The sequence below is a fragment of the Silene latifolia genome, chromosome 10, assembly GCF_048544455.1.
Source record: "Silene latifolia isolate original U9 population chromosome 10, ASM4854445v1, whole genome shotgun sequence".
Classification (NCBI taxonomy): domain Eukaryota; kingdom Viridiplantae; phylum Streptophyta; class Magnoliopsida; order Caryophyllales; family Caryophyllaceae; genus Silene; species Silene latifolia.
The window spans coordinates 28,627,208-28,684,139 of record NC_133535.1 but is presented as its reverse complement, the minus strand read 5'-3'; the positions used below and the strand labels follow the sequence as shown (position 1 = coordinate 28,684,139).

The following is a 56,932-nucleotide window of genomic DNA, read 5'->3' as shown; positions in this document are numbered from 1 at the left end:
CACTTTTAACTATAGTCCACCACTATCGGGCTCATCTTCTCATTTTACCTCAGGTAGGCAACCAAGAGTAGCAAACATCAGTATGTAGGTTAGAACATAAACTGGTAAGATTGTTTTTTTGAACCCCACCAGCATATTCAAGTCAGGCTTAAAAGCTTTATTATACACCAGTTTCATCACAATGCAATTGCTCACTAAGTAAACCTAGCCATAACACCAGCTAGCAGAACAAACATAGAAGCCCGGTAGGAATGAATATGCATCAGAATAGAACTAAGTAATTGCACTCTCCCTGCATAAGATAAATGTCTTGGTCCCCAGGTTCTTGTTCTGGCGGTCATTCTGTCCACCAACATTTCACAATCACCTTTATTCAATTTCCTAGCAGCGATAGGTACATCAAGATATCGAAAAGGAAGGTCCTCTTTCTGAAAGCCAGATAAAAACATGAATCCTCTCCTCCAATCAGCAAGAATATTGCTAGTAAAAAAACTGGAGTATCAGGTAAACAGACCTTACATCTCCATGGCAGAACATCACCACATATCATGAGCAAAAACAAAGATGATTCAGACGTAGGCCTTTAAATACTAGTGGAATTTGAACCAGGCTGCATACTTCAATTCATAAGCCTAAACAAGTATTCAATACAAATCGCACAAAGTGACTTAATCTGAAGATTCCGAGTCAGAACGGTATCCTTGTTGGCCAAGAACGACTCCTTGCTGGCGATGCAGGCGACGACCGTCGACGAGGATTGGGAGAAGTGGAGGGAGAAAGGTAAGAAAATTGGAGGACAAAAACTAACGACGGCGGTAGAGTTCGGTGGTGCACCGGCGAGGTCAATATCGAAACTCTGGCTGGCGGCGGTGGTTGTATGATATTTGGTTATGTGAGATGTTTGGTAGAAGATTAAAGTGTGAAAATGGAACACACTGCGAACGAAGAAGATAAGCGTGATTGACGAGGTAGTTGTTTGGTCCACACTTTTGTAAGTCAGTTCGTAGGTTCGCACCGAACAATAGGTTCGCACGAGATCCTATATATATATATATATATATATATATATATATATATATATATATATATATATATATATATATATATAGAAATAGGATCCTATAAGTCCTACCTTTTATGTTGAGTTCCTAAGTCCTAATACTAGCCATTGGATTAAGTTTAATGGAGGGCTAAGATTAAATCAAAAAAAATACCACCCAACTAACTAATCATGTTTTTTAACACCCTTCATACCCCACTTCCCCATACATGTAATTACCAATGAAAATGTCTCCTATTAACTCCCATTTTTAAAGAATAATAATAAAAAAAAAAATCCTCCCATATTCATTCATCTGCCAAATGAGTTTCTCCCTACTTCTCTTTATCTCTCTCTAAAAAATGTGCTTTATCCAAATTTCTCAATTTGTACACGATTTTTTCTCTTGATTCAATCTAACAAATCTCTAAATAAAAAGAAACACAACTCAACTAATTAATTAGACGTTGTTTTTCATCGACGAGCACCATATCCTCCATCGTCTATCTAGTTTAATGTAAGTTCTTAATTCATTTTCTCTCTATTTTTGAGTGTTTTCCTCCGTTATTTTGATTTAGGGTTTTTTAAATTGGGAAAAAACTAGTCATATTGTGATTTAGGGATTTTTAAATTCGAAAAAAAAAATTACCGACCATTACTAAAAATTCGAAATCTTAATGGTACACAAAAATAGTACCATTGCGACGGGCTCGAAAAAATAATAAATTTAGAATTTTGTTTCGCCTTAATCGGAGTCCGTATGAAAATTTACGAAGCATTTTAAGAAACCGCTTTTATTTTACGCGGAAATGAAAAATTCAGATTATAAAACAATTATTTTACTTTTTTTTTACTCTAATTAAATATGAGAGTACTATCATATTATTAGTGGCTAGATTTATTTTCAACGTACTAATATACTTATATTTTCTTGTTAAATTTTTGTTGGATTTTGTTGAATTCGTTGCTTAGGTATTTAAAATGATTTGATAATTTGAAATATATTGATTTGTATGATTGTTTTTTTTGATGAATTATATCTACATTTTTTAATAATTAATTTTAGTTTTTTTTATGATGATGTTGATGGTGACGATGATGATGATGATGATGATGATGATGGGATGATGATGATAAGTCTTTGGCGATATAGATTGACGATGAAGATGTTGATGGGTCTTTGGTGTTATAGAATGACGATGAAGATGTGAGATTTGGATTGATGATTGTCAATGAAGGTTGTAATTTCAATTATATAGTGTCGTAACTTTATTTTTGTAAGAGTGTAACTTCAAGTATATAGTGTGTAACTTCAGTTGTATATCATGTAACTTTAGTTTTGTAAGGGTGTAACTTTAGTACTTTACGAGTGTAACTTTAGTACTTTAGGTGTGTAACTTTAATCTTTTACGAGTGTAACTTTAATTTTGTAAGGTCATTTTGTATATACAAATTTGAATATTAGTAATTTGAATATTTGTAATTTTAGCACAAGTTTATGTAATGTAACTTCAGTTTTGTAAGGGTGTAACTTTAGTACTTTACGAGTGTAACTTTAATACTTTAGATGTGTAACTTTAATCTTTTACGAGTGTAACTTTAATTTTGTAAGGTCATTTTGTATATACAAATTTGAATATTAGTAATTTGAATGTTTTGTAATTTTAGCACAAGTTTATGTAACTTTAGTACTTCATGAGTGTAACTTTAGTGCTTTATGAGTAGAACTTTAATTTTTCACGAGTGTAACTTTAATCTTTTAAGGTAATTTTGTATATAAAATTTTGAATATATTAATTTGAATTTTTATAATTTTAGCATGATTTATGTAACTTTATTGATTTACTGAGTGTAACTTTAGTGCTTTGGGAATGTAACTTTTATCCTTGACGGGTGAAACTTTAGTCATTTAAGGTCATTTTGTGTATATAAAATTTGAATTTGTGTAACTTTAACACATGTTTATCTAATTTGAATTATTGAAGGTGTAACTTTAACAGGTGACGTGTATATTAATAAAGTAAGTGTATAACTTTAGTTCGTCCCACCACTCTCACCTCTTATTCGGACTCCAATTAATTATATAAGTAAATTAATTAAGTAGGTTCAAGTACAAATAGTGTAACTTCAAGCGGGTATGTTTTTATCTTCAAGCAAATAAGGTGTAACTTCCGAGTAATTAACAGTACTCAAAATTTCGAAAACTCAACGGTATATGAAAATATTACCATTGCGTCGGGCTCGAAAAAATAATAAATTTAGGATTTTGTTTCGCCTTAATCGGAGTCCGGATGAAGATTTATGGAGTCTTTTACGAACCCGTTTTTATTTTACGCGGGTATGAAATTTCGTTTTTTAAATCTTATATTTTGATAAATGAAATATAAATGATAATATATTAATATAATAAATTAGTTGATAAGAAAGAGAAAGTAATTGATTAGAAAAATTGGTAATTGAAATTATGAGAGACAAAGCATTAATTGCATGTTGAGTGAGTGTTTTTTTTGTTTTAATCTCAACCATTCATCTTGTAAGATCAAATGGTAGAGGGGAGGACTTATGGACTCAACCAAATTTGTGGACTTATTAGAACTCATCTCTATATATATATATATATATATATATATATATATATATATATATATATACAAATATATATATATACATACATATATATATATACATACATATATATATATATACATACATATATATATACATACATATATATATATATATACATACATACATATATATATATATATACATACATATATATATATATATATATATATATATACATATATATATATATATATATATATATATATATATACATATATATATATATATATATATATATATATATATATATATATATATATATATATATATATATACACACACGCATGACCTTAATCACATGCTACTACCAACAAACCAAACATTAAATCATCATGATCAGATAGACATACCCCACATCACATTACATATACTCCAATCACTTCCATTCAACCCAAAAAGTATACTCCATCCAACATATACTTAAAGGCATACAACAGATAACGATCCCTTGACACCCCGTCGTGACCGGCTCAAAGTTGTAAGGGCCTCAATGCGACTTCGGGACTTCTCTCAAGTCTTTGCGGTAACTTCAAACAACTCTCCTCGGGTTCATTTTATTTAGACTCCATATGTTTATTAGGTTCATTGGTTTTAGGTTCCAGAATCGTCGCACTGATACCACTTCAACACTCCCATATACCAAGGTATCTTACCAAGGATCACCTTAGCATGAGAGACTGTTACCATCTCGGTTTCCCGAGGCTAGTATATCAAAAGTAACCATTCCAAAACATTTATTAAAGTATATAAAGTTAACGATTACATTGTCTCAAAACCAACTCAAAAGAAACATATATAATCTCAATACAACTGAAACCAAAGACAACTAAACTCGTAACAGCGGAAGTTAAACTCGAAGTGATGACTCCCCCATCTCGTCCACATAGCTAAAGAGCATCATCACCTGTCACAATCTGCTCACCATCCCCAAATGGATCACAACAGATTTTACAAAACAACGGGGTTAGTTCACTGTATAATTAAAGTAAGCCAAAATACAACAATGTCAAAGGCAACTGTTCCACCATAATTTCCAACTCATAATAACATTTCATAACCGACTACACACTTAAGTGTGTAGTCCTGCCAGATTACTGCCGCGACAAATAATCCTCACTGCCAGTGCGTGAGGGACCACAACCTTGTCCACCTAAGCCCCGCTCATCATACGAGCGATAACCCATGTTCCTTAAAGTGCACATCCCCTCTTGTGGCGAGTTCCACAAGGGGTGAATCAAGGGCGTGAAGCGACTCCTGCAACTGACTCCACGCAGCCGAGGACGCACCTCGCAATATCAACAATCCATCACAACTCCAATACTCTAGAATACAATCAACCAACAACAACTAACCAAAAATATTAATCATATCAATTAAATCACAATATCACAATCATCAATCTTAATTCAATTACTCAACCAACTGAGTAAGGAAACCCTACCTTAGCACAAATCTGATACGAGTCAATCAAGAAAGCTAGAACAGCTCTTATACGAATTCTCCACCTAACAACAATCATACAATCCAATTACCATATGAAATCATCCCTTTTCCCCAAATCCCATTACTAGGGTAAAGCCCTAAAAGACGAAACTGACAAGAATATACGACTAGTGACTTTCCGACACAATCGACGCAAGAGAGAAGGAACAAGGACTCACGAACAATCCACGATCTTAGAAGAGATTAAAGGTGATTAGAGTTACATAGAAATATTTTTAGGTTTGATAAAAGTGAAAGTGAAAACTGTAAATCTCAATTTATAACTCTAATCCCCTTTAATCAACCGCGGAAAATAATTACCGTCAGATCGGATACTCGGGCAAGTATAGGGAATACTCGGCCGAGTATCCCTTACTCGGTCGAGTATTACCATACTCGACCGAGTATTCCTGGACAGTAGCCTGACCAGAAACACATGAGGCATTACTCAGCCGAGTAAGCCTTATTCGGCCGAGTAATAGGACTTAGAAAAACGTAATATTACAGTCTTCCTTCCTTAAAAATGAACTTCTTCCCCGAAGTTCAAACTCAACCTATAGAACATGAACACCTAACACTAACTCACCAACCAAGCTTACTTCCACAACATGGCTCACGATATCGTCTCAACTACAACATAGCCTCTCGATACTAACTCCATAATACTATCGAATACCAACAACATAAGTGTTGCCAACTCTTGCCTACTTCCATAACGCTCACTAGAAAACTCAATACCAACACAATCCACCAAACAAGATCATCCACCAAAATGGAATGTTGCAATGTTAGTTTAGAGGGGTTGAATTTTGCTTCTTGGTTGATAGTTGATGGTGTCGAAGGTGAGGTGGAGCTTGTTGAGGCTCTAGTGGTCAATGAATTATGATCAATAAGAAGAAGTTCAACAACTAGATTGAAAAGTTCGTTTTATGTTGATGATGATATCAACGAGAGCTTAGATATTTTTTGTAATCTTTAAATCTCTCCCTACACGTGAAATATTTCCCTGACTTTTTTGTTATCATACTGATAGCGAACTATGCAAACTTTTTTGTTCTTTATTCTGGTATTTGTTTGTGTGGAAACAATACTAGTACCTTAAGGTACCTTGGAGGTCGTAATTACCCTCTTACACTTTGTGATCCCTCTTTTAATGCAAGGATTTGAGTCATAGTTCTAGATGCGTAATCTAATAAACAACACTAAATTACTTGTGATAATTTAGCGCTCAACAATGAATGTCATAATTCTCAAACTTAAACACAGAATTCCCAACGATACTTAAATATCAAGAAGAATCCAATAACACAGCATCAACTAGAGTCTTCACAAGAGTACTTGTGGATGGTAAATTACAAACTAAGAGATAGATGGCTGATTACCGCCATGATTGGATGGGCTCGCCGTACTACTTCTACCGCTAATGCTAATCTACGCTACGCCTAAGAGACTAATCTAAAGAAAGACTAAGTTGTACTTGTTGTCGTTTACTTGAATAAAATGCCGCCTTATATATATGCATCACCCGACTCTTTGGAAATTCTTTCTTAGTGGGAAGGCGGTTGATAAACTGCCGAGTTTTTTTGAAGCTTCATATGGGCTCTTATCATGCCCTTTAGCTCAACGTTCTTCTTTTTGAATTTCTTGGACTCCATTTGTCTTTAACTTGAATTATCACAATTTAGGCCCAATACTTGTATACCTTAGTTTTCAGGCCCAAACACCTTAAAATAATAAATTTAGTATCTTAACTAAATTAGGCGCCAACACTATTGTTTTTGTGTCGTCTCAAAACGCTTTTGCGCACAACACTGTTATTGATCTAATCGTCTTTATATGTATTGTATTTTTTTGGTATTTTTGTTAAGACATTGATTAATTTTATTTAAATTGTAAGAATGTTACAACTGGCCTCGTGCACTTGTGGAGAAAGTAATAAGTCAATAGCTTCGGTCGTTCCTTAGACTATCCCCAAGCAAGGTCAATTGCTTGGTCATGACATTGCTTGGTCACGGTTAATCAAGTAATTAGTATTGTTAATGTGTGACCAAGGGTGGTTAATTTGTGACCAAAAATAAGAAATGGTCAATTTGTGACCAAGGTTGGTCAATTTGTGACCAAGGTTGATCAAAAGAGAGGTTTTATTGACCTTCTACTTGTCAATTTCTTATTGGTTGAACAATTATAAAACAATAAAAAAACAATGATTGGGAATGTTGTAAAGTGGATAATGATTGGGTTGATAACCTAGGCCGCGACCTTCTACTTGGGAGGGTGAAAATGGGTCAAGGTTAATAAGGAAGTATTAAGAGTAAAATCGGGTCGCGACCTAGTTAGCGCGACCACTGCTTGGGGATGGTCTTAAAGCATTCTCGGATCTGAAAAGCTAAACTTGAAGTACAATTTATGAAGTCTATTTTTATTTTTATTTTGATTTGGTAAGAATACAAATGAAACCCATATATATACTTCATGTGAGGCTGTGATCTTTTACAGTACTAAAAACGGTTTAGAAAATTAACTTATTTTAGTTAAATATAAAGTATCATTTTACATGTTATTATCCTTTTCCCATGCACTTTTCACCTTTTTAATGCACATTCACTTCTTTTTATTCTTGTAATTGTTTAACTAGTAGGAACCACCAATAAGAGATTAATGTTAAAGAGTGTAACATTGTCTTTTCTAGATTTCAAAGGATTATTAATTATACTTGATTCATATATTTATCTTTCATTAACTTTTTTTAATTCATGTAATTAATTTAGAACGACGTATATGAAAAGAATTGTAGGCCTAAAAAATAATACAAACCAATAATTTCATCAAGAAACGAAAGGCATTAACGCATTGTAATTGTATTATTTCACTTAATAGTTCAAACAAATGCCTAAAACAAACTTAAGACCTATTGGTATGGTAGACACAATAATCTTGATCTTTACCACCTTTACCTCCAAAGAAAAAACCGTTATCTGTGAACCATTTGGTGCTTCCTGGATCGGCAACAAAGAAATATCGTGTCTCAATTACTTCGGGATTTTGAGGCAAATACCCCAATTAGTAGATTATACAACCAGTTGTATACGGTTATATGGTGTAGAATCCGAGCTCTTTACTAAAGTTTTCGAGTTTTGTTAAAAAGAATCTGAGCTATCCTTTAAAGTTTTTGAATTCACACACTTGAACAAAAAAAAAATGAACTCTTACAAAACTCAATAAAATTGCATATAAGCTCGGATTAATGTATAGGGTTGTACAATCCTTATTATACAACTAGTTGCATAGTAATATTTGTGCAAATACCCACCATTCCCTAATTCGTCTGCATTGATTTTTATACCTTCAACAAAACAAGTTCGGGTTTTAATTCCGGCCATCATTACGCCATTTCCCATTGGAGGACTACTATCCCACCCTCTTGGAGTGTAAGCTTCCCCACCAATGCGAATTGTTGTGTCACCCTGTTTTAAGCTTTCGAATGTTGTATTTCTCGATTGCCAATATCAAATTCTCTTAGAGTTTGCATTTAGATACCAATCTCCAGATGTTTGGTCCTATGAGAATGAAAAACATTTAAAAATGACGTTACAAAAAATAAATTTTATGAGAAGGCAGAACTTCATACGGACTATTAAGATTTGTATTATTGAAAATTATTGTGTTCATTTGACATGAATAAATAGCCTTATTTGTAGTTTAAAATGTGGTGTACCTAAACTGAGATACATAATCATATCTCTTAAGTCGTTAAAATTACCATGAGCTTCAAAATACATACAATAATTAAAATGTAAGTGAAATAAAAATGTCGACTATTTTAGTATTCATAATCTTTTGCTTCATCATCACCAATGTATATAGGATTTTTCATATGTAGCTTTATTTAAATACTCCCTCGGTCTCGATCAATAGTATCTATGACTATTGTTTTGGTCTTTTCTTATAACCATAAAAACTCAACAATTGTCGTGACCAGAAGGTACTGTACTACTGTCTTTTTCATTCAACCACCAAAACAACTGTTCACGCTACTCATACAGTCATATCTGTTGCCAGTCTGATGATAATATTGTTGATGACTTGATGAGTCCAACTCAACAACTATTTATCCTAGTATATTACTGGTTTTGTATCAATGTAATAATTGTTTTTCTCGATTCTTTCAGTTTCTCAAATTATTTCAACATTAACTCAATTTTCTAGCTAAATTTAGAAAGAGGATGATTAATAGAACTGTTAGTTTTAGTCCCTTTGTTGTTTATTTACTAGAATGATGTAAATTGTATTTATGTAATGTTTGCCATGCATTACTTAAACATGACTATTTTATAACACAACTACCACGTATACTATTATTATTATGAATAAAATTAGTTAACCATCTCTTCTATCTCTCCTGAAATTTCATAACTTAGATTAAAACGTATGTTAATACTTGTATAAATTTTGTGTAAAGCAGTCTTATACTAAAGTTTTTGAAATTGATTTTTCAAGTATGTCACGTTTCCTTTAAATGGATTATTGTTTGTATTTTATATATCCATTTCCCCTAGTTATTGTCTAAAGCGATGCCACATAAAAATAACTACATACCCGGGCTATATATATTTCAAGAAAGTGTTGGGTTTGTGCCTTGATTCTGTTAACCGCCGCTTCGTATAACTATGCGGGGGTCTCGCTAACTTAAACGGTATCCGTATCTGTTATTGGGCTAGGTCTGTCTTGGGCCTTTATTAGGTCATTCTGTATTAGGTTTAGAGAGTATTATATAAACTCTCTAATCCTCTACCTAGCAGTTATGCTTATCATACCGTCTGAATCTGTAATCTGAAAAACTCCTCACATATCAATAAAACTCTCTCCCTTCTGCCCTGTGGACGTAGCTAACACACCGTTAGTGAACCACGTAAATCTGTGCGTTTGTCTTTTATTGTTCTTTATTTGTTCTTTCTTGCTTCTGTTATAACAGAAAGGTTTGAGGATCATAGCCGACTTCGGATGGAGTCAAAACATCACCAAACTTAAGCCCAGAATTTTGAACGACGAATTCCTTTGTTGTCGGATGGAGTCAAAACATCACCAAACAGCCACCATCCAAGCAAAATCGACTATCCACCTACTCAGCAAGTGTTAATAAACACAAAACTACGAAACAACTTTGTTCTACGTACTTTAGTACTTATACAAAAATGAGAAGTTATTTTCGAGATGATAGTGCATTAAGGGCACTTACAAATTGATACATGAAGAAATGGACTTTGTTGTCGTTATACAAGCATGGGTTAACCTGCATGATAAACAAAACACAAACATTAATCATAGTCCTTTTGTCCCTGAATTGTCTTCCCCTTTTGTTTCATTATTAATTTTAAATTTTTAATCATTAACCCCTTTAAATATTTAGATAGACATAAGCAACTTTGTCATACTTAACGTATCATACAAGTCTTCATATCATCATTTAAAATGTTTATTAATATTTATACGTGAGGAAATGATGATTAAAGTTGACAATTTATTGTCAAACAGGATAATCAACTTTGTCGTACTGGAAATTAAGGACAAAATGTGATTGCTTACTGTCCATCCTGCTTGTATAAGAGTATAAGCAAGATCATTTCCTGCTTCAACTGAGATAATGGAACTACTATATTCTCCAATATTAAGGACAAAATGTGATCGCTAATTTTGCACGCACGCTTCTCATGCCAGTACCGTGAACCTTTATTCCCGCTAGCTGCACATCCAACAAATTTGAGAATCTTCCGTTTACATAAATGTTCAAATAATAATATCGTTATAACTTGTAAGCGTTTTATTGGGTCTCATTCTCTCATTTAATAAAAGGTACTCCATAATCCATATATAAGTACAATGGTTTTATAAAAAGTAATGTGGTTTGGTTAAAATGCCCAAACATGGATGAGTGATTCCAACAAATCTTAAAAGTTGATAATTCCTTTGTTAAAATTTTGTAGAAAATCAACTTAATTGTCGACGGTTAATTTGAACTAGATTTTAGCAAAATTGTAGTGTGATTATAGTTGTGACTTGCGAGAAGTAGATTGTCGGATTAAGATGTTCAGAATTAAAATCGCGAAAGTGGTAATTTAGGCCAATTACTTTGCCAAATTGTAAAATTAAACCTACTCCCTCCGATCCAGACAGATGTAAACATAGTCAAAAAGTGATTATTTAAGAAAATGTTGAAAAGTGAGGGGTAAAGTAAGAAATATTGATTAGGGCCAGATGAGTTTAAGTGGATTAACAACTAGTCTTGCTTGTGACGGGCTAATCCCGTCACAAGTTTCATGACCTCTCAAAAAGGAGAGAGGACAAGGTGCCCCCCCTCCCTCCCCACCACACGTGCTTCCCCCTCACCTCTTAATGGCCATTTTGTAAGAGGAAATGGTATCCGTCACAAACTTGTGACGGATATCGCCCGTCTTCAATGAGATTTTATAGTGGATTAAATAAGTAGTTAGTGAGTGGGTGAGTGGATGGTAAAGTTGTAAATAAGTAGTGGATGTAAGGGTAATTTAGTTATTTTTCATGCCAAATATGGTATTTTACCATTGGTGTGGTTCATCCATTTTAGGTAAGTGTTACCATCTGTCTGGATCGGAGAGAGTAGTGATTAGGCCCCATAAGTTATATAAAAGGTGAAATTAAACCCTTACCCAAAATCTCATGAGAAATTCAATATATCATACTCTCTCCTATTCACTATATTCTTCCCCTTTCCTTTTTGCACAAGAAATAAGAAAGTTAATTTGGACCACACAAAATACACTACCCCACATGCAATTGAATTTGGACCACACCAATCAGCCCAAAAAAGGAAATAGGGAAGAAAACCCGAATAATCCGAAAAGGAAAATATGGAAGAATATAGTGAATAGGAGGGAGTATATAAAAAGTGAAATTAATTATACTTGTTACAAAACATACAATAAAAATTCAAAAAAAAAAATAATGAACAAATGAAATCATAATCTTAAATGAATTAACATCAATTAGAGAAGATTATAAATTATTTTATAAAAAAAAATTTAAAATTTTATAAAAGAACTAAATATATTTCTAATTAAAAATTCTTTAAAAAATATACAGTATATTTTTTTTTTTTGAAAAAAGGCTGAATACTTTAAAAATATACGTGTCTGATTTTAATTGTCTAATGTTTTCTTAATTAACAAAGAAATGTCTTAATAAAAAACGTTTTCTCAAAAAGTATAAAATAAAATAAAATATTTCATATTTGTAGAATTTAAAAACATAATTTTAGTTACATTTAAAAAATCCGATATGTTTTTAAAATAAAACATAACTAATTTCGGTTTTTACGGTATGATAAAATGAATTTCTCACGAGATTTTGATATGGGGCTTAATTTCGCTTTTTACAAAAGTTAAGGGCCTAATCACCCCAATTTAAACATAAGGGGTTCAATCTCCACAATTAGACTAAGTTAAGGGGCTAATTTATTACTTTCGCAGAATTCGAACTACCCAACTTTTAAAGTTATACGTACATATACTAAGTACCAATTACGAAGTATAGAGTATAAATTTTGAATGAGACGAACATTTCAAGCATTCATATTATTGTATAGATAAAATAAATAAGCAAAATTACCTTAGGACCGTGTCCTCTCCACTTTTCTGGTTGTGGACTTGTGCCGCTATCAATATTGCACCCTGCTTCTTGTTTCCTTAGGAATGCTTCTTTGTGGTAATATTGATTAACCTAAGCAGTTTCAAGTAGTATTAACATAATTGGACGTACAAATTATTGTTTAAAATGGACATATTCTTCTTAAACAATAAAGTGAGCTAAATAGATGTATAAGACACCAAAATAAAATGCTTAAAAAATGCTAGACTTTTGTCCCATTTTCCTATATGAGGTACTATTTGATTTGTTTTTTACACTTATAAGACGGTTATAAGTGTCTTACGAGAAATCAGATGATTTTATGTTTGTTATCAATAAATTTCAGTTAGTTTGTGGCAGGGGCGAAGCTATCGAGTAGCAAAGGGTAGCCCTTGCTACCCTTAACCCATAAAAATCAATGAAGAAGACGATATTTTGCTACCCTTAAAGGCGTCTAACAGTTATTATAGAATAAATAAAGAAGAAGACCACGATAATCACATCGATCTGCTTGGGAGTAATGGTTAAGGCTTCCATCTTACTTCCTAGAGGACATGGGTTTGACTACTTGCAGCGGCATATTTCAAAAATGTGGAGTTTTATGCTTATCTAGCTTAATCTATGCTTGTCTTGCCACTCGACTTTTAATATATTTATTTATTTGTTTTTTTTTTTCGTTCTCCTAATTTTACTCATTTACTTCCTTAAAATTTGTTCCTAATTTACTTCTTTCACATTTATTTTTATCACTCTTCATTTTATCAAGTTTGATGTATATCTTTTACCTAGTTCATTTCATCTTCCCATGATTTTTTGTTTCTCTTAAACTTTTAAAGTAAGAACTAGTGTAGATCCCGCGCAAATGCGAGGTAGATATAGGTCTTTTAATTTTTAGTGTATTAGTTATCGATTTTAGATTTATATCTCATAATTTTTATAAAAAATAACTAATACTAAAATTAATCAAAAGAATTGAATAATTCCATGAATTGTGTTTTTTTTTTATGAAAATATTTTAATTACATCAAATTGTTTTTAAAAAATTCTTTTTTCAATTCGTCACGAAGTTAAAAATAGGTGATATAGTTTTTATGTATAGATTATTTTAAATGGAAAATTAGTTTAATAAATGAAAATCTAATTTATTTCCATACATAAGTTTGAGCACTTTGTAGAGGATATTTTAGAGATGTTGTATTATCTTAGTATATAGGAGGATTTAAATACTTTTTAAATTTGCACCTCATTAATATTTATCAGTTCACTCAATTGTATTTTGATATGAAACAAAAAAATGAAATGGAAAACTAATTAAAAAAATTTATTTAAGTTGTGAATTTTTTTTAGTGAATTTTTTTGTCACGAAGCTAATAGTAAGCATGTGTCAAGTTATTCTCTCTGGTAATAATTATTGCATTATGAAAAATTTAGCAACTTATACTTTATAGTTTAATATCAATTTTATTTTATTTTAATGAAAAAATCATAATTATGAATTTATTTTAAAAATTAGAGTTTATTTATAAGAATATATTCATTGAAAAGATAATAATGTAATGGAAGAAAATTTTATTTATTACCTTATTTAGTTTGATTCTTTTTGGAGGGAAAACTAAGAGAATTTTTATTCTCTTAGTAGTAGGGGATTTGATAAAAAATCAGTTTGTTAAACGATACGAAAACATACAAAATTTGATAATGATATAATACGGATACAATCATATTAAATGAAATCTCATATGTTAGTTATGCTTGATGGTCAAACGACTTATTCACGCAAAATATTTGGTTAGAAGTGGTAACCTCCTAAGACCTGAGAAATAATCAACAACACACCATAATCATAGCTGCAGAATTTTTTATCGGATCCTCAAAATAAAAGATATGTTTAATATGGAATTTATGGATAATAAAAAAAAGTCATTTGTTAAAAAGTCTATTTTCTTAATTTTACCCGTGTTTTGGCAGATTTTTTTTTACAACAACTTCGCTACCCCATATTTTACATCCTGACTTCGCCCCTGGATTTTCTGGTATCAAACATTTTATAAACAATTTCAGTTAGTTTGCCTTTAGTCACGTAAACCTTAGTTATACAATTTCAAATTTTATAAACATATACTAAGGTTTAAGATTTATGGAAGTAAAAACAGTAATTTACGTGTGTGAATATTTTATACTCTAAGAGTAATTTATTGTTGGTAGTAAAATGTTGCACTGTCCACATATTTAGAATAATATCATTTTTTAAAATCTCTTATACTCTCTGTATCCGGTCATTTGTTTGCCTTTAATTCTAGTAGAAAGAACAAGGAATTAAGTGGGAGTCAATTATTAGATGATAAGTTGACAAAATCAAGTGTGTAGGATCAAAATATATATATATATATATATATATATATATATATATATATATATATATATATATATATATATATATATATATATATATATATATATATATATATATATATATATATATATATATATATAACTAGGTTGAAGCGTTGTGGATACGCCACGTGTCAACCCAACCTTAAATACAAGTATTAATTACAGCTGAACATTAAATATAAACATAATAAATGTTGTATAAATCTCAGCAAAACATTAATTATATTTCAATAAATTTTATTATAAAATTACATTAAATAATTACGGTGATTTGATTCTAAATTTATTAAAAATTATGTTGATAAAAATTCTAAAATGTAAATAATTACGTTCATTGCGAAAAATGCTTCAAATTGAGTATAATTTTCATTATATTTATTGAAATATTTTGATTTGTAGAGATGATTAAAGTGAGTGTCTCGGTAATGTTTTTTTCTTTACGTAAAAAGACATTTTGAGAAAGTTATAAAACTTAGACCATTAAATTCTAAGAAAAATATATTTGGAAGAATCATTGTATTTCTTAATACACAACTTAAAGAAAACTACTAAGAGATAAGTTTTTATGTGGGAATGAAAAAAATTATATTGCGAGAAATTGAATACATATGAGATTTTGATAGCTTTAAATAGTGTGATAACAAGTATGTGTACGAGTATGTATGTACACAGTGATCGCGAGTGCATTTGAATAATTAAAACAAAAGTAATGATTATTAAATAATATAATATTATAATAAACGACATGAAAAAGTAGAAAAAACGTTACATTTTTCTTTAATATCTTCAATTAAAATATGAATACGTCAAGTATAAATATTGACTATGACTAGCTAAATATTACTTTTAGTTAAATATTTTATATGTTATCTTTTAAATACTTTGAAATTAAGCCTCAAAAAATATTATTTGAGAAAGTTCAACCTATTTTATTTTTATTTACAGGTAAACTCTTAAACATCATTTATATATAGTTGTTTAAAAATACAAAAGGTGCAATTCTTATTGATATGTTTGACACATAACACATGCAATACACAATCAAAACATTTGAATAAGTTGAGTTTGAACTCTATATGTTTGATATATAAATATCACATGTTATACATAAAAAATTAAAAATTACATAAAATTATATTCACATCATTTTGAACAAATATGAATTGATTTGGAACATAACTTATAGTGAAATGATATAATTTGAGAACTTAATGTTGATGGTTGCATTATTTGAATAAATTTTATTTTAACTAATATGATATTTGATCAGTCACAAAATAATTTATATAACGTTGATCATGCATAATTAATTATCACTTATTAGTTTCAATTAAAATTGTATGTATTTTATTTTAAAACATTGAAGTTAAACCTAAAAGAAATTAATTTGAGAAAATTTAATTTATTTTTATTTATAAGTAACAATTTTAAAGGTCATATATAAATTAGGGTAGTTTTCTTCAGTTATAATAACAAAATTTTAAAACAGGCCGCGCGAAGCGCGGAATACTACCTAGTAACTAGTTACTTATAAAGACATTACTATAATATAAAATTAATCAATTAGCTGAGACGCCCAAAACTAAAATAGATAAACAAATAACCTGGACGGAGGTAGTATAATTTTAAGAAATGACAAAAGTTAAAAAATTAGAAAAAGTTTAATACAAGCGACGACTAAAGTTAATCAACATCATAATATATTAGCATATGAATGTCCATCAAACTCAAAAACCTCGTATTACCTATTATGAGAAAGGTCTCTCAGTAACATTAATATAAATATATAAACATGTATTATCTATTATGTTAGTGATTTAAGAGTAACTACCAGTTCATTTGGCGTAATTAAGGTTGGTTCGTAGATGGGTTATTTTTAAAATAATATAATGCGAGTTCGGGAAGTACGGAGTGTACACTTGCATAATTATTAAGGAATTACAGTATAGTTTTCGTTCAATTAACTATGATGGGGTTGAATCTGGTTGAATTTATGAAGAGTAGCAACTCTTGAGAAATACATTCTTCCCTTTTCCCCTCCATATCTATATAAATAGACATGAGAATGTGAAGATTCAATATTGGAAAATAATCTCTTCTGCATCATAGAACGACATCACAATCTGCACAAAATATTTCTATATTACGTCTCTGATTTGTGTGCCAAAAATCATAGGGCACCGTCTTATCTCAATAGAAAATTCGGTTTAACCCAGGCACTAATAATGGTCGAATTATTCTATTAGGAAAGTGAAGTCGATTCGGTTAGGTTAACTATTGTCAATCCTTATTCGTACATATCCAATTTTCCTAAAAATCTTATAGAATAATTTTGAAATCTTGAATCTTTCAAGATAACGAATGCTAAGAAAATGACAATGAGTATTTACATTTTTGGATGATGATGGAATTGGTTTGCGAGACGGGTTCGAAATCTGGAATTTGATACAATGGTTGATGTTGCAAGTTCGTAAAATTAAGCATTTGGGAATAATAATGATGATCAGATTGGTACGTGGATGTTCGGTAACAGAGTTATGACTATACGGATATTTTACATTCACTGTGGGTCTCGCTAGAAAAATCTGTATATCACAACCCATAAGATATGTATACGTAATTTATTGCTATGTTTTATGTGATTAAAGTGATTTTAATCATCACAAAATCTCATTGAAGACGGCGATATTCGTCACAAGCTTGTGACGGATACCATTTCCTCTCACAAAATACCTATGAGAGATAAGTGGGGAAGCATATGGGGGGTACCCCACCTTGTCCCCTCTCCCTTTTTGTGAGAGGTCTTCCGCTTGTGACGGGATTAGCCCGTCACAAGCAAGACGCTTTGTTTAATCATAAGTTTGGATATTGTCCAATGTTGTTTTTTGTGCTTCGTGTTAGTCGGTTACATGAGCATTGATGCTGCATGGAACATTGTGTTACTTGATTAATTGTCATCAAAAGTTTATCTAAATAAATGCATGATTATAATTATTGCATCATCGTTAATATGGTTGGCTTCGGATGACATATTTGATCATTTCTATGAAATATTATGAATATTCTGTCATCACAAAAGCATCCTTAAATTTTTTTGTAGTGATTTATTGCTTATGTTTGGCAACAATTTGGTGATATAAATAATGTCAAGACCAAAAACGTGTGATCAAAATTCAAACATGATTCTTTTCATTAATTGCTTTGGTATTTGCATTTGTATGTATAAATGCTTGTGTATTGATCAACATGGTATTTGTTGTCAATCAAGTGTCTTCCTTAAAGGCATTTAAGTATGTTGATGATTTTTTTTATGAATGAAATGAAGAGCATGGTAATGATATTCTAAAGTGAGTAAAGAGAACGAAAATTGGATGTACGTTTATGTTTTCATAATAACTCAGAATATGAGTTTGGTTATCTTATAAATATTTGTATGAAAGGTGGATGTCATTTGATGAAGTAGCATTGATTGTCATCATGTGCTTCTTTTGTTATCACATGGCTATATTGTAATCATTATATATATATATAAAAGAATCTTGATAAAAAGCTGAGGTGGCACAATCTCCTTTGAGAATTAAGGTAATGCAGCTCTCACATTCAACCTCACAAAATCAGTTTTGTTTGAGGCAATCACGGTTTTGCAATATGGCCACATCAGCAAAAAAAAAAAAAAAAAAAAATAGTCCATCAACTCACAAGATTAAACTGGCAGTAAAAAATTAGGGGCATAATCGTCCATTACTCTTTCATCTCTATTTCCCATGTCCATTACTTTTCCTTCTCCTCTTCCCTATCTTCTCTATTTCCCATGTCCATTACTTTTCCTTCCCCTCTTCCCTATCTTATTCATTTACTCTGTAATTTAATTATTATCTCCCCCAACCTTAGAATGCATAGTACAACTCTAAGAATAACATACACCACCGTCAAACCATCCCAATCTTTGCCACTTAGAACAATCGCTTGAGTAATCAAATGTCGCACACAAACGACTTTCATAGCCTCAATCTCCACTTCGTTCACCCTACAACTCCAAAGAAGACAATAAACACCTCTATTTGCAAATCGGTTTCCGCAGAGACCAATCGACGCCGCCGATTCAAACTGTTATCGTTTTCTTAATTTTGATGGTGAAATTGACACGTTCTGGTCTCATGTTTAAAATTTAAACATCTCTTGACCAGAACAACCTCGAAAGAGAGCTCTATGGCAGATTGACAGCCATGACAGGTGATAATCTTTACCCTTTCCTTCAATTTCCGCCATTTTTAATCATCTAGAGCTTTAGTTCGCTTACTAACTCCATCACTTTCAAATTTCTCTGAATGACTTCTATGTTGACATTTTTTAACATTTTGTGACATTTGTTGATTTCATCTTCATCTTTTTCAAGGTTTTGATTATCTGTATTATTAACTTTATATTATTGAGGAATGATTTGAGTTACTTTTGGTTCACTTAATAGCCGTTACTGATAATTTGCCCCCATTCTGTGTTGTGGTTAATTGACTATTGTTTCCAATTACGAATAATTTTAGGGATGAAGATCGAGATGGTGGGTCAAGAGACGTCCTTATACACTGGGTTTATTTCCAATCAGACTATTTTGCCCTTCAATTTGATGGTCGGATATTATGTGTATCATCGTGTCATCGTGTAAGGCCGCCCATTCATTTCCTTTCACTGTTGTTTCTCTACGAAGTATTTTTTATTTCATTTTCTCATTTCCTTATTCTCAAGATCTCATCTTTCAGTCTTCTCTGTCAGAATGATTAGTTATTATTTCATATTTTGTGATGAACTAGCACAATAGTTGAATGAGTATTTCAATTAATGTCATTTCATATGGGTTTTGGAATTTTGGTAATGCTCTTTTCATTTAATTGTGTAGGTACCGAGTCGAGTCAGACCGAGATAAGCGAGAAAATTTTACCGATTTACTATTATAGTTTATTACACGTCTAAGGGTCTTGAATCCGACAGTCGTATCCATACGACAAAGCAGAAGTTTTCGCGATGAATAAATGTAACTGAAGTCGGTTGTTATTCGTTGGATTTGGTGGTATGAAGTGTTAGGTGGTCTACTAGGGCCGAAATGGAAATTATTGGGATTGGTTGTCAATTGCACGTTCTTCTTTGTTTGGATCCGTCATACAACTTATAGGTTGTGCTAGGTTCGTTAATCTTTGCTTAACATAAATTTTCGTAATTGAACCATTCCGATTTGCAGATTAATGACGGTGTTTATCCGGTTTGTTTGTAGCAATATATACTACGTAAACGATCATTTAGACAATAGGACATGGACATACATTTTTGGGCGTCTTTGCGCTACCACCGTATTTATTCCGTCCTTCCACAACTACCGACTTTGGTCAGCCCTCTACGGGAATGACTACTTACATCGCTTGGTACTTGACCATTTCTTTGCTCTTATTCATGGCCAGGTAATTATATATTTTACGAGTATTTCCTAACTGTGAGAAGACCATCTCAATCAAAACCTAATGGTGACGGTTGAGGCCCAATCAACTATCAACGGTCTTATGACTTAAAATAATGGCCGGGGTAATGTTGTTGTTGGTTATGTTTAATTTGCATATGCAGTCCTGATTTACATGACCCAGGTGTGATCCACTCTGGTCCAAACAATCTGGAACTCTACTTCACTGGAGCTACCAATATTCTCTACACTTTCGGGATTGTGCAGTCATCTTGATTCTCATCCATCAGGTTTGCAGTTCATCCAAGTTTATGCATTCTAAATTCTAAATACTTTTATTTGCCTCCGACTTATCACTACATGAACATTTACCCTTGGAGGCTTGAACAGTGTCAAAACTCGGGATTATTACGTGAAATTTCCGAAATGTAAACATAAGTCACATTATTAACAGCGGTTATTTTGAATTGACAGTTCGTAACATTTGGATTTGCATGCAATCCTTTGTTCCATGTGTGGGAAAAAGCATTGGGAGTGCATAATACAAAGAGCTTAAGCTTAAGAGTTTGGTTCGGATACCGGTGGTTATACCGATATTGTTCTTGGCAATTATCTTCCCTTTCTTCGGGCCGATTAACTCTCATTTGTTGGGCGTTTTTAGTCGGTTTCTTGTCTACATCTTGCCTACTTCAGCTCACATGCTCACTTTTAAATCTGCCCAAGCCCGTAAGGTACCGTTCTTTACTTGGTTCTTGATTTTCTCTCGGCCCATTAACTCCGTCTAAGTCATTTGTTTGCCTTTTATTATTACTATAGATGTTGTTTGGAAGGTAACCTCTAATATTGTTGCGTACAAAATGCAGAATGCGATACAGAAACCTTATAATTCTGTATATGTGTATGTTATTGGCTTGGGTTGTAGATTCTCGAGTATAAAATTTTTTGACGACCTTATAATGCGACTTGATTTTATTTTGCTTTTATAAGTTGAAACAATCGGATACTAGCTGTAATATAAATCTACATTACGATTAATATTTTCTGCTAATTTTATCCTCCCTTTATTCGTTTTTTTAGTTAATCATGTAACTTTGAACATACAAAAGGCACAATATTTTCTGATTTCATGGGTTTTACGGGACAACGTTACAATATCTAAAGTTTAAAACTACCGTATTCTAAGACAATATAAGCATGACAACATTTAAAGTGTATTAATCCACCTTTCATCTTCTTTCCCTTTACATTTGCTACACCACTAAATTACTATCCATCAACTAATTTAGGTGTCTTCATATGTGTAAGATATAAATTGCCCTACTTGAGTTTTTGTGTCATCAACTAATTTGTATTAGTATGGTTTCCTAACATGATAATTTGTTTTTCTGAAGTATAGTAAGGTTTCCTATCTTTGCAGGCAAGGGAAGCTAGAAAGAAGGCATTAGAGGAGACGAGTGCAGAAACAAAACCGACATTTGAGAACATTAAATTTTTCAAAATCTATCATGTGACTACACCTAATGTCCCTGATGTATCACAAGTGTAGGTACAGTTGATTGCCCATTTTCTTTCAATATTAGAACAATGTATAGCTTATGATGTGTGTTCTTTGATGCTTAATAGTTACTCCCTTTGTCTCAGTCATTTGTTTTACTTTTTTTTTGTAAGGGATATACGAGTAAATTTTACCGATTTACTATTATAGTTTATTACAGTTACTGGGATGATAAACTTATTCTGTATAAATAACACGTCTAAGGTTCGAAGATTAAATAGTGATTCATTACGAATACGTTAATTGGTGGAATTTAGGGACCTTCTGCTTTGTCGTATGTTTTTGGGGTAGCTATAAGTTGTACAACAGTTTTGATTGAGTCCATGATACATAAGTTGTACTAATTTATATATTTATATTTTATAATAATTAGATAAACCGTGAGTCCATGATACATTTGATTTACAAATTTAGCAAATAAATCTAATTTTCAAAAATTTAAAACAACCCCGTGAATTTTCACGGGTGTTACACTAGTATGATAAGATTACATTTTGATTTGTGTTTGGTAATAAAGCTATAGTACGATTAAAAGGTTATTAAGTATCGTTAACGATAGTGGTTATACTATTTGGTTTCTAGATACTTGTTTTAATATTTAAATTTCATGTCATGTTATTTGGCTATTGTTGATAAATGAATGACAATGATATGATACCGGTTATGGTATGATCATGATATTTGTTATTGGTAGTCTATAAAATGTATATATACTCGCTTTAAACATGTCAAGTATTGTCTTATATAAGAAATATATATCTTGGGTCATTAGATAATTAATTAGACATTGAGTATGTTTAATGAGTGGCTTAAATCTTAATATGGTGTAATATTAAGTGATTTTTTTATTTGTGTCTATTTGATTGTATGACATGGTTAAGAGGGATTCTCTTTGATAGTATCAATTCATACTATGTTACAATAGTGGATATATTAATATCAATTATATGAATTGTGTATGTACTATAACAATAGTGGTGTACTATTGAATGTACAAGTGGGTGTGAATGTCTCTAATGATTCCTCCTTGATATGATACATGGTAATGCGAAGTTGAGCCTTAAAATACGGATACTCGTATAGATCAACAGTATAGTGTATTGGTATTTGTGGGATGTCTAGTCATGGTTTATAGTGATTTGAGACACGTAAGATTATTTAAGGACGCAGTTGTAGTATCACCATGAAATGTGACATAATTTGTATCGTGTTTTCTCTCATTGTCGGTCAACTCGAGTTTTATGTGGAGCAAGTTTAATGAGATGATTCTTTATATTAAGTATTAATAAAAGTTGTTTTTTGATCATGTATGATGTATATCATGTGGACTGTGTATATATGTAGATGTATATGTTTGTTTGACCAATTAGTTTAAGTATGATCATGATTTTTATTAATGTGCAAATAACTTGATGCTCACATGGATATTAGAGTGATTTATGGTTTATTAATGATGTTTGATCACCAAATGTTTTATAATCGTCTTAAAATTGATTATGAGTTATCATGTGTGTTGACTATGTTTTAGTTGAGTAACATTTTGTATTTGATGATCACTAATATATTCATATGGATGTTTGTAGTGTTTTCACCATGCTTGTTTACCAGTAATTATACTAATATTGTTTTCATAAGTTTTATTATATGGTATTATATGATGTATGAAAATGAGTTCTATAAAGTGGGAATGAGAGTATTATGTCTCTTGGATGTAATATATGAAAATGTGGATATTCAGCGGTAACATATAGATATATATATATATGTGGCTTGATAGCATGGTGTAATTTCATGGATAAGGCGGTATTAAGGACCGTTAAATGGTACCTTAGGTAGCCTAATTTCAAGGAAAAGATAAAACTCACCCTTGTAGGATATAAATATTGAAGTTGTGTTAAATCTCACATTGATTATTTATGTGAAATGAGCATGTAAGAGATATTTAAGAAATATAATGTTTTGATCAATGGATATTTTGATCGGTGGTTTAATATGTAGTTCATGTGCTAATTGTTTTGTTATGATATTTAACATGCTAATATTTTGTCTTGTGTAAAACTTTTTAAAGTTTGATTTTACCATATAATCTCGAAAGAATGGTTTGTGATAACTATGGTGAGATTATCGAGTCATGGTGGTTTAGTCATGTAAGAGGTGAATTAACAATATTGAGTGTACAACAATTAACAAGTTTAGTAATAGAGTTGTCATTTGTTGTAGGATTAATGACAAGTTGATCTTTTACATAGAACAAAGAATGATTTACCATGTAAAAGGAGGTTCTGTTATCATGTTCTTCTATGAAGGAAGACATGGGGGAGTTAATTTTATGCTTGATACTAGGATCTAGAGTGAGAGTATGATTATTATTCTCCTGTTAATATTCACAAGAGTCGGGTATGATCCTTTTATCCAATAATTAAAGTGATATCATAACTCGAGGTTCACAAGGCCTTGTATAAAAATTGCGATTGGAAATTTAGTAAGAATGTTAGTGATACTAATACTCATGTTTGGCAAGCAATAGACAAGTGTCAAGATATAAAAATACACCATTATTTATAATTTATCTTATGTCGCTTTCTTCCGTTTTTAGAAGAATTGGTGTATGCGAATTGTATTACGTTAGTAGATGGTTATTTTATACAAGTGTTCCAAACGCCATTAATATACGGGTTTGCAAGAAGCTTATTTGCACTACATAGTAGATTGTTAGCTACAAGAAATTGATCTACGGATTTCATTTATGAACCAGACCGAGTTCACCTATATTTTGATAGGGATGTTACTATGGCTAAGTTTATAGTCAAGTGAATTATGATGACGGCCGCACCAAGACGTTATTAAAACATGGTATATAAATTATCAAAATGAGATGATATCGGTTGTTTTGTGAGCTCTCAGTTGTAGTTGATCACTTTGCATAAAGGATCAATTAGGGACTTGGTTATAAAGTCAGTTGACGGGATGAGACTAAAACTCGTATAAGATCATTGGCGATAGGATACCCAATTCTCCTCTAATACAATGTTAGAGGCTGAATTCAATGTGGAAGGCTTTTTGTTATGAGATTGAAGCACACGATAATTTATATCCCGAGGTGTGTACTTGGACTTGCATGTTGTAAGGTTGAAGTTTATCTTCTTAATTGATCTTTTGAAAAAGTGTGTTTGTAAGGACACGATGAAAAGAATCAACCTATGTGAACATGAAGTATAGCCGCTTTAAGGGAGAAAGGGTTTGACTCCTGAAATGTTCATGAATAGATATGGGACATTAGGCTTGAAATTAAGTGTCGGTTTATGTAATTTTTAGAAGTAAATTTGTTTATGCGTGAGTTATCTTCATGTATTCGAAATGGGTAGAAAGGGTTCAATGCTTAGTCACACCCCGATACTCGAATATTCGGGTCGGCTTATTTTCTGGTCAATGAATAAGAGAGAAAAGGTCATTTCATGTCTTTTCGGTTCAATTAGAGTTATGTTTTGTCGGGTCTTTTTCGGATGTGGTGGCTTCGGATCAAGTTATTTTTGAGTCGGGTTAGTTACGGATTAAGAAAGCTCGGGTCATGTTTGGGTCGTGCCGGGTCAATTCGGATTTGGGTCACATTCGAGTGATATAGTTCGGGTCAGTTTCAGATCGGGTCAACCAGGTCAGGTTGCTTTTAACAGGTCTATTTAGGACGTGTTTGGTTGGGAGTGTTGGAATGGAATGGAATGGATTTGAGTTATTCTAGTGTTTGGTTGGGGCATTTTGTAATGGAGTTAGAATCCTGATGGATTCTAATTCGACCCCAACCCCTTGGAATCCCATACCCATCTTCCCACTCAGGTTTCTAACTCCATTCCCCCCTCCATACAATTTAGAGTGAACCAAACAATAAATAATGGGTATGGGGTTCTGAATCCATCCCCTCATTGTGACACCCCCATACTCCAAGTGCCATACCAAGAGCACTCAGGTATAAAGATGTCACCATCTCGGTTTCTCGAGGCAATGATAATCAAAAGACAATAAAGAAACAACATTTAAATAGTTTAAAGTTTAGTGATTACAATCCAAAACCAACTAATAAGTATAATACATGTTCTCCAAAACCAAAAGTCTAACAACTAAACAAAATGTCTGACAACTACTCAAAACTACAGCGGAAGACTCTAACATCTCGTGGTGACTCATCCCAGCTAGCCCATATGTCTCAACTCATACCTGCTTAACAACTGCTCACCATCCCCGAATGGATCACCACAGTTTTTCAAAACAAAGACGGGGTCAGTACAAATCACACAATTTATATAAACTCAATAATACAGAAAACAACACAGCTCAATCGTCACACACACCCCGAACTCCATCACCAACTCCACAATACTGACTACACACTAAAGTATGTAGCCCTGCTAGAGTACCCATCGCAACAGGTTACTCCTCGCCGCCAGTGGGGGACCGCATCTAAGCCCCGCTCATCTCCATCGAGCGATAAACCAAAATCCATTAATGTGCACATCCCTTCCGTGGCGGGTTCCACAGAAGGCGAATTATAGGTGTGAAGCCACTCCCGCAAGTGACTCCACTCAGCCAGGGACGCACCCCGAAGAACACAGACAGATACAATCAATCACAACTACTAACAACATCCAAATCCAACAACCGTCTCAATACGAGTATGATAATATACAACAATCACAACTAACAATCAACACATCATATGACTAATACTGAGTAGGGAAACCCTACCTGGAATATAACACAATCAGACGGTCTCAACAGCTGTATCAAAATTCCTCTTCTACGAATCCTCCTCCTAACATATAATCACATAATTACTAACAATTACCATAATCATCAAAAACCCCCAATCCCCCAAATTAGGGTTTAAATAAACTTAATTAAATACTATAAAATTGGTACATAGATCTTACCCTCGACGCAAGGATCACAAGAATGTAAAGAACGATGAAATCCGACCTCTCAAGCTCCGGGATTTGTTAATAACACGGATGAATGCGAAGAACGTAACTTGAATCTCCCTTTTAATGTTATTAGGTTTGTAAAAGTGTATTATGAAAGTGACGGAAAGATTTATATATTAATCCGTGTTATTAACAAAACCCGTCGAATTAACACCCGCTAACCGAGCTACTCGATCGAGTAACTGACGTACTCGATCGAGTGCCACTTACTTGACCGAGTGCCCAGGCTACTCGATCGAGTACCCTACAGACAGCGTACTGTTTTGTAAACCAACACACCCTTACTCGACAGAGTAAGGCCCACTCGATAGAGTACCCAGAGAGTAAGGCCCACTCGATAGAGTACCCAGAGACTCATAAAACCGTAGTATTACAGTCTTGTCTCCTTAAAAAGAACTTCGTCCCCGAAGTTCAAACCACAACAAAGAAAAGACATACTACCACATTCCCGACACTAAAACCAAAACAAAACTCAACACAAAACATACTACCAACCAACTCAACCAGACTCAAACCACTACCAACTCTACCAAAAACAACATAAAAAGATGCAAAAACTCTTCGCGATCATCTCCTACCCCCCTAAAAGAAACAAGGTTACGTCCCCGTAACCATACATACCTGATAAAAAAGGAACGGATAGCGCTCTCTCATGGACTCCTCTGCCTCCCATGTAGCTTCCTCTACCTCATGATTAGACCAAAGGATCTTAAGCAAGACTGTCTCACCATTCCTAGTCTTCCTAACTTTCCGGTCAAGAATCTGCTTAGGCACCTCAAGGTAAGACAAGGACTCATCTAGCTCTATGTTCTCTACCTCTAACACATGTGACGGATCACTCACATACTTCCGCAGCTGAGATACATGAAACACATTATGCACCCTATCCAAAGAAGATGGTAACGCCAAACGATAAGCAACCTCTCCAACCCGGTCTAAGATCTCATATGGTCCTATGAACTTGTGACTCAGCTTGCCTTTCTTCCCAAATCTCATAACCCCACTCATAGGAGACACTTTCAGAAGAACCTTGTCCCCAACCTGAAACTCTATATCCCGGCGATGTAGATTTGCATACTCTTTTGCCTATCCTGAGCCGCTCTCATCCTTTCCCTGATCATCTTAATATGCTCAACCATCTCATGTGCCATCTCTGGTCCTAGAACCACTGCCTCAGCACTGTCGTCCCAACAAATCGGGCTCCTACATCTCCTCCCATATAAAGCCTCAAATGGCACCATGGCGATACTAGTGTGATAGCTGTTGTTGTAGGAAAACTCGATCAAATCTAACCTCTGCTCCCAGCTACCACCAAAATCCATCACACAAGCTCGTAACATATCCTCAAGAGTCTTGATTGTTCTCTCAGTCTGACCGTCTATCGCAGGATGAAATGTTGTACTCATCTTCAAAGTCGTTCCCAAATATTCCTGCAACTCTTTCCAAAACCTTGAGATAAACCTCGCATCTCTGTCAGATACTATGTCTTTAGGCACTCCATGCAATCTCAACACATGCTTCCGATAAGCCATAGCTAATTGTGCCTTAGTCCATGTATCTTTCATTGGCACAAAATGAGCTGACTTAGTCAGTCGATCCACTATAACCCATTTCATGTTATTACCCTGCTGACTCTTTGGCAAACCCACGATAAAATCCATAGAAATGGATTCCCACTTCCACTCAGGTACATCTAAAGACTGAATCTTACCTTGTGGTCGTTGCTGCTCCCCTTTTACTCTCTGGCATGTCAAACAACGGGCCACAAACTCAGCTGTTTTTTTCTTCATCCCAGGCCACCAGAAGGTGTTCTTTAAATCCTTGTATAGCTTGTCACCACTTGGATGTACCGAATATGGTATACAATGTGCCTCTGTCATGATTATCTTTTTCAGCTCCTTATCATTAGGGACATACCACCTCCCATCAAACCTCAAACTACCATCTGTATGAATAGAGAATCTAGACACTATCCCTTTCTCTACTCTAGCTCTCCACTCCACCATCTTAGGATCTAACACCTGTTTACCTCGAATATCATCATAAAGATCAAGCTGCACTGTCAAATCTCCCATGGCATCCCCTCTCTGCATCTTATGTATCCCAAACCTCCCAACCTCATCTCTCAATCTCATCAAAGATATAGCTGTACACAAGGAATGTACACTCTTCCTGCTCAAAGCATCAGCAACAACATTGGCTTTCCCTTCATGGTAGATAATATCCATGTCATAATCGCCAATCAACTCCATCCACCTCCTCTGTCTCATGTTCAACTCCTTTTTAGTGAAGATGTACTTGAGACTCTTGTGATCTAAAAATACCTTAAAGGTCGCCCCATAAAGGTAATGTCTCCAAATCTTGAGAGTAAACACCACTGCACCCAACTCTAGATCGTGTGTAGGATAATTCTCCTCATAAGGCTTCAATTGCCTAGAAGCATAGGCAATCACTTTACCGTTCTGCATCAACACACATCCCAACTCATTCTTTGAGGCATCTGTATAAACCTCAAAGTTCTCACTCCCCTCAGGCAATGCTAAGATTGGAGCTGTGGTCAAACGTTCCTTTAATGTTTGGAATGCCGTCTCACAACTCTCATCCCAACGGAACCTGTTCTCTTTCCTCATCAAAGTTGTCATAGGTCTATCAATCTTGGAGAAATCTTTCACGAACCGTCTGTAATATCCAGCTAAACCCAAGAAACTTCTGATCTCAGCTACATTCTTTGGTGCTTCCCACTTGGTAACTGCCTCAATCTTTGCCGGATCCACAACCACTCCATCTTTGGAAATCACATGCCCCAAAAGGCAACTTTCTCCAACCAGAACTCACACTTGGACAACTTTGCATATAACTCGTGCTCCCTCAAGGTCTGCAACACAATCCTCAGATGCTCCTCATGTTCCTCCTTAGTTTTGGAATAGACTAAGATGTCATCGATGAAAACCACCACAAACTTGTCCAAAAACTGACTGAAGACTCTGTTCATCAAATCCATAAACACAGATGGCGTATTAGATAACCCAAAAGGCATCACGACATACTCATAATGGCCATACCTCGACGTAAAAGCTGTCTTTGGTATGTCCACCTCTCTAATATTCACCTGATGGTACCCCGACCTCAAATCAATCTCGGAAAAGACTGATGCACCACTCAACTGATCAAACAGGTCATCTATCCTTGGAAAAGGATACTTGTTCTTCACCGTCACTCGGTTCAGCTCCCTGTAATCTATGCACAACCTCAAGCTCTCATCCTTCTTCTTCACAAAAAGAACTGGTGCTCCCCACGGTGATACACTAGGTCTAATGTATCCCTTCTCTATTAGATCATCTAACTGCTTTCTGAGCTCCTCCAACTCCTTAGGACCCATCCGATACGGTGTCTTAGAGATTGGCCCCGTCCCCGGTTTCAGTTCAACACTGAAATCTATCTCCCTCTTCGGTGGCAACCCCGGAATCTCCTCTGGAAAGACATCCGAAAACTCCCCCACCACTGATACCTGATTAACTGTCGGACTCTCTATCCGGTCATCTCTCACATGCCATAAGATCATCGGGCACCCCTTCCTCAGATAGGACTTCAAGGTCACAGCTGCAATCAACTTAACTTTGGGTTTGACAATAAACCCACGATAAGACACACTAACGCCCTTAGGACCTCTCAAAGACACTTTCTTTTGATGACAGTCTATCTTAGCTTTGTACTTTCCTAACCAATCCATCCCGACTATCATCTCAAAACTGTTTAAAGGAAACTCTAGTAAGTCTAAAGGTAGATCAACTTGCCCAACTGTCATAGATACATCCCTAAACAACCTCCCACGTGATACAGACTCATCCGAAGGTATAAAAACTTTCTCACTTACAGACTCATATTCCCTCAGACCCAACCGTTTAACATGGCTCGAAGATACAAACGACTGAGATGCCCTCGAATCAAACAAAACAAAGGTATGAATACCGTTAACATGAAAGGTACCAGTGATAACATGTGCGTCGTCCTCAGCTGCTTTCTTTTCCATCATAAACAGCTTTCCACTGGTTTTCTGCCCACCTCCCTGGACAGTACTGGCTGAGGTAATCGGTTTAGCACCCGACCCTTGGTTGTTGTTGGTGTACGTAGCTGTTTTCTGATAAGAATTACCGCCATTGCGGTTACCTCCACCATGGTTGCTCTGACCTCCCCGGCTATTCCATGACCCAGCTGGTCTGTTGCTCGCATAACTCTGTGCCGGACTCTGAGAATAGCTCCCCTGAGCCGGTCTCTGAAAAGCTCCCGGTACACTGATGCACTCATGTCTCTTGTGGCCTACACCGCCACACCCAAAACAGGTCATCCCCCAGCTACCACTACCACTCCCATGGCCACGCCCAAAGGAAGCCCCTGCACTGAACCCCGAGCCAGATGAATACGCTCTAGCCTGATTGTGGTTGCCTTTCTTGTAATTAGATTGGCCACCACCCTCGCTCTCAGCCTTTCTTTTCTCACCTCCTCTATCTCGGGCCATCTCTACCAACCTCTCAGCTCTCCCAGCTCTCTCATAAGCTTCCTTAACATTTGTAAGGATTCCCACGGGTAACTTCTCCATTATCCTGGGGGTCAACCCCTTCTCAAATCTCAGAGCTAGGTTCTCATCACTCAATCCCATGTCCTCAGCATACCTAGACTTCTCATTGAACTGCCGATAATACTCAGCTACTGACATGTCAGATGTCATCTTGAACCCATCAAACTCCTCCCTTAGCTTACTCCTCACATGCTCAGGTACAAACTCTCTCCTCATGGCCCTCCGGAACTCTTCCCACGGTATAGCAGGCAGACCCTGCTTCGCATACATCTCTCTAGCATTCACCTTCACCTTATCCCACCACTCACCTGCCGCTTCCCTCAAGTAGAACGCAGCTTGTTCTACCTTCAACTCATCAGGACAATGCACTAATTCCAGAATGTTTTCCATCTCTCGGTGCCAATTATCTAGAAGCATTGGCTCCCCGGTCCCCTTGTACTCTTTCGGGTTAAACCTGGCTATGTAGAGACTGATCTTTGAGTGATCAACCTCTTTATCTTTCCCCACTCTCTTTAGGGCCTCGGTAAGAGCATCTTGATGCTCCAACATCTTAACTATGGCGTCCGTGGTCATGTTCTCAACTCTAACATACAGGGCGGTTTTCTTTGGCGGCATATTGACACTATATAAGAGAAGGGTAGATATAAACATACATACTATAACCCAAAACACGAAAACAACCTGCACAGACCCCACTCGATCGAGTACCAAAACCCACTCGATCGAGTGCCCAACATGCTCGATCGAGTGCCCCGACTCCAGACCCCAAACAGACCTTCTGATCTCATACATACTCGACCGAGCTGACATGACACTCGATCGAGTGACCCCTACTCGATCGAGTACCCCTATGTACTCGATCGAGTACCCAAAAACACTGTTCTGTTCATAAAAACGTCAAACTAACCACTCGATCGAGTCAGACCCACTCGATCGAGCACCTCACCTACTCGATCGAGTGCCCCCCACTCGATCGAGTCATGTTGACTCGTACATACTACCCGCATGTTATCTCACTTACCCCAACGTACTATGCAATCTTTATAATCTCAACATTATAATTATAACTACGCATGCAATTCTACACAATTTCTCATATAATCAACAAAATAATCTACTTCATGTTATCAAAGTGCCACATCATAAACACCCAACATGCTTCTTCATTCAATGCAACATATAAATATATCTCTTCAACTTTTAACCGTGCTTTCAATTCTCCACTTCCAACATCCAATGATTCACAACATACACCGTTACGTACACATACAAACCAAAAGAAAACGCATACGACCTTGACACATACCCCCCATGTGACCGGTTCAAAATTGCAGGGCGAGTTCACGACTTTAGGACGTCTCCCAAGCCTTTGCATTAGCTCCTACAACTTTTACCCCGGGTTCATTTTATTTGACTCCCTATGTTCATTAGATTCATTAGTTACAGGTTTCAGGATCGTCGCTCTGATACCACTTTGTGAAACCCCCATACTCCAAGTGCCTTACCAGGACCACTCAGGTATAAAGATGTCACCATCTCGGTTTCCCGAGGCAATGATAATCAAAAGACAATAAAGAAACAACATTTAAATAGTATAAAGTTTAGTGATTACAATCCAAAACCAACTGATAAGTGTAATACATGTTCTCCAAAACCAAAAGTCTAACAACTAAACAAAATGTCTGACAACTACTCAAAACTACAGCGGAAGACTCTAACATCTCGTGGTGACTCATCCCAGCTAGCCCATATGTCTCGACTCATACCTGCTCAACAACTGCTCACCATCCCCGAATGGATCACCACAGTTTTTCAAAACAAAGACGGGATCAGTACTAATCACACAATTAATATAAACTCAACAATACAGAAAACAACACAGCTCAATCGTCACACACACCCCGAACTCCATCACCAACTCCACAATACTGACTACACACTAAAGTGTGTAGCCCTGCCAGAGTACCCATTGTAATACCTCGTATTTTATATCGTTTATTGAGTCGAGTAATTGTTTGGTCGTATTGATATCGTGGGACTGAGTTATTCGTAAGCTTGTTAAGACGGGTTTAACTGAACGAAGTCACGTTAACCAATTCGTTTACCAACCACGCGGACCCATGACGTTTACCCATTTACCCAGGAACAATTACCCATGACCCATTTACCATTTAACCTAATTTTAACCTAATTCTACCCTAACACCACAACACCCCACTCCCTCACCCGCCTACCTCATTTCAGCGGCACTTTTCCCCAACCTTCACACATATCGAGAGAGGGAGAGTGAGTGTGGGTGTTGATGGCGCAGCAAGGAAGGCCTTAGGGTGGTTGTCGACATCCGTGAGCGGCCCTGGTGGCAGTTGTGGCGGTAAGAAAGGTATGAGTACAACCTTCCCCTCTGTTTTTGTTTTTCTGTCGGGTTGTTGGTGGTCATTTGCGTGTCTTAGGGAGGGATAAGGGTGGTTGGTGTCGAGGTAGTGGTAATGGGTGGTTGGAGTCGCCCCTATTGGTGGTGGTTAGGTGGGTTTTAGGCGGTGGAATTGGCGGCAGGAGGTGTTGTCGACAGGGGTGGTCAAACGGGTTTACATACGGGTTTTCAGGTGGGTTAGATTGGTTAAGTTTGGGGTGGCGCCACCGTGGACTCGGGGGAGGTCGAACCGGCGGCGCCACGGCATCTGGGTGCGCTGCTTGACGGCGAGTAGGGTGGTGGTAGTTTGGCAGGGGATAGGGGTTGGCTGCGGTGGTGGTAAGGAGAGGTCAAGGGGTGGTTGGTGAGGCACGGTGCTGAACCAGGCCAAAGGACGGCCCTGGTTTGACTCGCCGGCGACAGTCGACCCTAGTGAGGGTGGTCGTAGGTGGCTGGGTCAGAGTGGGGGTTTGGTCTGGTGGCTGACACGGTGGAGAGGTGGCGCGTGGGAGCGTAGGAGTGCGTGTGAAGGGGGCGATGTTGAGGACGGGTTGTTTTAGTTTTGAAACGGGTTTTGTCATAGTTTAATCGTTAGATTTATCGTACTCTTAATTAATTAATTTAATTCCCGAGTTAATTAAATAATTGGAGACGGGTTTTGAGTCGGGTTGTTGAGTTGTTCAATGTTTGATTCGGCTTTTCTTAATCGCATAATTCGTTTAATCCTTTAATTATCATTTTGGTTTTAGTTCCGAGTTATTTACAATAAAATAATAATTAATCATAATTAATTATTTAGAGACGGGTTTAATAGAAAAGTTACTATATCGGGAAAGTTGCCATTTTTGGAAAGTTCTATCTTTAATAACTCTCTATTTTGGGAATGAGAATAGTTAAGTAATTGTTTATCATTATTTATCTTTCAGAGGGCGAACTGTTGTGGAATATTACTGAGCACCCAACTATTTGATTGCGGTATTGAGGTAGGGAAATACACTTGACTTATTACCGTTGTTGTTGAAGTGTGTTGACTTGTTTCGTGGTTATTGATTCGTGTTATGATTCATATCCTGGAATGTGCTTGATTGAATTGATCGTATTGAGTATATTATCATAACATTCGGTAACCGGCATGATTCTATGATTTACCCGTACAATGACATACATATTGTGTTGCATTAATTTCTTGAGCATTCATATGCATTGGAGATGGAGGATGTTGTGGTGACGTGGTGTGGTGATGATGATGTTGTGATAAGGCCCAGGCGGGTTCTGCAGGACTTGCCCTGGTGTCCTCAGGAGCGGGTGGCGGATCGGTGCGGTCGATATATATATAGTCTACCGGGATCGGTATGGCTGGGTTGTCCGGGTTATGAGATATGAGTTGAGATGGAGATGGAGGTGACGGAGGAACATGCATATCATATTACTTGTTGTTTCATTGTTTTCCCTACTCAACCTCGTGGTTGACCCTGTGTATTCGTGAACACCTGTGACGACCCAAATATTGGCGAGCAGACTTGACAGGTTTAAGAGATAGGACGGGAGCTTGATGGGCGTGAGACACTGGATCAGAAGACTTAGTAGCTAGATCATTATTTAGCAGACTTTCACTTTCATTTATGTTAGTTCCTTGTAATTTGATGGAAAAGAGATTTTGTAATAATTAAGTTAAAAGTAATTATATAATTTGCCTTGGAATTTAATTTGTTATTCACTACCTCGGGAAACCGAGATGGTAACAGTTCGATTTATTAGGGAATGTCTTGCTAAAGGCTCCTTCATAAACCGGGGTGTTACACCCATCTTAACAGGTTACTCCTCGCCGCCAGTGGGGGACCGCAGCCGTTCCCACCTAAGCCTCGCTCATCTCCATCGAGCGATAAACCCAAATCCATTAATGTGCACATCCCTTCTGTGGCGGGTTCCACAGAAGGCGAATTATGGGCGTGAAGCCACTCCCACAAGTGACTCCACTCAGCCAGGGACGCACCCCGAAGAACACAGACAGATACAATCAATCACAACTACTAACAGCAACCAAATCCAACAACCGTCTCAATACGAGTATGATAATATACAACAATCACAACCAACAATCAACACATCATGTGACTAATACTGAGTAGAGAAACCCTACCTGGAATGCAACACAATCAGACGGTCTCAACAGCTGTATCAAAATTCCTCTTCTATGAATCCTCCTCCTAACATATAATCACATAATTACTAACAATCACCATAATCATCAAAAACCCCCAATCCCCCAAATTAGGGTTTAAACAAACTTAATTAAATACTATAAAATTGGTACGTAGATCTTACCCTCGACGCAAGGATCACAAGAATGTAAAGAACGATGAGATCCGACCTCTCAAGCTCCGGGATTTGTCAATAACACGGATGAATGCGAAGAACGTAACTTGAATCTCCCTTTTAATGTTATTAGGTTTGTAAAAGTGTATTATGAAAGTGACGGAAAGATTTATATATTAATCCGTGTTATTAACAAAACCCGTCGAATTAACACCCGCTAACCGAGCTACTCGATCGAGTAACTGACATACTCGATCGAGTGCCGCTTACTCGATTGAGTGCCCAGGCTACTCGATCGAGTACCCTACAGACAGCTTACTGTTTTGTAAACCAACACACCCTTACTCGACAGAGTAAGGCCCACTCGATAGAGTACCCAGAGACTCATAAAACCGTAGTATTACACTTATGGTATCTCATTCCATTCCAATCCATTCCGACCTTTTGAACCAAACGGCCCCTTAGAACCATGTTTAACTAACAAGGATTATCAATTTCTAGTCATCTCCCTTATTACTAAGAGAATAAAACTCATAGTAGTTTTCCCGCCTAAACTTATGCTAGAACTATATATGGAAACAATAACAAAATTATATTCGTTTATCTTTTACCTCCTTTACAAGAAATAATCACTGTCTCTAATTTATTATGCAATCATTTCTATAAATATTATTTCTACATCAGTTATATTCTAAAATTACGCAAATCTGCTTCTTATGCAATCTTTACTTTAATTATTGTTCATCATTTACACTCTGAAATTACCGTAAATCTGCTTCTTATATTATCCTTCATCAGTTACTCTCTAAATATGGTGTATTTTTAAAGGACATAACATTTTTTAAGTATTTTTTTATTAGAAATAAACAAAAATATTAGTTTAATTATTTTTAAATCGTCTGTTTAAATGCGTGGTGTACTGTTTTCGTTATAAGGTTAATATGTGTTTTAATTAGATTTTACATCACTTAATTGTATTTTAATGTCATAAATTAGTTTCATGCAATGATAGAGCATTATAGAGTTATTTTTTTTTATAGTAAAGTACAAATAGTTTAAAACAAAAATAACTTAACTTAAAGTGTCTCTTGATGATAGTAAACTTTCATTTTCTATCTCTTACTAAGATTATATTAGTACATTATAACATTAAACTGTAAGTACAGTTAATTTATATAATTAATTTAATAAAATGTCTCTTTATAAAACAAAACTAAAAAATACTGTGCTGTGGCACGAGCTCTAAACTAGTTAAATAAGTAATGGGATAATTTGGATACACTTAACACAAAATATGCCAAAAAGTGCTAAACTATATTTCACCAAACGCGGTCGTTGTATATTATATTTATTATTTTGCATGATTTAACGTGTATACTATAAGCTAGTATCTCGACTGTTATTCGATAATTTCTTATAAAAATGATTTAATTTTAGTAAAAGTTATTTTATATAATAATAATAATAATAATAATAATAATAATAATAATAATAATAATAATAATAATAATAATAATAATAATAATAATAATAATCATAATGACAATGACAATGACAATGACAAGAGCATACAGATATGGCTGATGAGGAGGATGAACGTTCCACGACTTTGAGGTTTAGTTTGCCTCGAGGTCCTTCACAATATGTCAAGCATGTTGTACTAATAAAAAGAAAAATGAAAATTTGAATTGTCTTGTAAACCATTTTATGTTTTATCCAAGTAAAATATATATTTTAAATGAGTGAAATTATATAGATTTATATTTTATGAATACTATTTATATTGTATCATGAGTTAACCACTCGACCTTATCTATAGACTTACAATAGCAATTGCACTCTTTATCCAAACAAATAAAATCGGATAGATTTCGTATCAATTGCATTTCCTCGTAAAAGGAATCATATTGTAATTATGATCTGATACTTACAACAATACTTCGCTATAGAATCATACCATATTTATGTAGTCTTATATATTAAACATTATCTTTGGACGTGATAATTGTTAGGATTCATTAATCTCATAAGTTTACATATTCATATATGAAATAATTTATTTAGTCATAAAATAAATGCAAGATCTTATGCATGCAAACAAAAACAAGATAAGAGAAGAAATCGTCAATCTTACTTTGGGATTTCGGATTAAAGGGCACCAACAAATTCACCTATTTGTTAGTTCTTGAGCTTCCTTATTATGGATGAACAAAGGTCCAAATTAGAACCTCTCCCAAAAGTATATACCCAAGGAAACCTCTTAATAACTAATATTATTATGATCTAGTAATATTATAAGTCTTACTTAAAATTGACACAAAAATATTATGTATTTGCTCTTGAATATTTTCGGCCAAGAGGAGAGATTTGTGAGGTTTTATTTCTCTAAGTTTTTCACAAATTGTAGAGAGATTAAATTTTCTAACACTAGAAAATATTAGGTAAAGGTAGAATGAATAATAGAGGGAAAAAACCCTCTATATTTTCCTCTTAGAAAACCGGTGAGGAGGGGTGGAGGAGAGCCAATGCATGGTGCTCATTTTCTTCCCAAGAAAATAGGTTTGCATGGCTACAACTATGGGTAATCATTGTGTTTTCCACTTAAAAATAATTAACACAATTTCAACCATAACCCTTCCATTTTCGGCACATACATATAAAATGGGAGGTCCATTTTATTTTGTCATTTGTCAATTGTAACATATGTGACATGTTACTTGACATATGAAATTGTAATGTATTTTTAACATATTAAAAATCAACATACTCATAAAATATCTCATATACAAAATGGACTAGTAATTCGTAATTACTTGTACCAAAACAGTTTATCAAATTATAAATTACAACGTCTTGTATTTATAATAAATTATTCATTCAATTTCAATTTCAATTGTTTCGTAAACAATAATATTATCTAAGTAATAAAACAATTCAATTACTTAGACCGTATCCAATTTAATCGAATTACAATAAGACACGTTAACTTTACTCACAAAATCATCCGTCAATTTTAAGCAATTTAATTAACTCGTATCGGCATACGATTAATTAAATAATCAATTAAGAGTATTTCCCTATAGGTATGACCTAAGGGGATCAACTGATCACCACCGTCGCACGACAGTAATGTCAAATTCTAGTAAGCCAATCATTACCGATATGTGTGGATCAGTTGACTGTAAAATATTACATCCCACATGTATTCTTAAAATGAGATTTAAACATGTGATCATCATGATCGACAGTTGTGATCGCATTATTGTCAGAGGACACATATTCCAACAATCTCCCACTTGTCCTCGACAAGTGTGCGTCACCAATTCTCTTGTCCTATTACTATCTCCCACTCAATGCAAGGTGTCTTTCGGGTCGTACTTGCAAGTGATCATATCGAGAGTGGTTTCCTCGATCTGGAGAATAACTGATTGACCGGAATTATCTACCATAGATACCTTCCGAGCGTGGCCACGCATTTCCAGTTCATTATTCCTAGAGTGGCCCTGAGATATTGTTATAACCCTGACAAGGGGTGGACAATTCCTATCGCACTTATTCCCTTCGACTAGCCACAACCATCATAACCCAAAATATGCCCATTTGACCCCATTTACGAAGGTCGTAGTAACATAAATCAAAGTTAATCTGAAACTGTGCCACCTTAGGCGAACAACCTTTAGTCAAAAGAATCGACTCATTAGAATACTATAGTAGCTCTCGCCACGACCAGGCTATATAAATTTGCCAGAACTTTATAAGCGGTCATTAGCCCGACAAAGTGTTCCTTACAGTCTGCCTATGTGATCGACTAGTCATCTCACATGACTCCATGACACTTGTACTTGCCATCAATCGCATCACATTCCAGTCACTTCGAGACGTCACCTCATGTAAGTGACTATGGGCGAATACAATGCTAATCCGTGTTCAATTTAACGGGGTTCAATTGTCTTTACAACCCGTTTGGATATAACAAAGTATAAGATGAGTTAATAATAACTCAAACGATAAATGTCGACATCACATTCGGGTAGTCAATACCATATTACAATCTTGTGATGTATATTGTAAGTGTGTAAACACTAGTCATTTGCAACATGAGTTTAACACACCATGTGTCCATGTGTTCAAACTCTTGAATTGCATTTTCCTTTATTTTCATGTTTGTCTTACATAGCATGAATCTCACCAAGTACATACCTAGTTTCCCAAACTAGTTTTAGGTTCTTTACTTTGAAAGAACTTCCTTGTTGTTTATCACATAACAAACGAATTATGGTGGACGACATGACTCACACTAGTCAAGTGTTCTTCCAACTCATAATGTACCAGGTATATGTTTTGTAGGATCTTGCAACAATTGTCAAGATGATTAGCCTAGCACTTCTCATAAGTCCTAGCAAATTTTGAAAATACTAGTTTTGAGTAACTTCTTACTATAACCAAGTATTTTTTTCAAACTTCTTATTTCTCCTTTTAGCTTGAATAGCTTAGGATTTTCATAAATCCTTACGCGTTTTCGAACTTCAATATGTGCAACTTCTTGTCACATAACAGAGTGTTCTGTCAAACACTAGAATAGTTTATTAGTTCTTCTCGAGAATTCATGACGATTCTTCTATGGCTTACCAATGACTCATCATGCTCTTAAGCATAGGATTCATTATAGGACATGTGCATGATTATTATAATGGCGGAAACATTAGTAATCTTTAATCATGTGATCAACCATTCTTAGGTTCAATGAGTGAGCATGACTACTTATGGTAATTCTATTTTCATCGATATAAATAACCTATATTTCTCGTTGATCTGATGTGCATATCTCAATGCCTATCCAGCATCCCATGATGTGATTGGATTCATCTTAGTCCATTTTCATCCAGAATTGAAAACTCAAATACTTCTTTGTGAAAGATAGTACTAGCTCGTCATTCTCAATGAGTAATGAGTTATAAATTTTACAAGATGATGGCTCCCACTAAATTTCATGTCTTCACATGATAATTTCAAACTCCCGCTCAATTCCACATGTTTCATAATTGACTACTCAATCGAAACATTTCAAGAATTGAAATAATTTTTGCTTTGCCAAGTTATTAAGATAAAACCATATATGTTCCCAGCATATCTTTTCAAAATACCAATTTTGAAAAGGTTTCAATCTTAAACTTATGGAAAGAGATTTTAATCTCTAACTCATTCATTTTTATAATGATGCATAACAATGTCATTATTTAAATGTAAAATCCCATTTAATACATGTCCTTCTCAAAATCCCTTTTTTGGAAGGAGGTAAAACCATTTCATTTTCATAATGAGGTTAAGTAATGACACTAGCATGGTTAACAATTAACTTAGCTTTTGTAGATATCGGCATATCTTTCTTTGCAACTTTTAATCATAAATCTCATTTATATTCAAGGATGCAACTTTGTTTCATTTAGACTCTTAAGTAAATATGAATATTGAAACTCTTATTCATATGTAGTTCATAAACTAGCAAAATCTCTTGTTGAGACTTTTCTTTAGTCATTTTCTTTCAAAACTTTCTTTTGGTCTCCTCGTGTAGTTATCTTAAGAACATATTCTTTTGATTACTTCACTTGGTCTCTTTTGTCATGTAGATCTCATCTATTCGAGACTATTGATCTCATCTATTCATGTATACTATCTATTTTGGTATACAAATCCTTCTTTCTTTCGTAGATCTCATTTACTCAAGCATACAAATTGTATTCTTTGTGTCTTAGTTTTACTCCCACTCTATCTTTAGAATAAATACACTAGATATTCAAAGATAGCTTAAGAGACACAAATAATGATTTTGAAGTAGGAGGAGGATTATCTCATAGATTGACTAATAAATTTAGATTTGATGAGTGTACTTGATAATTGACATTCCTTTAGGAGAGTTCATCAACTCAACATCACTTTACAATTGATCATACACAAGCCTTAAGCTTGTGGACATATAATGAATCCTATCATTATGTTGTATATTGGATCACTTTAAATAGATGATCATGTGTTTCTATGTGCAAGCATGTAAAGACGAATTTTAGAACAAACAAATACGATAAAAGGGGTGACTTGGGTTGCAAGCCAAACCACCATAATCCAAAATACAACCATTGTTTAGAAAGGATCAACCATTCCCATGTCGAACACGGAAATCAAAATAGTTCTAAAATTCATAACATTAAAATAAAGACAATAATAAAAGCCAAAGCTTCATTGGTAGCTACTCCTAGCTCCTTCATGATTTCTCAAGCTTGCTTCTCTTTTCCCTTGTCTTTGCTTGGAGGAGGCCCTATTTACAATAAAAAAAGTGGATACATTATCACAACTTTGTATCAAAATACCATAGTTGAATTAGAAACATAAAAGAAAGGATAGTCATTTACCTACTAGAGTGATCTTTCCAGCTTTGATGTCACCAAGATACTTGGAACAATTCCTCTTCCAATATCCAACACCATTACAATAATGGCATTTATCAAGAGGATCCTTCTTGGTTTTGGAAGTGCTAGCTTCAAAAGTCTTAGCCTTGGTGGACATGGGAGCTTGCCTCTTACCCTTTTTCCCATTCTTCTTGAACTTCCTCTTGCTCTTAGTGCTTATATTAAGCACATCCTTAGGTGGGTTAACATTTAGCCCCATGTCTCTTTCGGCTTTCACAAGTAACTTGTGCAACACTTCAAGAGACACGTCCTTGTCTTGCATATTGAAATTCACCCGGAATTGTACATATGCTTTAATTTTGGATAAGGAGTGAAGAATCCTATCAACAATGAGCTCCTTGGGGATTTCAACCTTTTGAATTTTCAATGTCTTGACTAGATCCAACAATTTGAGCACGTGAGGGCTAACCTTTTGGCCCTCCTTGAAGTCGAGATCAAATAATGCCGAGGCCGCCTCATATTAGACGATCCTCGGTGCTTGTGAGAACATTGTCACAAGTTTGGAATAGATTTCATAAGCGGTGCCCATTTTAAAGGCTCTCCTTTGGAGATCCGCCTCCATAGCAAAAATCAACACATTTTTCATAGCGGCGGACTCTTTGTGGTAAGCCTCATATGCTTCCCTAGTGGCGGCACTCGACCTAGCATTAAGTTCGGGTGGAGAGGCCTCAATGAGCTAACGAAGCTTGTTGTCAACTTGGGCGGCTAATTTGAGTTGGGCATCCCAATCGGAGAAATTTGACCCATTCTTTTCATGTTTACAACAATCCATGAAGGATCGGAGCCATGAAACATTAGTGAGAGTGGTGGCGTTGGTGTTTGGTGCGGCCATTTGTTATGAGAAATAAAAGTGGTCTACAAAACAAAATAGAAGGAATAAAACACTTGTCGTTTTCAAAATAATAATAATAAAACTCGTAAATTTTAATTTAAACAAGTTTTATAGCATTTATCTAGTGACCTATACCCAACTTGATAAATGATTCCAAGAGCCAAATTCATATCAACTTGGGCACGGTGTGGCCGATTCATCCCTTATCAATATAACTCGGTGGATTAACTCTTTAATCGATTCTACTTTTAGAACTCTTGGTCGATAAAATAACATTAATATTTATTTTTAGCCCAAAACACATCCGGCAATGGTCGAGAATACTTTTGTTGAGTTCAACCCAAATTTCGAATAAATGTGTCCATGATCCAAATCCACATCAACTTGGGCACGGTGTAGCCAATTCATCCCTTATCAACATGAATTTGGTGGATAGACATTTATCACCCACTTCCCCTACGTAACAAGGTTTGTACCCCGGTGTGGCCGAGCGCACTCCCTCACGAAATAGGTTTTCATGGTTTCTACTTTTTGGTAAGGCTAAGTCTCAATTGTTTATTTTAGCGAGAGGTCATGTCAATTTATTATCTATCTCGTTTTAAGTGAACTAAAGCGGTGAACTACGATAATTGTAATTGACACGGTCGATAAACTCGATTTAAAATGCATGTTTAGTTATGGCGATTTAGCGATGCATGCAACATATAATAAAATGCAAAGCATAAAAATAAAATCCTAGTATGGCCTTCCTAAAATAGTAAATCTAATAAACTATTACAAATTCGGAAACCAACTCCTTTGGTCCCTTGAACTTCGGTCTTGGCACGCGTTTCAAGGCAACACTTTCTTTGATGGATCGCCTTCTCGAATGGCACCGTCTTCAAGGAACTCCGGAATAATTAAATTACAAAATGAATTACATAATTTCCTATTATACATTTGTAACAAAAATAAATCTGTTAAATTACAAAACGGTGATACGAGATCACAATAATTACAACCGAATCGATATTCCCATACATTTCGGGTAATACCAATTAAAACTAAGGCCATACTAAGTAAAATTACATAATTCAAAAAATACATAAAATTAAAATATGACAATCATAAATAAAATTCAGCATTATAATATATATGAACATGCTAGATTTTATGCTAAATCGCATTTAAAGAGCCAATATCGTATATTTATCGATTTTCATGGATTTGCGTGATTATAACTTGTTAAAATCACAATAATTACATAAATTCATATTTATGTACAAGTTAATTACCCTAACCATCTTAGGACTCAAAAATTAGTCTTCACTAACATTTTGACAATAATTAAACTTGATTTCTTAATATTGCTCATAAATGGACCCAAAAATACAAAATTATGCTATAAACTTCAAATTAAATTATGAAAATTTCAAATAATTTTGAAATTTGAAATTTAAACTCATGAATATTCTGGAAAAATAACATGACACTCATAATATTCAAAACTTAGGTTAAAAAATTTCGAAAACTTATCGAGAAAAACAATGTTGCGGTTTATCGGTTATAACAATTATGACCATAAAAATATGAGGAAAAATATTTTCATCAACTTTTCACTTTTAAATCTGAAATATATGATAAAATGAAACATGTGACGTTTTTATTTAGTCATGAAGTATGTTTTAGCATTATTACTAATTATAGTCACTATTTATGTGATTTTTCATCAAAAATTCATAAATCATGCATAATGACTTCGGTATAGCCAAATATTTTACACGCATATTATAAAATTGCATGTGACAACATACTAAATTTCCATGACTAGATTCAAAATATAACTCATATTAACCTATTTACCCATTTAAATACGATTTTAACTTTAAAAATTCATATTTCGAGCAAAACAACTTATTTTAACATGAAAATTTACAGGCCATCAGTAGATAATATATGTGAAAAAATATCCAAAAACCACTGAAAAATTCGAAGTTTAGCTATTTTTCGTCCAAAAATGACATTTTTATCATAAAAATCACATTTTAATGCCAATAATATATAAAATGAACAATAAAATCCATAAATAAACCAAAATGTCCTAAAAATCACTTAGGACCAGAAATATTTAACATGCAAAGTTATTTTTAGGTTTATCTTCATAAATCCAAATTAATTAGTTTTGTATGTTAATCTTATAACTCGGAAAAACTATAAACCGATTTGCATGCAAATAACCTAAGGCGCTCTGATACCGCTTGTTGGGATTCATTAATCTCATAATTTTACATATTCATATATGAAATAATTTATTTAGTCATAAAATAAATGCAAGATCTTATGCATACAAACAAAAACAAGATAAGAAAAGAAATCGTCGATCTTACTTTGCGATTTCGGATTAAAGGGCACCAACAAATTCACCTATTTGTTAGTTCTTGAACTTCCTTATTATGGATGAACAAAGGTCCAAATTAGAACCTCTCCCAAAAGTATATACCCAAGGAAACCTCTTAATAACTAATATTATTATGATCTAGTAATAATATAAGTCTTACTTAAAATTGACACAAAAATATTATGTATTTGCTCATGAATATTTTCGGCCAAGAGGAGAGATTTGTGAGGTTTTATTTCTCTAAGTTTTTCACAAATTGTAGACAGATTAAATTTTCTAACACTAGAAAATATTAGGTAAAGGTAGAATGAATAATAGAGGTATTAGGTAAAGGTAGAATGAATAATAGAGGGAAAAACCCTCTATATTTTCCTCTTAGAAAACCGGTGGGGAGGGGTGGAGGAGAGTCAATGCATGGTGCTCATTTTTTTCCCAGGAAAATAGGTTTGCATGGCTACAACTATTGGTAATCATTGTGTTTTCCACTTAAAAATAATTAACACAATTTCAACCATAACCCCTCCATTTTCGGCACATACATATAAAATGGGAGGTCCATTTTATTTTGTCATTTGTCATTTGTAACATATGTGACATGTTACTTGACATATGAAATTGTAATGTATTTTTAACATATTAAAAATCAACATACTCATAAAATATGTCATATACAAAATCGACTAGTAATTCGTAATTACTTGTACCAAAACAGTTTATCAAATTATAAATTACAACGTCTTGTATTTATAATAAATTATTCATTCAATTTCACTTTCAATTATTTCGTAAACAATAATATTATCTAAGTAATAAAACAATTCGATTACTTAGACCGTATCCAATTTAATCGAATTACAATAAGACACGTTAACTTTACTCACAAAATCATCCGTCAATTTTAAGCAATTTAATTAACTCGTATCGGCATACGATTAATTAAATAATCAATTAAGAGTATTTCCCTATAGGTATGATCTAAGGGGATCAACTGATCACCATCGTCGCACGACAGTAATGTCAAAACTCTAGTCAGCTAATCATTACCGATATGTGTGGACCAGTTGACTGTAAAATATTACATCCTTCATGTATTCTTAAAATGAGATTTAAACATGTGATCATCATGATCGACAGTTGTGATCGCATTATTGTCGGAGGACACATATTCCAACAATAATTTGGCAAGGAATCAATAAATTTTCTGTCAAAATTTTTTTAGCCCATATATATATCAATAAATATTAGGATCGAGATGGATATTGAGTCTAATAGAGTCCTGATGTCATGGGATGATAAATGACAAGCTTGGTTACGCGTCCAAGTAATCATTTAACGCCTAAAACTGAGTTTAATTGATGGAAAATAAAGTTTAGGGGTACACTTAGTGATAATGACAACAATTAGGGGTACCTTTTATGTTTTAAAAAGTGTAGGGGTACCATGTAGAAAGTCGAAAATTTGAGGGGTACCATGTAGAATATGCCTTTCTTAATTTTTTAGCAGTTGTATCCATAATTAGATGTTAATCTTCGTTTTTATAAGAAAATGTTGATTTTAATTTCTTCTTGAACGGTTTTTTTTTCCCGCTAGTCTTACTTAACACATATAATCCGTTTTAATTTTAAGACGGGTCAAATATCATTTCACATGGGTATAGTGGACAAATCTTTTAACTTTTGCAATACATTTTACTTTTGTCATATTCATCCCACGTGAGTATATTTGACCCGTCTTAAACTTAAGACGGGCGTATTGAACTTAAGAGGATACTGCCCACCTTAAACAAGAATTTGTGTTTTTGAAATTCCAACTCTTACCCAATAGTATAAAATGACTTTTGCACTTAGGCACTACGTTTTTTTTGTATGTGCCAAATGCATAAAAGATGAGCAGTTTGAGTAAACACGGTTGAAATTGTATTCATTAGTGCCAATTCTCTATCAGAAACTATAACTAATGGCTGAAATGTAAGCCCTATCATTTATTTAAACATTTCTAAAGCCCACATATAATCTTCTACTTTTTCTCTCTTTAAGAAAACAAAGTAAGAATAAAATGATTTTGTTAGAGCTAGATACTCCAATGACATCAAGCAAAGGCATCTTATACACGTTAGTCTTGTATGTGCAATCTAATAAATACACCTTGCGATATGTCTTACTTAACATGACAGACTTTGGGTGAGCAACTTAGGGGTCAACTACACAAGATCTCCTCAAAAGCCAAAATTATCCAACCAAGGTTAACATCTCCTAAAACAAAAATAAAGGTGTACATGAGAGATCTTATAAGAAGGAAAGATAGAAAAGTAGTTTCCGAGGTATAAGAGGAGAGTTTCAAAAAGTAAAGAAACACAAATATAAAAGGATAAGACAAGGTACTCCAAGAGAGGAAAGAATCTTCGGGAAGGGTAACAATATTCTTCAAGAGAGAGAGAGAGAGATCTATATACAAGGTATTATGGAAGGATAGACAAAAAACGAAGGATAGGTTGGGTGGGTACCAACTAGTTTCAAAGGTAAAACAAGAGAGAGTTTAGAAGAGAAATAGCATCGAGAAGTAAAAGTACAAGGAAAGGTACACCAAGAACAGGGGATATCTTCGAGGAAGTAAAAGCATTCTTCAAAAGGTTGAATAAATCTTCAATTTTCGGTAATAGGCACCAGGACTTGATCCCCACATAAGTAAGATCACGGTTATTGATCTAAGGGCACAAAAATCATTAATGGACAATCAACAAACATGTTACAACCTACCACAAAGAATACACAAAGAGACTACCAACTTAGTGTGACACCCCCATATACCAAGGAGCCTTAACGAGACCTTCCCAATCATATAAGGGCATCACCATCTCGGTTGCCCTAGGACAGTAATAGTCAAATGTCGATAAAAGAACAATTATGTTATATTACAGTGATTAACAAACTGAGATATACAAAAGGTACAACTCAAACTACTATCAGCTACGTGAACTATACTTCTGTCATGACTCGTGTAAGACTCATCCCGCCAAGTATCCAGCTATCATCCAAGACATCACCTACTAAGAATGACTGCTCACCATAAGGGATCACGGCAGAGACAACAGAAACAAACAAGAAGACAAACCACACAAGGTCAGTAACTGAATAAACACACCAACCACTAACATCACAATACAGATACAACAAAACACACATGAGCCACACCTCCTCCAATCAATCACCGTCACCGACTCTCCACTGGACTAGTCCTGCCAGTGGGGGACCGCAACCGTACCCACCAAATCCCCGCTCATCATACCGAGCGATAACCCTGTCCCAATAAAGTGCACATCCCCTCCCGTGGCGGGCTCCACGGAGGGCGAAACAAGAGCGTGAAGCTACTCCCGCAAGTGACTCCACTCAGCCGAGGACGCACCTCGAGAACCATAGACAAACAATCACAATCAGCTGCACCACAACAATGATAAACAAAACAATACAGCACCAACCAACTACCATAATCAATTAACCACACCGACACTATAACCAAACCACATCAAAAGACACTCTAGACAAGCAACAGTACTGAGTAGGCGAACCTACCTTTAGTGCACCACAGCGATACCACTTCCGATCACAAGATGTCAAACAACCACGCAACACACCTATACAAGCAGTACAATCATCTATCACAAGTAGTACAACTCTAACTGAAAACAACAACGACAATGATGATGACGATGACATACCTACGCATAGCAATTCGGCGTCGAGACCGCTACCCGACTCAAGTAACCCATCCCCATGGCACATGCATCCTCAAGGCTCCAATGGAAGGAACTATGGGGAAGGGAAGAAGAAGAGGCGACATTTAGGTTTAGAGAAGAGAGGCGGAAATGAATTGCGGTTATACGAAACACGATATATAACTCCTCGCTGTAAACACGCTACTCGATCGAGTAACTTACTTACTTGATCGAGTGACCCCTACTCGATCGAGCTACCAAGCTACTCGATCGAGTAGCCTCGACTAGATCGAGTACCACACACCCAAAGCTTACCACGTCACAAGACATAGCTCCTAAGGTTTCCCAACGGTCAAGGCATGTCACTAAGGTCGGTCAACGTCGGTCAACGCGTCCCTAAAAGGAAGGGTATTATAGTCTTCCCCCCTTAAAAGAAACTTCGTCCTTGAAGTTCGACTCATCCCTTCCCTAACCGCACGACCAAGAAACCAAGGTCAACACCTCCGTTTACCCGACACAGGTCAACGTAACTGTTTAGAAATACTATTCCACTACGTATGTCCATCAAACATCATCATCATCCACATTAGCATATAGTACCCAACACGACTCCCAGCTAATCACAAACTTTCTTATGAATCACCGAACTTATACCAACCATAAGGACGACCGACTCGGCTATCACTTACCCTACTACATCATATTATTCAAACATACACCAACACAACCATGAGACTATACTTTCATTCATCACCGGCCAAAAATTACCAATTACAAAACATACAACACAACGGTCTTATCACAGATTCACAGCAACACATGTTCCTGATTTACACAACATATGTTTCATTCTACTCTATTACTTTAACCACTCGACACAACTCTACTAAAGACAACTCCACTATTACTAATAACATTAAATTCTCAAGCCATCATAACGAATAACTACTGAAAATAAAATTCTCAAGCCATCATAACGAATAACTACTGAAAATAAAGTATACAACATGCTATTTTATTCAACAATTATAAATTCTTAGTCAGTTGCACTATAACCACTATGAAGCTATCCAACCAATCATATAAAACTATTCAAACAATCATTCACGTAATTTAAAATACCACAAAAATACTTCAAAATTGTTATAATTGCATCATTTTTCTTTTGCGACATTACTCTTCCCCTCTTAAAAGGAACTTCGTCCCCGAAGTTCACCGTCAAACAACTTCCCTGTCCCTCAAACCGATACATATTATATCGTTTTGACATTACTCATAAACCACGAAACAACATTGATTCACACTGACATAACCTACTCTTTGACACTACACAATTATAACTCGTATAAACGGAAAACCACTGAAATTATGTAGCACACCGCAAGATATATTATTACAAACTAGCAGCAAACCCATCAATTACTTGTTATTCAGTCACATCCACTATGCTACAACATTATACCCATAGTATTCCACTTATCCAATTTGACTTGATATAGACTACAAAGTTGTACAAATACTACCGAGAATTGTGCACATTGACCAAAATGCATATTCGACTCATGACAGCAACGATGCTTTCTTGACATTACATAAACATGTCCCACACAATATATATATATATATACATACTAGGTAGTATCCCGCGCTTCGCGCGACCTGTTTTAATATTTTATGATTATAGTTGAAGAAAAATTTATATAATTCATATATGACCTTCAATATTTTCTCTTATAAATAATTTTTTCTCAAATTTAATATTTTTAGGTTTAACTTTAATGTTTTAAAATAAAATACATAAGAGTTTTAATTAACACTAATAAGTGATAATTAATTATGCATGATCAACGTTTTATAAATAAATTTGTGACTGGTGAAATATCATACTAATCAAAATAAAATTTATTCGAATAATACAACAATCAACAATAAGTTCTCAAATTATATCATTTCACGATACTTTATGTCTCAAATCAATTAAGGGGGCGTTTGGTTCAATAGCATGGAATGCAATGGATTGGAAGATGAATCCATAATGGTATGGGGTTCTAAATTCATTCCCTCATAAACTTGTTTGGTTCATCTTTTAAAATTGTAAAAGGGAGGAAAGAATTTAATACCAAGGGCAAAGGGGAAAGTTGGGTATGGGATTCTAGGAGGTTGGAATGGAGTTAGAATCCATTGGGTATCTAACTCCATTCCAAATGACTCCAACCAAACATTGGAATGGAGCAAATTCATTCCAATCTATTTCAAGAGAGCCAACCAAACACCCCCTAATATTTATTCAAAATGATGTGAACATAATTTTATGTAATTTTTAATTTTTTATGTATAACATGTGACATTTATCTATCAAACATATAGAGTTCAAGCTCAACTTATTCAAATGTTTTGATTGTGTCTTGCATGTGATATGTGTCAAACATATCTATGATGCGTAAGAGTTTATTATCTGTAAATATAATAGATTGAACTTTCTCAAATATTATTTTTTCATGTTTAACTTCAAAGTATTTAAAAGATAACATATAAAATATTTAATTAAAAGTAATGCGGAGTATTTGGTTAGTCATAATCAATATTTTATATTTGACTTATACATATTTAATTAAGGATATTAAAGAAAAATATAACGCGATTTCTACTTTTTCATGTCGTTTATAATATTGTATTACTTAATAATCATTACTTTTGTTTTGATTATTCAAATGCACCCGCGATCACTATGTACATACACACTCGTACACATACTCGTTATCACACTATTGAAACTTATCAAAATCTCATATGTATTCAATTTGTCCAATATAATTTTTTTCATTCCCATACTATAAAAACTTATGTCTTAGTAGTTTTTTTAAAGTTGTGTATTTAATATACAACTTTCTTAAAATGTTTTTTTACATAAATGTAAAACATTGTGAAACACTATTAAATAATCATCTCTACATATCAAAATAAATATTTCAATAAATATAATGAAAATTATACTCAATTGAAAGCATTTTTCACAATGAACATAATTATTTACATTTTAGAATTTTTATCAAAATAAATTTTCAGTAAATTTAGAATCAAATCACCGTAATTATTTAATATAATTTTATAATAAAATTTATTAAACTATAATTAATATTTTGCTGAGATTTATACAGCATTTATTATGTTTGTATTTAATTTAAGCTGTAATTAATACGTGTATTTAAGGCTGGGTTGACACGTGGCGCATCAACAACGTTTCAACCAGCGTAATTTTTTTATATATATATATATATATATATATATATATATATATATATATATATATATATATATATGAATTTATGTCAACTTGAACAACACCACCGCACTTTATCTTACCTGTAGCAATTTGCTTTATCGTTCCGACTAGTAGACATAACATGACAAATATATATAACACGACTACACACGATTATATAACCACCGGTAAAGTTAAACAATATCACCCAACACTCACAATAAGGAGTAACATATTAGTATGCAAAGATGTGATGATTCCACCAAGTCTCAATCCGAAAAGTTCCTGTAACAGTGACACTCGATCGAGTTGGTCAGGCACTATACCGTGCTGGCCTTACTCGATTGAACTCACCGGCTACTCGATCGAGTAAGCCGAGATCAGACTACTTGTAACACCCCCATTTAGGTAGGAGCCTTAACCAATACATTCCGAACTAAATGAGATCATTTACCATCTCGTTTCCGAGGCAATGATACGAGATAAAACAAACCAGGTACTTTATAATATAAAACTTTTCTCTTTACAGAATAACTGTCAAAACTCTTTTACATCGAGTGATCAAGAGAACAATTAAATTACAACTGAACCCTTTTTTTTACAACTAATATGACCATGACTAAGGTGGCGACCAAAGGCGGCAACTATAGACTCGATCATCTCGTCGTCCCATCCCGAAGCACATCATCATAAACCTGCTTATCATACTGCTCCCCATTCAAACAGAAATTATTGAATGGATCGAAACAGGCCACCCCGGAAATAGGTGACAATTTGACATAAGACACAAACACGTCAACCACGGGTTGAGTAGGGATAAATAACAGAAATATAACTAACCCACAACATAAGGTATGATAACTAATAGCTGCAATAATATTAAAATAACCAACCATGGAATAAATACCGATCTCCCGTCTTTTACGGGTCATCTGTCACACCTGTCAGCAAGTATGGCACAACTCCCTTAACACCGTGCGCATACCAATCGATAGTACCACTCCCTTAACATCTTGCTCATCACAACAAGGTACAACTCCCTTAACACCGTACCATTCATCTCAACTCCGGCAAAACTCCCTTAACACCGTGCCTCAAAGTAACCATATGATATAAGCACAACAATATAATCAGCTCGTAAACACATGCGTATTAATTAGTTCCAAGTGATAAACAAACGATAATATGCAGCTAAGACTACATAATAAAAGACTGTCGATCGACCATTGTACTTGCTGTCGATCGACCAACAATGGTCGTCGATCGACACCTGCACTTGTGTCTATTGACACCTTCATTCAACAATCAATACATGGCTCATAATCACAGTAGTACAAATCACTTCAACAATCCAAAATTATACAATAGCAAAGATGAGTAGGGTATCCCTACCTGTAACAATTCTGCAATCAAGGTAATAAGCAAAGGTCTAAAACCGCTCCTCTACGAATCCGTGCCGAATACAGAAATACAAATTGCGACGATCTAATGTTCAAACCCGTGCTCTCCTTCTTCTCCCTTCACTCAGTTACAACCTGGTATGGGGTGTTTGTGTGTGCTTGTGTTTATTTTTATTTTTTTGTCAAAAGTGTTTAGGGTTGTGGGTATTAGGGTATGTATAGGATAGGTAGTATAGCAAGTTAAGTGACTGAAGCCCAAACTAACGATGATGCCTCTGTCGATCGATAGGATTTTCATGTCGATCAACACACTTGAACCCTGTCGATCGACACAAACACTAAGTCGATCGACAGCCATCAATAGTTCCAAAAACAAATCTTCCTGTGACGACGGTAGGTATGTCGATGGACCATCTTCCTCTGTCGATCGGCTAACTCTGTCGATCGACAGGCTTTTCATGTCGATCGACAACCAATGTCGATTGACAACGCCACACGACACAACAACCCACTCACACACACTCAAAGCCTCTATCGATCGACACTCAGTAAAACTCGTTAGACAAGGTCTCACGACGTACGATAAGTTCACTAAATGAAGACACTTACACTTTTATATGCTACTGCATTTATTAGTCTTATAAATACGGGGTATTACAGTCTTCCCTCGTTAAAATGAACTTCTTCTCGAAGTTCACATACCCAACAACTAAAACGAAATTCCCATTGACACACACTCATAAGCTAACGATACCCATTTGTAAACAGCAACATATATAACTCACTAACTCGCGAAGTCTCATGATAAAACTTGGTTTATTACATATGTAAACAGCAACATATTGCAAGACCCATACCAACTAACTTAGCATATCATCCTTATAATTTACGAGGTATTACAATCTTTCCCCCTTAAAAGGAACTTCGTCCCGAAGTTCGCGCATACTACACAAAACAAAATTCCCATACAATTCATACGATTACTAGTAACATGTTATTGTCGTAGTAACCATTATAAATATAACTTGACTATCTAGCATACACAACTGAACTCAAATATCATTATAACTCAACTTAACTCAACATGTACTTTGTGTATACTTATATAACTTTATTTACTTGGCATTGTTACATTCTACCCCTGTAAAGACAAAGTTACGTCCTCGTAACCGAACTTATATCTGAAAAACTAAAACCAACGAAAGCCTACAAGTCACAAAGAAGAATACCAATTAAATTCCACTAACAAGGTTACTTCCACACCAACATACTGCTAGAATCTTCACCACATCACAAGCCAACGTTACACCAATATAGCCACTATATCTATAATTACAGAATAACAGTTCTAATCTGAAAATAAAACTGAACAATGCGTAGAAGTAAGCAAAATCGACCATGTAATTCATCACATCCAAATACAATGAATAAATCACATAAGAAAAACTAGTTTCACGTAAGAAGATATTAAGAGGTATAAAGTCACTTACCTATGAAATTGAAAATGACAGAAACAAAATCGTAAAATAATAGAAACAACACCCTCTACGCCCTAAAAAAACAACTTTGTCCTAAAGTTTTCTGGCGAATACTTACCCATTCATACTATTACATAAACTATTCACTGTGTCGTGAACCACTATTTACTCAGACCTAGCTCATTTCATACAAAGTTACACAATGCAAGCTAGGTATTTCTATTCTTTTAACATCCTTCATATCATGTTTCTTTAGTCATGCCAAGCTTACATGCTTAAGGCACCACAACCACCAATTAACGTCATTAAATATCGGACCATTTACGTATTGCTCAACATAAGATAAAATTACATATAATGGCATACTATCACCTCCTCTTTAGCATATTCATATTTCATTCATTCAATTCTGGCAAATTACGTATCGATGTTATTACTAACTCAGATAAACCATACATATTGGACTTGTTATGCAACACACGTACTTGTAACACAGTTACTATTTCCATCGCACCTATCAAACATTCACAGGCAATTTAAACAACAAGCGATCCCACCATATTATTCATGCTCATTAACTATCCCCTATTGTACATATAAATATAATAGGTTATCAGTTCTCTCCACCATGCAGAAATTCATACATATCATTAGACATAAGGTGCCAATTACAATTAGATTCCATATTCGCATCACTTTAACATGTATAACATATTACATATTCTCGATCCCGCCGATTTAGAAGTCAAAACCTTATCAATTCAAATTAGTAATGCACACCTATCATTTCATGCAATAAATTATTTACCTCTAGAACAAGTGTATTTTCCATTATTTCGATGAAGAAAGCTCAAACAATTAAGAGTAAAACCGGTACATTTCTACATGGACATACTTCATCTTAAATTCAATGCTACACAGCTTAAGCA

The 56,932-nt window shown here is 34.7% G+C and overlaps 1 pseudogene; it reads left to right on the top strand.

Moving 5' to 3' along the window:
- Positions 1-5,921: 5,921 nt before the first annotated feature.
- LOC141607356 (auxin transporter-like protein 1) lies at positions 5,922-20,924 on the top strand (annotated as a pseudogene).
- The last annotated feature ends 36,008 nt before the right edge of the window (positions 20,925-56,932 follow it).